Below are 72,089 nucleotides of genomic sequence, written 5' to 3'. Positions count from 1 at the left end.
TGTAGAAGGAGAATTTGCCCATGTTTGTTTTATGGGTGGGTGGTACCAAATTGTTGTTTGCACTCCCTCTGGTATTGTGACTGTGGGTGTCACTAACCTTTTGGAGGTATTTACTCAGATATGCGGGAATAGGGGGCATATCATTTATTATCCAATATAATGAAACATTTATTATCCAAAGAACCTTTTTTTTTTCTGAAGAACCATTATAAAACGGTTCTTTATTGAACCAATTGGATCCTCAAAGAACCACTTTAGAAAAGGTTCTTCAGAGAACCATTTTTTTACATGGTTCTTTGAGGAACCAGAAACGGTTCCTCAAAGAACCATTTTTTGATGGTTCTTTAATGCACCTTTAATGGTTCCTTATTGAACCATTCGAATAAATGGCTCTTTAAAGAACCTTAGTGTAAAAGGTTCTTTCTGGAACCAAAAATGGTTCTTCTATGGAATCACTCTGAAGAACCATTTTTGGTTCCAGATCGAACCGTTATTTTTCTGTGTGTAGAGGGCAGGCCTGGAATTTCGTCATTTTAGGGACAAGGCCACTTGGCCTTTGGTGTTGTAATTTTTTGGAGGGCACAAAGGCCAAATGCCAGGGCAGGAAGGCCATCCCCAAAAAAAAGTGTTTAAGTCCCCGGAAATAATGCATTTAACTTGAAGGTTAAGGATGATTGTATTTTAATATATTATAAGAATTGTATAACTATCTGTGAAATATAACCCATTTATTTCACAAAATAATGTGTTGGCAAATGACCAATATTTAGTTATATAGGTCTCAATATGTCACATTCAGCCCTGGACTTCACTGACTGAAGTAGGGGTCACATTAATCACATTAGATTCACAGAATAATTAGGGGTCTTCAACCTTTTCAGGCCAGGGACCCCCAAACTGATGGGGTGATGGAGCAGGGACCCCCTACCTCGTAGGGTATGGGGTAGGCTACTATATATATCATATATTTATGTATAAAATTGTGTTTTATATAAATAAACATGAAAAAAATGCCTGCTCCTACGCACAGGTTGACCCAGTAGGTGTGCAAAAGGACCTTTCTCAGGGGCGTCAATTGGGTATGGCAAGGCATGGCAGGTGCCATACCTTGGCTCCAGAAAAAAAAATCATGAATAGTAGCCTAATGCAGGTGTAAGGCCAGACCATTGTGTTTGCATTGTGTTATAGGTATAATGCATAGTTTCTATGCATTTCAGGGGTTTTGGGGGGGTTGAACCCCTAAAAAAATGATAGATGTCCCTTATTTTAATCTCTGGGAGTTGGCAACCCTAACCTTGCCATACCTTAGCTTTTGCTGAACTGACACCACTGATCTTTCTCTACAAAATATGTATAAACATACCATGTTATTGTGCATTCATTACTAAGCTATTAAAATATGTCATGTTATGTTTAAAGACAAATTTACATTTTTGAAAAAAAAAAAGAAAAAAAGTTTTTAAAGTTTTTAAAAACATTTTTTTTTAATCAAACAACAATTTCGCGGACCCCCTGCAGTACCTTCGCGGACCCCCTGCAGTACCTTCGCGGACCCCCTAGGGGTCGCGGACCCCCTGTTGAAGACCTCTGAGAGATTTTATGTATTTTCCCCACAAGTTATTTTCATTCAAATGAAATGTGATTGAACTTGCACTAATAATGACTTTAGTTGATTTTCTCTCTCTTTAAAATATAGTATTTCTTAATTATTAATAATTACAGCTTGTAGATTGGCTATTTTCATGATTTTAAATTGTTTTTAAATAATAATAAAAAAGGGACATACAAGATTTCCACCTGAAAGCCATAATATATAGCCAATATATGGTTCTGCATCAGTATATTAGTCAGTTTTTGCAGATTTCATTCTAATTGGCTACTATGCCTGCATATGAATTTCATGGCCCTGGGTAGGTCACCCTGGCTGGTCACCAGACGTCTCGACCCAAGACAACTCGCCCAGCCGCGAATTTGAGACAGCTCGACCCAAATCGACCGGGTCTAATTGTCTGAAGTAGTATCTCTGTGTAACCCCTAGAGGGTAGTAGAGTACAAGGTACAAGGTGACGGTGAGGGAGGTCCTGAGTATATTTATAGTATATTTAAGAGTAAATATTGTAAGCATGCTCCCCCAGTTGCATACTTTTTTTTAAGAAGTGTTTTTGTAAACCTCTTTTTTGATTATTCACAAAACCCCTAGGAGAGGTCATACTCTGCTATGGGGATGGATGATGGTGCTGATGATGATGGCTGCTAGCCTTAGGAATGTGATTGATGTTGTTGATGGCCAGTGTCTCTGTGTTTCTCTGCATATATCTGCATTCTATATACAGTTTTAACTTTAAAGGGACATTAAGCATGTATTTAGAGCTGAGGTAAGGAGGTGTCTAATGGCTGTGCTTGAAAGCCTTATCACATCAAGAAGACAATAGGGCTTGAGGTAAGGAGGTGTCTATCTCAATGGCTGTGCTTGCTTGAAAGCCTTTGGGCTTGTTTCACCCTGACAGACAAATAATAATGGTTTGGTAAATCAATGTACATATTATTATTATTATGTCTCTCTCTCTCTCTCTCTCTCTCTCTCTCTCTCTCTCTCTCTCTCTCTCTCTCTCTCTCTCTCTCTCTCTCTCTCTCTCTCTCTCTCTCTCGCGGTCCGGGTCGAATTTGGGTCGAATTGTCGGGTCCAAGCGGGTCGAAAGCGGGTCGACCTGTCCGGGTCAAATTGTCCCGGGTCGAGACGTCTGGTGACCCCCTGGCTTGGCGGAGATATGCCCTGTTGCGCACAAGCTCCGCACACTGCAGCAGCAGGTGAAAGCAATCACTTAAACGAGGGCTGTGTTGCGCACCAAAAAACAGACTAAAACTGTCACATTCTGCTGAAATAAACTTCCCAATTAGAACATTGTTGACAAACGAACAGATATCATGGATGTGGTTTGCAAAAGGATTTATTTCTTGTCCATCAGAGCGGTGAGGTCACTCTTTTGTATGATATTGATAGCCTACACTTTTAATTTGTTTGCAGTTATTCTGTTGCTTGCTTTATATTAAGACTCATAATTTGGGGATTTTGCTGTATTTTATTAGATGTATTCATCTATATTTTGCTGTTGAAAAAAACATCGGGGCACATCGGTCTGTAGGACTACAGAATCCTCTCTCTCTCTCTCTCTCTCTCTCTCTCTCTCAGGCTAGAAATCAAACCTACCATTGATTAGTTCAGGCTGCGTTAGATTTATCTCCTGTTTGGCCCGGTAATGCTTTTGTGTCTATTACACTGTGTTGCGGGATTCCGAAGGTTCATAGGAGGCTTAAAATCAAACCTACCTACCACTGTGCATGTTGTAGCTGCGCAGCTCAACCAAAGGGACTGGTGACTAAAACAAAACGTATTGACAAGATAATCGCGCAGAGGAAAAACTGTGAAATCAGTTGCTGGGCGCAGCTGGGGCACCACGGCCACTGTGGCCGTGAAGGCATGTCATTATTCGAGGGGCATACGGCCAATGAGAGGGGCAACGACGGCCATGGCCGCCGTGGCCGCCGTGAAATTCCTGCCCTGGTAGAGGGTGGGCCAAAAAGTATATTGACCGTATATCACTGATCTCATGACCCCACAAATGTATTCTCCAGTGCTATGCTACAGAGAAGGGGGGAACTTTATTATTATTTGCAGCTCAACAGCTCTAAGGTATAGTAATAACATATTGTTATGTTGAAAATGAGTGGCATTCCCCTTTAATATGTGATGTTCCAATCCAATCCAATCCACTTTATTTATAGAGCACATTTAAAACAACAGCGTTGAACCAAAGTGCTGTACGCTCAAAAATATACAAAAATTCTATAGAGCAAAACAATACACAACTAGAAAAAGTGATCCTCGAAGCACAGGTCTCCGCCAGGTCAGGTAGGTTATTGTGGCCTCCTGGTGGCGCTATAATAGGCCAATGTGAAAAGGATGCCATTTCTTCTTAGGCCTTGCACGGCAATCGGACACTGCATTCATGATTTGAGGCATTCTGTTCAAATTTTTGTTTTGCTAAATTAGACCTGCTATAACAGGCCAATGTTAAAAGGGTGGCATTTGTTCCTCAACATAATGTGAATGTGCGTGCAAAGTTTGACCGCAATCGGACGCAGCGTTCATGATTTGCGGCATTTTGTTCAATACAAGCCACTACTGCAAACTTAAGATGTCAATCTTAGCCAATCAGGATGGAATAAGAAAAACCAAACACATCCGTCTTGATCACATGACTATGGAGATCATGTGTACCGATGTGCGTGAAATTTGGATAAAATGGGAAGGAGCAATGTAAAAAAAAATGTTTTACATAAGTCGGCCTCCTGGTGGCGCTATAAAAGGCAAAGTGAAAAATGCAGGGCAAAGGTTTTTCCTTGACCTCTAGGGAGTGTGGATACAAAGTTTTACACAGATCGGTGCAGTTATGGGTAAAAACACAAATCGGCCTGTTATAGCGCCACCATGAGGCTGATTTGAAAATATTCAAGTGGCATTTCTTCCTCGGCATAGTGGAAATATGCATGCACAATTTCACGGAGATTGCATGCTGTGTTCATGATTTGAGGCATTTTGTTCAAAACGGAGCACTCCTGCAAACTTTGGAAGCATTTTTAGCCAATCAGGATGGAATATGAAAGATCTGAAAGACCCGTTTCGTTTAATGACTATAGAGATACTGTGTACCGATTTGCGGGATTTTTGGACAAAATCTGTAGGCGTACTGTCAAAAAATATGTTTTGTACAAATCGGCCTCCTGGTGGCGCTATAAAAGGCCCATGTGAAACATTTGGGGCAGAGGTTCTGCTGTGGCATCCAGGGAGTGTGTGTGCGCAGTTTCACTGCTATCAAGCCAACGGTGCCGGAGATTAGCTGTACACAGACAGAATGACGGACGGACGGACGGACGGACAGGGGGCAAAACATACTCTCTCGCCATGCCTTTCGGCCTGGCGGAGACAATAAATAGGGAGAAACAAAACACATAGAGAGTGCAACACATAGACACATTCCCTAATGAAAACAGCAACTCTCTGAATCATCGAAAGCCAAGGAGTACAAGTGAGTTTTCAAACGTGATCAATCCCCCCGGGTCTTCCACCTTGTGGAAGGTGAACTAAAGGTGAACTCATCAGGAACCTGATGAGTTCACCTTTATACTGTCTTGATGCACCTCACTCTCTCTCTCTCTCTCTCTCTCTCTCTCTCTCTCTCTCTCTCTCTCTCTCTCTCTCTCTCTCTCTCTCTCTCTCTCTCTCTCTCTCTCTAAACCTCACTGCCTAGTGTGATAAACCAAAACCTGCTGTACTGCTAGAGAGGATCCATGTACTCAGTGGCAGTCACACTCCAACACCAGGAAATACACAGAGGAACCAACAACTAAACATTATCAATTTTAGCCTAAAAGGTTTTCTTCTGATCAAAGTAGTATTACTTTTTAACCATTTATTCTGTTGTCTCTGTACAGATGTCAGGTTGGTGGGAGAAACAGGTAACTGTTCTGGTACACTGGAGGAGAAACACCACGGAGAGTGGAGAACAGTGTATGATGATGACAACAACTGATGAAGGCAGCACATGAAGTGGGTCGACAGCTGGACTGTGGCACTGCTGTTTCAGCAGAAACCAGTCAAATCCCTGGGAAATGGATGCTCGACGTTGATGCCAACCCAAGTGGAGGTGATCTGTTCAGGTAACAAACAATGGGCCTCATTCATGAACCGTACTTACGAACAAATTTGTTCTTAGAGCCACTTAAGAAGTTTTTTAAGAGATTTTGGCATTCACAAATGTTTTCTTAGCTGTGATTTGTTCTTAAGTTAAGAAGAAATCTACGCATACTAGAGAGCACTCTTAGGGTGGCCTTTGAGTTCTTAAGTGTGATATGTTTGTGCAAAAATAATTAATTCTCGAAGTTTCTTCAATTCTACAGTTGTATAATATAGGATTTAAATTACAATAATATTTTTATCATATCTTTAGAGCAAAAAAGGTTCTCAAAGGTGTGGTCTGGGGACCCCCAGGGGTCCTTGAAGCTGTTCCAGGGGGTCCACAGCAAACGAGGAACAGTTTAATCACTTTAACCCTATTTTATACTTTGTTTGAAAATAGCTGATCTACAAGCTCACAACGCGTCCCATTACTGGCAATTTTGAACTTGTAGATCGGCTATTTTCGAAACATTTTGATAAATCTTGAAAACATTCCCCTAGCAGAAAATATTTTCAGGTGGGGGTCTGCAGCCAAATGCATCTAACCCAAACAGACCCGGTTGAGTTGAAGCCCAAGCCCCATACCCACCCCATAACACCCCACCCAACCCACCGTCATCGCCCCCCCCATACCCCCACCCCCATATCCCGACATTCGCCACACCCCCATTTTCAAGTCCCCTTCCTACCTGAAAGCCCCCCCATACCCACCCGTCACACCCATCCCCATACCCCACACAGCCCCCTACACCCCTCCTTGCACCACCATATCACCCACCACACCCCTATTTCCACCCCATTACATACCAAGCAGCTGCTACCTTAAAGACCCTCTATATCCACCCACCAGCTTTCAGTACTAAAATGTTTTATATCCACTACTAACGCTACTCCTGAACATGAAATATGGATAACATTTTTAACAGCTAATTAATGTGAGAGAAATAATAAAATACATTCATTAATTAAATAAAATAATTTGCTGTTCACTTCAGAAGTACCTCCACAGAAATATTTATTTATTTTTATGTTTGGAGTATGGTGTTCCACCATCTTTAGGCTTTAGTTTAGGTATTCTTTACTTCATTCTCTCAACTTTATTTCTCTGTGTGATTTCCTGTGATTTCTGTGTGCAGCAATCACACACAGGTGTGACTGCAGGCATGCAGAGCCTAAGAACATTTCATGAATCTGACTCGACTTCTCTTAGGAATTCACTTAGGAAGAAATTTAAGAAGACAACTTACGAATTTATTGCTGAATGAGGCCCATTGACTTCAACAATGACAGAAATATATTAGTCTTGGTTTTGCTGAGTCAACCTGAGCAGGGGGCCTAGTTGTTGGCAGTGTTGATTTCGTTGACTAAAACTATGACGAAAAATGTTTTTCACTGACGAAAACTAAACAAAAACTAAGCTGCGATGACTAAAACTCAGACTAAATATATTGAAAATTTCGTCAACAACTAAAAACTAGGCTAAAATGTTAGGGAGGGACGAGTGGAGAAGAGATCCAGTAGAACTAAAAGACAAGTCATTTTAGGTTTGGTTGAGCTCGGGTGTTGCGCTCTGAAAATAGCCAAGTGTAAAATCAGCCATTACGACGCCATCAAGGCACCGCCAACATACATTTTAGTCGACTAAATCAACTGTAGATTTAGTCGACTATAATCTTATGATATTTAGTTGGCTAAAACTAGACAAAAACTAAAACATTCCAGATGACTAAAATATGACTAAAACTAAAAGGAATTTTATTCAAAAGACTATGACTAAAATTAAATCAAAATTTGCTGTCAAAATCAACACTGCTAGTTGGTGTCACATGGGCACCCATGTGACACCCATGTGACTCTAAAGTGGTTAATATACCGGTATATATCTGCAAAGTAACTAGTGTCGTGTCATATCGGGTCCTGTGCTTGTGGAATATGAAATTGTTATGATATTAGTACATTATAAGCACAAAACCGGTAGAGTGTCTCATAAACAGGTGAAAACCATAAAAGTCACTAGTCGCTATTTGGGGAGGTTCTAGCAGTGGCTACTAGATGCAGTGAATTGGTCAAGGTGACACCTTCAGCTGTTCTGTCCTGTGTCTTGGATGTGAGTCTAAACGTGGAATCAGGCTGAGCTAAGCGCAGTCTAAACTAGGCAATAGTGCCCGTTAACACTGACAACTGCTCTCTACTTGGGTGGAACAAACTTAAATGCTTACTAATCTTCTCTAAATTCACAGATAAATATAGGACTAAGTTTTAGTAAAATAGGGCCGAGGGAAAAACCCTTTATAGTAGGATAACATGATCATTCTGTCTCTTAAATCCGAGATTAATGATGCGTTTCTTTTAAGTAACTTTAATTGTCTTATCATTTATACCACGTCAGACATGTTACTGTTTAGACTTATTTCAAAGCTAATCGGATGTTGTATAATAATGTCATAAGGTGAGTGTATGGAAAAGTACAGTTCTATAGATAAGGTTTAAGGGAATAATGTGTTCGAATCAAGGCAGATGCTATATTCAATTGTGCTGACTAAGAAGGGGCGGGCCCAAGCATTTGATTGACAGTCACAGACTGAAGATAGTCTATGTTAACTGTTTTGCTATATAATGACTTGTAATGTTTTTGGGTACACACAGATGTCACGTTCAGTGAAGCATATTCTATGAACAAGATGCGCCATATGACGATTGGACTTGGATGTATGGTTTGCTAAAGGACTCTAACAAATAAAGTGATTTGTTTGAGAATGTAAACTCGGACTCTGAGCGTTGACTTATTCTCTCCCGGATATGGATTCTTATTTCTACCGGTCCGCTATGGTCAGATACCACACTAGTAAGTAAAGTTTTCAAATAATTCTAGTGGAGTTGATATGGCTGAAATTCTTAAGCACTTTTGGAGGCATGATGTGAGAATGTTCAGGAACCAGACAAGCTCGAAAGTGGTCTATCAGAAGTTTATTGATTACGGTCAATAATAGCCGGATGCAGTCTCATGTCAGCACTAGGCTGACATGCGAGAATGACAACATCCAGAGTCATGGCAAGTTACAGTATTTATACCCGCTTGGTTACTCCCCTAAATGGGAGTTGACAGATAATTCACACCTACATGACAGATTGTATCATATAACAAATACATGTGGTTGACAATTGCACTGTCACAAATAGCAGAGGGAATAATCCCAACAAAGGTATTGCAGAATGTATTATCAATCATATAATACATTAAGAAGCATAGTCTCTATTAAACTAATCAGGACAAGGATGAAAGAGATCATAGATGTATCTTTCTCTGTGTGTGTGTGTGTGTGTGTGTGTGTGTGTGTGTGTGTGTGTGTGTGTGTGTGTGTGTGTGTGTGTGTGTGTGTGTGTGTGTGTGTGTGTGTTTGGGAGCAAATGGCCTGGGGTTGATGACCCTTTATCTATAGATACTACAAAAGGAACAAAGACAGTTGTCAGGAAGTCACACCTGGGAGGTCACACCTGGCCAATGACTTGGTCAATTCTACAGTTAGCTAGAGAGTTCCTTGATCAAGCAGACAGATCATATTAATGCATATAATATGGAAAATTCCTTATCATTCCATCCTCTTGTTAATTAAACAATCTTAATTAAACAAACAACAAGTGTAGAATTTCCGTTTGTCTAAATTGTTTACACATTTGTGTTCTCAAATGGATCATAGTTGGGCTCGGTAGTCTGAATTAGTTTGTATTGGAGTAGCTGGCCATGAATCAGATTGTTCACTCACTTGTGAGTCAATGGGATAATGCAACAAACAAAAAAATATTAAAATAACTAGAAGCATTCCCACTGGAACAAGAAGCCTTATCAACCATGCAGACCAAGAGCTGTGAGTTAACCAAGACCACACGTTCCAGCTTTGGGGAGTGGGTATGTCATTTTCCTTGATGTTAGTCAAGAGAGAATTCATGTGATCTATTACAGTGGACAAATTTCCAGACACCTCAGGAATGAACGAGCAACAGCTTTCTCCTATCACATGGCACAAACCAGATTCAGATGCAAATATTAAGTCAAGGTCCATCATCATTCGGGCTGCTTTCATGGCAGCGGGCCCCCTAAAAACTTGTCGCCAGCACCTAGCAGAGAAATACAGGAGTGCATATTCCACTCCAATTGGGAGGCAAAACCTGATAGTACTTTGCTCCACATAACCATGCAAACATGGGGAGTTCTTGCTATGGAGAGGATGGCCCCCCCTGTAAGAACTCTAAAGAGCAAGTAGCATTGAAAATCATTTTACAATTAGTTAGTGATCCCACATCGTGAGAGTGTATATCTCCAGATCGCTGAAAGCAATAAGGAATGTGAGTTGGAATAAGGCGTTCATCTACTACATCTACGGGGCTGTAAACACGCCAACTTTTAGACTTTTTGTAGAGATAGGTCGAGTCATAACATCAGTGATCCAAAACACAATACTTAATAGGGGAGATATGGTTCAAATATTCCACACACAAATATTCCACACATCCCCCCATGGCAGAATTATAACTTCTGCCACAAAGGAATATTTTAAACACATTAACAAACATGACCTGGAATCCTGTCTGGAGGGAAACAGATTGGATTTTCAGTGTTGGCCAATGAATCAATAACAATACTGTCCGGGTGGACATTTGTCGGATAAATGCTCCTCAACGTATGCCACAGAAGATCTCGGTTTGCAGCAAAAAGTTGTCCATCATATAAGTTCGAGTTGATGTATCTCTGAAGTCCCGCTCTACTCAAAATGTCCTCCAAGGCATACATACACCAGCATGGCTAATTGTGTGCCCGCTGAAAGTTCTAGTAATCCATCCATGGGCAGTTTGGCTACCATATCAGACAAGTCTGTATGAGACCATGGCACATAGTCAAGATGTCTTCCCCTGATAATCACTGGCATTTGCTCAATATAGTCTATATCCTGGCTATTATCAGCCTGTTGTTTCACATCCTTCCGTGGCTCCGGAAATGAAGGATCTGCCACTCAAGTCAATGACCAGGTGTGCTTTGTCCACAAATATGGCACTCAAATGCTCCTTTACGATGCGTATAAACTCCCTGTAAGAAGGATCGGCTCTCTTCAATTCACTGACCAAATTGGCCTTTGTGCTGCGGACCCGTTCCAACCTGTCCTTAACTGAGTGCAGGGTGTCAGCAAGACGGCTGGGATGTCCATGTCGTTTAGATGTAGAGTCACGCCCACGTCCTCGACGTCTCTTGGATGATGTCCTCATGCCATTGTCGTCATCAGAACCTGCTGCAGACCTTGTCGAGTCCCCGCTGCAGTCATCTGGGTCCGACTCAGAGTAGATGGTACTGCTTGTCTGCTCCTCCACCCCTCGGCGCCGTTTGTCAGCAACACGGTCCCGGTCAGGCCGTCCCCTCTGGTGGTCCAGTATCCTCATGATGTGCGGCTTGCAGGTGCCCGGAGTGAAAGTTGTGGCACCGGGTGGGGGTGTGGTCATCCCAGAAGTTCCCTGCGGGTCGAGTAGCGCTCCAGCCCTTTTTCGCTGCTCCGTCTCACTCCTGCCGTCCGGTTCCCCAAGCATAGCTGTGGATAATGTCGCTGCGATAATCTTCTCAACAAATCTAAGACTGCTAGTTCTATTTCTCTCTTTTCTTTCCTAACATGTCCTTTTTGTCCTGTTTTGTATGTAGCAACCAGAACCTTCATTGTCCTAATAATTTCTTCATAAAAAGTACCATTCAGAGGCCATGGCTGATCAATATGAGGCCAACGTTTGGACAATTTCTTCGAAATTTCAGAAATATCTTTAAAATTTGGATTGTTTTGCTTCACAAATTCCACTGGTGTCTTATCTAAGGAAGCAGTTTTCTTCGGGCCCATCATGAATACTGAGAGAGTCCAAAAATGAAAAACAATGCAGTGACAATGTCACGTTAAAAAAACTACTAAAATGTACTCCTGTAGTCTGGTTTTCAGGAAATTGTATGCCGTTTTTAAAAGATGTAAAGCTTCACAGCTAAATTCGGAGGCAGAAGGCCTTGTGAAAGCCAGTGACTGAGAAAAGTTAGGGAGAGAGAGAGAGAGAGAGAGAGAGATATATGCAGAAGCCAAAAGCTACCCCCCCCTGACTCCCCTCACTCACACACTAATTAACACAATCACCCACAGTCTCACACACACTCACAATCACCAGTGACTGTTTGTTTTGTCATAGGATATGGCTCAAACAAACTATATTTCTAGTCTAAAAGAAAGAAACCTTGAATTTAAACTTCAAGCACACAAATTAAAGTGCTTATAATACAAACAACAAGATAATAACTAAGGTAAAAAAGCAGATGCTCAGTGACGGCTGGCCATTGAAAGAATCCAGCTCTTACAAACGTGAGCCTAACATCAATTAAATAACGATCTTGTTGTTTGGAAGAGTTTTCCAAAATATCGTCGAACAACCTAATTATTAAAAGGATAAATTTAATTTCCCTAATTCCTTAATTTTTTAAACCACTCTTAGTAATTTCCAAAGAGCGAGAACACATTTATTCTCATACCAAATTTAGTTTTGTAGCCCGAAAAGAAGGAAAAATAGAGATTAAACCTAAATTAAATCACGAATTTATCTCTGACAACAACACAACCAGAACTGAAAAAGTCCAAACAGAGTATCTTTGCTGATTTTTAGACTAGACGGCTGACTCTCTGTCAAAGTGTAAATGAGCGAAATAACTGTTTAAACCCACTTGATATATTGTTGCTTTAACATATATCCATAGTTTACATTACCATCCCCCCTTCAAAACATGACACAAACATGTTTTGAAAAAATATAGGAGAGAAGGCACTGTAATCAATGGCCAGAACAAAAAATCCCTCTCCCCTTGCAAGTACAACATTACACCACTCCTGGCTGTTACTCAGGGAGAGTCTTTTGTCCCTCTGGGCCCTGTGAGAGTGTGTGTTTTTAGATTTTCCCTCCATATACAAAACATTATAAAGTCGCTCACTTCATCTCTAAATTATGTCTAAATACTCAAAAATAAAAATAAAACAAATTCCACTTAAAATTGTATGCACATGATAAAAACTCTTCACATCACAGATAAACAACTGCAGTTTGTCGACCCGTGATGGTTCAGAGCCCCCATTCATGTGAAACAACAAATGGGGCCTAACTAATGTAGATTTAAAAAGTATTCTATATTTCATTATTCTCCCACCCACACACAACACCGGTATATGCATGCGCCTGGGAGAACACCAAAATACAGGTAGCTAAAAATTCAGACCTAAAAGCTGTGATAAGGATCACCAACTTATTATTTTAGCCCAACTAAAAATCAAAAATTTAATTTGCAAAAGGCCACTCTAATCAATAGTTAACTCTAATCAATAGTTAGGGACATAACCATTGTCCCAAAAAATATACACTCATCTTAACCCTCAGGGGGGGGGGTGTCTATAGGTCAGCCTTGAAATGTTAATGTCTGTGTCTGGAGAGGTGATTGCATCACTCTTTGATCAACTTGCTAATCTACAATTCGGGTGTGCCAGGAAGGAAGACATAGAGACAGTGTCTTGTGGCTTTGTCGTTGGGGGTGTCAGTGGGCAGTGTGAGGGGGTGTGTCTGGATGTTTATACAACCTGTTCGGAGACGCTGTCATGCAGGCTTCAAACCTCTGCTGCCTCCCCCGGCCTGTTAGCCGTCGTTGCATACTCCATGGTGAGACTTGCTGGCGCCCTGTGCATTTGTAGACTTCGATGGATGGGTAGTATATTTGTTCACGTTGATCATAGTAACCTTGTTGGTCCCTTCTGTCTCTCCATCCCGGTAGTGGGTGACCACGTGCTTTCTTTTGCAAGATGGGACAGCGACCCCTCCAGTGTTGAGCAGAGTGGCAGTAGAAGCATCCGTCATTTTGTTTCACACGTCTGTTCTCCTCAAACTTTTGGCCATCCTTAGCTTTCGATTGGGACAGCTGCAGGACTTCCGCCATTTTGTTGAATGCATCTGTCATGGAGATCTGGAGTGCTAAAGTGTCACTTTCATGCTGTTTCTTATCTTTCTGGTTCATCTCTCTCTGTCTTTTCTCCGCATACCTGGCATGTCTCAGGACTTCTGCCGGCTCCCGAAACTCGGCCTCAATCAGAGAACTCTTTACAGCTGTAGAAAGTTCTTCTCGCATATTGGACAGCAAAAACGTGGTAAGATATGACTCTGTTATGGAAGAAGTGGAGTCTCCAAAACCTCCATGTGTGTGTATCACTGTTTGCAAGCGATGGAAAAACTCAGAGATTGTCTCTTCTTCCTTCTGCTGACAGTCGCGAACTGCAACTAGGTCGACGCTATTTGGAAATAATCTCATAATCTCTCGGCAAAGTACTTGTAGGCCAGCAAGAAACTCATAGTTTAGGTTGTATTGCGTGGCTACTGGTCTTGCATCTACATAGAGTTCCACAGCTGTCATGATGTCACACATCTTGGATGGATCGATGCTTTTTGCACAAATGGACAAAACTTCTCTCATAGTTGGACGGTATGTGGAGCAAAAGGCTTGGAGTTGCTTTTGCCATTGCTCTCCTCCCAGTTCTTTAGGTGTCTTGAGTGTCTCTGCAAACTGGGATATTTCCTCAGGTGTCCAAAGGCGTTGCACCATGATAGTGCCACTGCGAGTGTCTGCTACTTCAATCATCGGCATTTGCAAACTAGCAGGTACTCCTCCTCCCTGATTTGATGGGACAGGATACAGTTCTTTCTGTGGCTGCAGGGTGACTTGTGCTCCTTGTCCTGTTGGGTGAAGTCCCTCTCTGGAGGCAGCTACAAGGTGTCGAGTTGCCAAAGGTGGGGGCTGACAGGATTCCCCAATCGTCCCAGCAGGGTGCTGTTGGAGAGTAGACGAAGGCGTGTTTTTGCACAGGGCGATTCCCCTTGGCAGAGGATGGGGGAGGCATTTGAGGTCCTTGGCACCGCATGACTGCATCTGTAGGGGGGAACACAATGCAGAGACCTGGGTGTTTCCATATGGGATTGGGGGCATCTTATTTTCATTCAGTACATCGCAGTCCATTTGGTTACAGTTGTCAACTTCAAGGTTTTTTACGGCTCTCCCCTCGCTGCGAAATACCCGCAACTGCTTGATGTTATTAAGAGTCTCTTTATAAGTCATAGTCAGATCAGATTCTGCTGCAGACAATTCACTCAATTCTTTACTGAGGCGTTCACAAGTTCTGCGGTGTCTGTCTAATTTCTCACCAATAGAGATTAAAGTTTCAAAAAGAATTTGTTCAGCATCAACTCCGTCGCTCTCTTTATGTTCAGCATCACCACTCTCGCACATTTCAAAATCCTTTTTATGAAGAGTGCTTTTAGCTAAACATATTGTTTTAAGTTCCCTTTTTGACATCTTTTCATCTGATTCTTTCAACTTTTTTCCTTTTTCTGGGAAACCCATTTTGAACACTTTTTTCATACTTAAGGAACCTTTTTCTGGGAAACCCATTTTGAACTCAAAGATTAATTTCCATATTTAAATATCGTGTCAAAAATGAATATTCTTTGTTATGAACACCAGGAATATTTCCCAACTATTTCACAACACTTTATGTTGTGTTTACACAAAGGCTAATATCATAACAAATATGTTATGATCGACATTTCCACACAGCAAATCCACAAAGGCTAAAATCACAAATTTGTTCACAAATTTGTTCCCCTAACACAACATAACAATGATCTATTGTCACCTCTTTTTTTTTTTTTTTTTTTTTAACTTCTTAATTGTCAGGAACTATTTATAACTCCCATTGAGAGACGTAATAAACCACTTGTTGTGTGGGAGACCACTGAACTTAACTTAACTCACAACTTTGGTGTATGAAAACAACCTTGGCGTGTGGAAAACCACTGAACTTAACTTAACTCAACTTAACAAAGACAATTTTGGCAACTTTCGGGTACGATAACCAGGCTAATTATCTTCTTTTCTGTAAATACTCAGTCAATTTTTTGTACTTAATATCTTGTTAATATATTAGAATATATTCACTATTAACTGGCTTGCAATTGTACTGAAGTTTTCAAGAAAATCAAGATAAATAAGCATAACTTGTTTAAAAGTTTGGAAAACAGAATATTCTCACCGCTCTAGTGCTGTAGCCACAGGTTCTTTGAATTCCAGGCGTTGTGGACTCGGAGGACAGAAGATCCGCTGGCTGCTCGGGTCATCAAAAGACAGGATGAAGTGTTCCATGCGGTTTCGTCCTCCTGAGCGCACACTGGACGCACTTCTGACACCAAATGATATGGCTGAAATTCTTAAGCACTTTTGGAGGCATGATGTGAGAATGTTCAGGAACCAGACAAGCTCGAAAGTGGTCTATCAGAAGTTTATTGATTACGGTCAATAATAGCCGGATGCAGTCTCATGTCAGCACTAGGCTGACATGCGAGAATGACAACATCCAGAGTCATGGCAAGTTACAGTATTTATACCCGCTTGGTTACTCCCCTAAATGGGAGTTGACAGATAATTCACACCTACATGACAGATTGTATCATATAACAAATACATGTGGTTGACAATTGCACTGTCACAAATAGCAGAGGGAATAATCCCAACAAAGGTATTGCAGAATGTATTATCAATCATATAATACATTAAGAAGCATAGTCTCTATTAAACTAATCAGGACAAGGATGAAAGAGATCATAGATGTATCTTTCTCTGTGTGTGTGTGTGTGTGTGTGTGTGTGTGTGTGTGTGTGTGTGTGTGTGTGTGTGTGTGTGTGTGTGTGTGTGTGTGTGTGTGTGTGTGTGTGTGTTTGGGAGCAAATGGCCTGGGGTTGATGACCCTTTATCTATAGATACTACAAAAGGAACAAAGACAGTTGTCAGGAAGTCACACCTGGGAGGTCACACCTGGCCAATGACTTGGTCAATTCTACAGTTAGCTAGAGAGTTCCTTGATCAAGCAGACAGATCATATTAATGCATATAATATGGAAAATTCCTTATCAGAGTAAAAGTACAATATTTGCCTCTGAGATGTAGTGGAGTCGAAGTGAAAGTATAGACAATTGTAAATACTCCAGTAGTTTTTTTGATACATTCACAGAGGTGAGGTCTTAAACCTTCATATTGAAGGGCACAAAGCACATTCCAGAGTGGTGTCCAGTTCAAAAGAAGCTTCCCAGATGGCATCTGACCTTAGCTGACCTCTAGGGTCTGGGTTTGTTGTTCTTCCACATGCACAATGGACACACACACCAAACTAAGTAAGCACATACACATTTACACACACACTTTCAGACAGAGAGAACGCACATACCACATGCACACTGGAGTACATCCATGCACGCATGCACGCACGCACGCACGCACGCACGCACGCACGCACGCACACACACACACACACACACACACACACAGGTCACACACATGTAGACATCTGGATCAGAGCACACACACCTCATGCACAAACTTAGAAGACAGCGTGCACGTGCATACACACTGGGTTTAAATAGCAGCCCAAATCTCCGGACATTGCTTTTTGCCAGGGCTTTTTGCGACTCATGTACATGGAGCTGTACCATGAAAAGTCTTATTGGTGTAATCCCCTTCTTTCCTTAATAAATTAAGGTAAGTGATTTACATTGGTTAAAATAAGTGTTAAATAGCTCTATATTCTGATAGTACTCATTGTTATAGAGTGTTTGTTCAGTAAAAGGAGTCTCCCATGTCTCTCCAGCTCTTTATTAAAACAGAAAATACACTTTCTCAATGCTCTCTCCTGATTGGCTTAAATGTTGTCACCTACCTGAAAATGTACTATATTCTGTTTACTAAAGAGCTGGAGAGACCTCTGTGACCGAACAAACACTCTGTAGCAATGATTACTATCAGAATATAACCTTTTTAACAAAAAAATACCGTACCTTTAAGCAGAACATGGATCAGATAAATACTTATCCAATCCAACTTATCCAATATTATTACTTTTATTTTATTTTAAATGTTCTTATCTTGTTGTGTTGTGTGGTTGTGTCTTGGGAACATGTCCCACCATCATGTCACTGCCTGTATGTGTGTGTGAGTAAGCTGGGAACCCATAGTAAAAAAAAAGGGGGGGGAAAACAGCGCCCTCTGCTGCGGAGCTCTGAATCCGTCTTGAGAGAACCTATTCAGAGGAACGCATCTGTGTCATTTTAAGATTTCTTTGGCATAGTGCACAGAGTGCCGCGCTATGAGCTTGTAGATCTGCTATTTTTTAGAAAATGTGTGCAAATCTTTGAATACATGCATATGCATGCTTTCTGGGGGTCCTTGACATGAAAAAGTTTGGAAACCACATATGTTTTTTTTTTTAACGGTTAGGATTTAGAGGACATACATATTCATAGATTTTCACAAATGTTCAAGATCTTTCTAAAAATAGCAGATCTACAAGCTTGGTGCCGTGCTATGAGCTTGTAGATCTGCTATTTTTTAATATAGCCAAAGAAAATCTAAAATGACTTGAGATGCGTTCCCGGATTGAATGGGTTAATGAGTATAGTGACACATAAACTCTTCTTGATTCTTGACAGATTCTTGATTCTAGAAGATTCCATAAAGTCCACTGCAATCACAACATGAGCGAGAATGAAGAGGGAGCAGCGACTCAACTTGAAGAGGGACGAGGCGCCAATGGCAAGATATCTGTATCTGAAAAAGATAAGGTGGGCATGGAAATAACACTGTGGTTATTTATGCAGACCTTTAACAAAGCATTTTTTTTAAAGAACCAATGCTGTCGGTAAAACAAAAGTTGTACATGTGTGGCAGGGTTGGCGCTTTGCATGAAAGTGAATTCACAAAGAGAATAATTGACATCCTCTCTTCACGCACTTGACTGTGTAAAAACTACCCTGCAGTTACATGTATATGAATATGCTCTATACACATGAGACATTTCATTTTACAAACAGTAAATATCCTCCACATTTTACATGTCTGGGATTTATCCCATGAATAAAATGAAAAAAATAAATAGAATAAATTAAAATAAATTCATAACTTGCAGTGTGATGTAATATCAGTGGTAAAGTAACTAATCACAATTACTCAAGTATCAAAACTTTGCTTACTAGTTACTTTGCGCACTGGCCTTTTACTTGTAGTATTTTTACTACTTTTAAGTAAAATATCTGAGTACTTTTTCCACCACTGTGTACTAATATACCATAACCTGTGTCAAATATTTTCAGTATTGGATACCAAACCTCATCAAGAAAAGAGAGTGCACCACCTTTGTAGAAGATTCTTCCAGGTAAACAATATCTCCCTTTATTGCAAAAGATTAAACAGACGAGACAAGTCACTGGGTCACCAAATTATTATGGGGGTCCCCAGATGATTAGCTTAATGTGCAATATTGTTTTCTAACTCGACAGTGAACAAACCAACATACAGTATAAGTGTATACAGGGTATCTGCATTTCTAAAGTGACAATAACATTTTAATACCTTAAAAAATATCATTACTGCATCAAAAGTAATCATCAAACTATACAAAAAAATCAAACATTGGACAAATTGTCAAATATTACTTTAAAAATATATTGAAAATAGCCAAGCATGTAGATAGGCTATTTTCACTATAATATAGTGAAAACAGCCAACAGATATATTATATCTGTGGAACCGAGTCAAACTTGCCTCAACTCCTACAATTCCAAGTGCTTGTCAGGTTTGTGGGGGGTCCCCAGTTCAAATATAATTATTTGGGGGGTCCCCAGTTCAAATTTGATTATTTTGGGGGGTCGTGGCCTGAAAAGTTTGAGAACCACTAGTCTAGTTCAGTGGTTGTCAACTTTGTCAGGCCGTGACCCCTCAAAATAATCATTTTCGGTTCCACAGATAATCATTGGGAAAATAGCAGATTGTGAGCTTGTAGATCTGCTATTTTCTAAATGTTTGCCTCTTTCTAATATCCTACCACTCAAACAGAGAGCGTCTCCTTTCAAACCCCAATGGTTCTATTGAGCCCCCCGCCCACAGGAGTAGCCCAATTCTCTCACAACTTGCTACAAAAATCGCTCATGAAAAACTATATAATCTCCTACATTTAATGTTCCACCTTCACATGTGTCTCCTTCTCTAATAATCAAACAGTGCTATATATTTCATCTCGCAATGTACTTCCGGATGGTTCGTTTTGCACCTTTTTTTGCCACATCGGTCACGGGAAAGAAATAAGCACTGCCGTGGTCTATGGAAACGAGCCCAAAAGTGCACCCAAATAAGCCCAAAATCGCTTATACAAACAGTCAGACCTGGCAACGCAGCCTACGCCAATCATGCGTGAGAGATCTACAAGCTATGGGGCAGAGACGCCACCGTATCTTAGCAACAACTACAGCGCTCACTCTCATTGGTCGTGTCACGCTAAGAGCAGTTTCCAGACAATGGCATCGCAGAGAGCTTGCTGTAGCCATCACAGTCAGTCGCAGCGACGACGGACAGGGCGCTGTGATAGCTGCCATGTCGCTAACGCTAACGTGGTTGTCATGCCTGCAGCGGCTGTGCAATCACTTTGTCAACAATGTACGTTCGTGTGGTGAATGTCAATATTGCTGCTCAGTTAGTCCATTGTAGATGGTGTATGTTTGTGTGTGTCTTCTGGAGAACTATGTAGCTCCACAGCAACTACAGTAACTAACGTAATGGCAGGACCGCCCCGTGCAACGCATGTAGGCTGCATTATGGCCATGTAGTAATTTCAGATCATTTCGCTCCGATTAGAGCAGTGCTTATCAACCCTTTCAGGCCGCCCCCCACCCCCCCCCCCCCAAATAAACGTAATTGATCTGGGGACCCCCCCATTTTGTTTGACTCCGTTCCACAAGTAAATATTGTGAAAATAGCAGATCTACAAGCTCGAAACGCCTCACGTTGAGAGGCTTTGTAAGCTTGTAGATCGGCTACTTTCTACATGATTGCCTCTTTCTTAGATTATTTGACAATGTGGCCAATGTTTTTATAGTATAGTTTGTTGACTACTTTTGTTGCAGAAATGGTCATTTCCTTTACTTTCGTTTTATTATTGTCTCCGCCAGGCCGAAAGGCATGGCACAAGACTATGTTTCTCCCCCTGTCCGTCCTTCTGTGATAGCTAATCTCTCACATCGTTGACTTGATCGCAGCGAAACTGTGCACACACACTCCCTGGATGCCAATTCAGAACCTCTGCCCTATTTCTTTCACATGGCCCTGTTACAGTGCCACCAGGAGGCCGCTTAAGGCTAAACACATTTTCTCACAGTACTCCTACATATTTTGCCCAAACATCACGCAAATCGGTACACAGTATCTCCACAGTCATTAAAAAAAACGGCTCTTTCAGATTTTTCATATTCCATCCTGATTGGCTACAATGGCTTCCAAAGTCTGCAGGACTGCTCCGTTTGGACCAAAATGCCTCACATTATGAACACAGCATGCACTTTCCGTGCAACTTTGCACCCACATTCCCACTATGCCGAGGAAGAAATTCCACTTGAGATTTCTCTAATCAGCCTCATGGTGGCGCTATAACAGCCCGATGTGGAGAGTCAGTGAGAGCTGGATAAACGAGGTAAAATGTGTCAAAAGGAGTCTGTACGGCTGTCGATAAATGAACACATGACGTCGGTGGGAGAGGAGATATTGTGTCTTTTGGACAAACAGCAGCGTGGTGCTGATGTTTGTTGTGTGAAGCAGCTTAATGTCAGAGTGTTTGTGTTGGAGCGCCTCAGTGCGGCTGCAGAGTTCATGTGCAACCTCTTCCACAGAGAGACAGAGACACTAGAAACTCTGCTGGAGAAAAAAAAAACACTGCTGGGCATTGACTTTCATATGGACATTGATCTACACACTGCAGGTATATCTGCTACACACACAACATCAAACTACACACTACAGGTATGATGCAGCGTTTGCATTCCAGCCAGCATGCCAGCGTAGTTCCCATATGGTTTCAAGGTGGGCTAAACCATATGGACCCCATGTCAGCAATGTCAGCGGCATCCACTTCAGTTCCAACTGCGATGCCCATGCAGGCTATAAGTAGCTTCTACCTGGCCCTTAGGTGGGCCCCAACTAGCCATGTTTATGTGGGACCAAGGCGGGTCCTAACTGGCTTTGCCCATGCAGGCTTTAACTGGGTTCTACCTGGGCCCTAGGTGTACCCTAACCAACCAGAGTGCAGTGCCCATCGCTCCAATTGTTGTGACGTCAGGGCTCTCAAAACTGCACATTGGTGGAGGAGGAGGGGCCGCAGGGCGACAGCACACATCGCTGAACCAATGGTAGCCCACGGATGTTTCCTCTGGGGATTTACAATCTGCCCCTCTATGCCACATATCATCCGCACTACAGGGTCTTCACTGACCGAGCCACGGCCCCACTGGCCCTCATGACGCTACGCCACTTATATGAGCTGCCAAGTGGCCGCGGGCGCTACGTGGGCGTGGCCGCGGGCTAGACGCGAGCCCCCGCGTAGCGGGGGCGAGCTTCTAGTAATTTGACAATTTGGCCAATGTTTGACCAGTTTTTATAGTATGGTTTGATGCAGGCCCGGTGCCAGGATGAAATGTCATCTTTCACTTTCTCCACGCCGTTTGGTGCCCCCCCAAGGTTGGTCAAGCATAAACTGAGGGGGCCAGGCCCCCTCTGGCACCCCCGTGGTGCCGGGCCCGGTTTGATGATTACGTTTGATGCAGTAATGCTCTTTTTCTTTTTTTTTCTTGAGGTATTAAAAAGGTCTTAAAAGTCCTTAAATTGTCACTTCACTGTCACCTATGGACCCCCCCCCCCCAAAAAAAAAATTAACATTTGAGGACCCACAGGTTGAGAGGAGGGGGGGGGGGTCCCAGGGGGTCCCCAGCTAAATTAGTTAACATAGCGTCACAATAATTTTTAACCACTTAGCTTTGGCTATTCAAAAACAGCAGATATACAAGCTCATAGCGCGGCACCGAGTGCCGCGCTATGAGCTTGTAGATATGCTATTTTAGAACAATCTTGAAAATGTTTGCATATCTTTGAATATATATTTTCGAAAGCGAGCGTTTTTAACTCAAATCGTTGCTTCTGGGGGGGGGGGGTCCCTGGCACAAAACATTTTCGGATGGGGGTCCGTGGCCAAAATGTATATCAATTTAGGGGTCCTTGGCATGAAGAAGGTTGAAAGAAAGCCACTGCCCTATGTTGTCTCCCTCAGCGATGGCACGCGATGCCAGTGTGGACGTCAGAGCCATCTCCCAGAGTCTCTGGAGCAGTCCATGGTCACACACTGGGACAGAGCCCTGCACTCCTCTGAGTATCCTACTGATGCCTTTGGATGGCTGTGGTTTGAGGGCGTCAGCAGGTGGAGGCGCAGCTATGTACCCGTAAGTGTCTGAGAAATGTTCTCTGTCGCAGTGTTAACCCATTCAGTCCGGGGACGCATCTGTGTCATTTTAGATGTCTTTGGTTATTGTCTCCGCCAGGCCGAAAGGCATGGCGAGAGAGTATGTTTTACCCCATGTCCGTCCGTCCGTGTGTGTGTGTGTGTGTGTGTCCGTGTGTGTGTGTGTCCGTCCGTGTGTGTGTCCGTCCGTGTGTGTGTGTGTCCGTCTGTGAACAGCTAATCTCCCGCACCGTTGGGTGGATCGCAGCGAAACTGTGCACACACACTCCCTGGCTGCCAATTCAGAACCTCTGCCCCACAATTTTCACATGGGCCTGTTATAGCGCCACCAGGTGGCCGATTTGTGCAAAACATATTTTTTTACAGTACTCCTACAGATTTTATCCAAACATCACGCAAATCGGTACACAGTATCTCTATAGTCATGTCATCAACACGGATCCGTTTGATTTTTAATATTCCATCCTGATTGGCTAACATTGACATCTAAAGTTTGCAGGAGTGGCCCGTTTTGAACAAAATGCCGCAAATCAGGAACACAGCGTCCGATTGCGGTGGAACTTTGCATGCACATTCGCACTACGTTGAAGAGCAAACGCCACCCTTTTAACATTGACCTATTATAGCGCCCCCAGGAGGCCGATGTTTCTTTTATATATTACTCCTACAAATTTTGTCCAAACATCATGCAAATCAGTACACATTATCTCTATAGTCAAGTGATCAAGATGGATCTGTCTGATTTTTTATATTCCATCCTGACTGGCGAATTCCAAACGTTGCTGGCCCACAATAACCTACCTGACCTGGCGGAGACCTGTGCTCCGAGGAGCACTTTCTCTAGTTTTTTTTTATTATTCAAAGATAGCAGATATACAAGCTTGTAGCACAGCACCGAGTGCCGCGCTATGAGCTTGTAGATCTGCTATTTTTAGAAAAATCGTGAGAAGTTTTGCAAATCTTTGAATATATATTCTTTAAAGCGAACATTTGTACCTCAAATCTTTACTTCTGGGGGTCCCTGGAACAAAATATTTTACAACTGTTCGCTTTACAAAATATATATTTAAAGATTTGCACTACTTTTTGAATAGCCAAAGGAATCTAAAATGACATGCGTTCCCCGGATTGAATGGGTTAAGTTTGATGGCAAGTGTTTGATTTTGTTTTAGTCATGCTTGTAGATCTGCTATTTTCAGAGCGCAACACTCGAGCGCAACCAAACATAAAATGACTTGTCTGAGTTCTACTGGATCTCTTCTCCACTAGTCCCTCCTTAACATTTTAGTTTCGTTTTTTTTGGTGACGAAATTGTCTTAGTTTTAGTAATCATTGGTTAGTTTTTGTTAGTTTTTATTTAGTTTTCGTCAGTGAAAAAAGGTAGTCGTAAAATGTTTTGTCATTGTTTAAGTCGACGGAGTCAAGTCAAGAGATTCAAAATGTAAGATTCAAGATTATTTTTTTTCATTATGTCGTGCTTTTAGGCCCCATGATGGTGAGGTAATTGAATGATCCAAGTACATCATAAACTCAAATAAAAGATGTTTTCCATTAGACCAGGATATTAGTCAACTTTAGAATAGACATTATAATCTACTCTGTAAACCCTGACCCTGTTGATAGGAAAGTCCTTAGTCTGTATTTAGTTTGATCATGTCCATCGCTGACGTCATCTCATTTTGCCTCTTTGATCACCTATAGCTCCTGCGTCTGTCCTGGGACACAGACCCCTCCACGGTCTACGACCTGATGACAAAATCCAACAGATCCAAGAATGGGTGGGGTTTGCCCACCCCCAACTTGGTGGTGTCTGTGGTGGGAGGAGAAGGCAGTGCAGAGGTCAACGGCTGGGTTCAGGAGGTCCTCAGGCAGGGACTGGTCAAAGCCTTGAGACGAACAGGTACAGTAGCTGATGTGTGTATAGTAACGTTTCGCGACCTCTAGTTTCTATTATTTCTGACTTTGATACAGGGTCCAAGTACTGTATTCTCGACTTCTTTGTTTAAAATGAGTTGGGGGATGGGGGTGTGTGTGGGAGAGGGTGAGCAAGCTAGTTGTATCTGTACATGTGTGTATTGTGTATTTGTATTGTATGTAATGTTTTACGCGTGTGCATAGGACCCCCTCTAAAATGAGATGCTGCATCTTAAGGGGCTCTCCTCTCAATAAATTCTGACCAACATTCTTAGGCACCAACACAACAACAACAACGTCACTTCACTTCCCACACAAGTCCCGGTAGTCCCACCCCACAGTCACTGTAATGACAGTGACAACCTCAGGCTGACAACCTCGAAAGTGCAATACACAAGCAATTCGCACCAGGCCACTACACTATATGTAAAGTACAGTCCTACCCCCAGTGATGGAAGAAGTACTCACATGTTTTACTTAAGTAAACGTACCAATACAGCAATGTAAAAATACTTACTTATTACTTATTACAAGTAAAAGTTTGATATTAAAAATGTACTTGAATAAGGTATTGGCATCAAAATATACTTAACATACCAAAAGTAAAAGTACTCATTATGCTGAATGTCCCATTTCAAGTTTTCAAAATGAATGCTTAGGGTTTAGGTGGTTGAACTGTGATTAACAAGCCATGTCAATCAGCTGTGCGTGTCTCGCTGCCATTTCTACCATCAAAACACAAACTCTCCCTCTTTATCTGTCCTCATCCTTGCTCACATACATAATTCACAAAAACACACACACACACACACACACACACACACACACACACACACACACACACACACACACACACACACACACACACACACACACACACACACACACACAGGAGCCTGGATAGTGACAGAAGGCTTGTGTGAGGGCGTGGGGAGATGTGTAGGAGAGGCGGTGAGGGACTACAACATCGCAGCCTCTTCTGACTTCCACAACAAGGTGGTGGCTCTGGGCATCGCTCCTTGGGGCCTTGTGCACAACCGACAGCAGTTGGTCAACCCTCAGGTATAAGCACGCACATTACAAGTTGAGTTGTCCTCTATCTATATATACAATTGGCAAAGTGGATGTTTGCGTGTTTGTCTGTTTGTCTGTTAGGTTTCGTGTTTGTCAGTTGCATGTTAGGTTTCGCTTTAGTACAATACAAATACACATACACAATACACACATGTACAGATACAACTAGCTTGCTCACCCTTTAGAAATGCAGATGCCCTGTTACTGTATGTTGGTCATTTGGTGGGGACCGCCCCCCCCCCCATAACAAATAAATAAATAAAAGCTCACAGTATACAGGCAAAATATTAATTCACTGTATGTTTGAGTGGGACAGTATTAATGAATTAATCAATGACGGTAAAATGTATTCAACTAGAGGGTCGGGCCACTACGCGGCCCTCCCGTCTAGTAGCCTGGCCCGCACATCGGAGACAGAGACAGAAGAACGTATAGACGTTCCTTGCAACACCGGTGCTTGTTTCTCGCACATGATTTGGCAACGTGCAAAACGAAAGCGAAACCTAACTGCAGCATGCAAACCGAAAGCGAAACCTAACTGCAACACGCAAAGCAAAAGCGAAACCTAACATGCAACTGACAAACACGAAACCTAACAGACAAACAGACAAACACGCAAACATCCACTTTGCCAATTGTATACAGTATATAGATGTAATGTTTTACGTATGTGCATAGGACCCCAAATTATTTTGGGGGGTTGCGGCCTGAAAGGTTTGAGAACCACTGCTGTAAATGACAGTCACATGCAATTCCTGTTTTCTTCCATCTCAGGGCATCTCCAGTCGCTCCACACCCACCGCTAAGTACTCTGTGGAGAAAAGCACTGGACACTCCTGTTGTCTGGACAACAACTATGAGGCCTTCCTGCTGGTGGATGATGGGAGTGTAGGGCGCAGAGGCGGAGAGGCCATCTTCAGGCCCAAGCTAGAGAACTACATCTCCCACCAACGCACAGGCATCGGAGGTAAGAGATGGTGGAACCAGGTTTCATTGTATAATACAATTCTTAATGTATGCTTGACACATCACACAAATCTAACAATCTAATAAAAATCACAACACATGGAAATATAAAATAAAAAATATATAGGCTATCAGTACGTTTCACATTTTTCTTATTTTTTCTTATTTTTAAAACTGTTTATATGATGTTCTGCATAGTAGTGTATATCTGTCTGTCATTTACTATCACATTGAGTACAAAGGACTCCAATGGAAACAAGCCAATGGCTTTCTTGGGTTTTTAAATTCCTATTAGCTGACCGTGTAGGGAACTGTACTTTCATGTGCTTTTTTCAAAAGTATTCAATCAATCAATCAATCAATCAATCAATCAATCAATCAATCAATCAATCAATCAATCAATGAGAGATGTACATAACGTATGGTGCATCAGTGTGCAATAGTTATACATGAACTATACTGTATATGGAGCAATGAGTGGAGCAATGAGAAAGGAGGCAATTCCACAGTTGAGTTATGATTTTATAAAATTCCTTTTTTTTTCTCCTACAGGCAGCAGCAGCATTGCCATTCCAGTCCTCTGCATGCTCATATCAGGACAGGCAACAATGCTGGAGGTACAGTCACTGCTTCTTGATGCAATAGGCATTCATACAACATAATAGTGGATCGTGAGCTGTGAGCTTGTAGATCTGCTATTTTTGAATAGCCAACGCTGACATCTAAAATTACACAGATCTGCTTTACCGGTTTTAATGGGTTAAAATATATACATATTCAAAGATTTGCACACATTTTCACAAGCTCTTAGCGCGGCACAAAGTGATGCGTTATGAGCCTGTATATACCTAAAACAAAAATAAAAATACATAAAACTGACGACAGATAAACCATAATAAAGACTTCAGAGCAGGGTCAGAGCATTTATGAATTGCAAGTGTGTAAAGAAATAAGAGCGCACTCTATAAACAGGGGTGCACATAACTGGTGCGCAGGTGCGCATGCGCACCCAAAATAAAAAATGCGCACCACATCAGGCGACGCGAGGCGCTTTTGCGCACCAACTGCTGGGACAGGAATTTCCAAACTTTTATTTTTTAGCAAAAATAAAAAATAAAAGCCTGGAGATCGAGGCTAGGAATTTACTTCCTGAAGCCACACTCACACAATCACTCTAAAGCACCCGTCGGCCCCATGTACAGCCATTAGGCACAAGGGTAGAGATATGACTCACATCGCCTCGCGTCGCCTCGCATTGCCTCGCTGCGTGCACGCAGCCAGCAGCGGCTGTTAGAGGCACTCGTCACCGATGATGAACGCACCGTAATGGTGCAAAATATGCCGTGAACGTCCCAATCTGGCGGATAAAATCAGCGCAGCAGCACAGGGCACCAACCTTGGGGGCTTTATCTAACAGCGTGAGAAAAAAGAACGGCGAAAATCGGCGGAATTTAGAAGCAGAGCGTCCTTTTTTTCTCGCCCCCCCCCCGTTGACAAAACTGTCCGGTGGGCACCGTGCTGAACCCCCCCCCCCCGTTGACAAAACTGTCCGGGCTGAACCCCCCCCCCCCCCGTTGACAAAACGGGACGGGCGCCATGCGCACCAAGTCACATGTCCAGGTGCTCTTCTGCGTACCAGACCTAAAAAGTTATGTGCACCCCTGTCTATAAAAGTATTAACCAGTAGAGAAGCACTTAATTTGTCTTTATACCTGCTTCTGTTTCTATGTGTCCGTCTGTCTTTCTGACTGTCGGTATGTCTCTCTCTCCCTCCCCAATATCCACACCAGCGGGTAGACGCGTCTCTGAGGAAATCCATACCCTGGCTGGTGCTGGCAGGTTCAGGAGGCGTGGCTGACCTCTTGAGTGACATGTTGGAGAGCCTATCACCTGCCCCTGCTATCCAGACGTCCTCCAAGGAGGGAGATGGTGTTGCGGGTCCTAGTGTTGATCTGAAGGACAGAGTGGCAGAGCGGGTCAGGAGCCACTTCTCTTCTGAAGCACAGACAGACACACTTATTGAGCAGGTATGAAAGGGCAGTGGATGGTGCACAGTAACACACCCTTAAGGCTTTTCTGAATGCACATAGTTGTTCCAGAACATGTGCGCCCTGTTGACTTATTAATCTATTTTCAGAATTGACTACAGTTTTTCTTTTTAATTTACTATTTTAACTTATCGATAGTCAGACAAGGTAAATTTACAATTTAGGCATTTAGCAGATGCTCTTAATCCAGAGTGATTTACAGTAAACTTAGCAAGGTAAACACAGGTAATACATCAAATGCATAGATATAGTAATCTAGGATCATAGGTAAACCAAGAACCTATCATCAGTCTAAACAGTATAATATCAACAACAAAAAAATCTGTACATTGAAACTGTACAAACTATAGGATGCCAGGTCAACAGATGAACCTGGCATCTGTCTACATAACATGCTATCTACATTTGAATGTATGGTGAAAGATAGTTAGTAGGCCTAACTAGCTTTTAGCTTAATTCCTGGATGTGACTCTGGTAGATTACAGTGGGGAAAATAGTAGAATTTACCCCAAACCTTACAAGGTCTCTGTGCCTGTGGCATGTTGTTAGCTCAGTGGGCGGGAATGTACAGTACATCATGTGTCACAGGTTTGAATCTGGATGACAACATGTGTCGCATCATTGCAAGTCATCCTCTCTGTCTTGCGTTCCACTGTGCCAAACAGAGCAGAACGTCTAATCGTTTGTATGTATTAATAGTAATAGTAATAGTAAATGTATTCGCAGTCTTACAAGTTCCTGTTTACAGTTCATTGCAAAAATAGCAATTGTACCAATCCTGTGACCCTTGACGTTGACCCTCAGGCTCTGAGCATCTACCAGAACAGGGAGCTGATAACAGTCTACCATGGAGAGCAGGAGAGGCCAGATGACTTTGATACAGTCCTGCTCAAGGCCCTGGCAAGAGGTACAGTATATAACAATAATCAGTATTATTATGTTATGATATGTTATGTTCAGGCGCACCTGACTTTGTCTTTGCGTGGGAGAGCACAATGAGAGACTCATGCACAGAGCTTGTAGATAGCTATTTTCAAAATGTATTTTTTAAATAGTTTGAAAACTTGAAATGTTTTGTTATTTGACCATTGCTGCCATCAACTTGGCCCCTCCAAGCCCTTGCAATATAGTCTTGTGAGCCAGACTGTTGCCTCCTACAATGTTCAAATGCTTCCGGTCATACAGTCTGGAGCACGGAAGCTCTTAAAATTATCAAGCGATAAAGCGGATGTGAAAACTCCTCCCCACTTCCGTTTTGTCTTTACAGTTATCTGAATATAAATCAAAATCATCTAAGCATAATATAGCTTGCTGCTTAGCAGAAATTTAAATTAAAAACTTTAAAGTAAAGATATTTTAAGATTACATTTCCGTGAACGGAAATGACTAACAGATGACAGCTTCCTGTCTCAAATTTCGGGAGATGTAGTTCCAGACTCTATATAGTAATGGGAGATTGTTGCAATAAGGCGAGATACTCCGTTCCATCCCGGAGGACTTGTCTACAAGCTCATGACTGGCGGCTTCCTGGAAGGATGGCCGGGCCCTCTCGTATCCAGCTGCTTGGTCAGCTGCTTCAAGTCAAGTCAACTATGAAGAAGTGGGGCTTATCAGACAGCGCAGCAGACTGCTGAACACATAATCGCCACCTGTCCCCTGTACGGACCACCTTCAGAGGTCCCTAGTGGGACCAGAGACAAGGGCGTGTCTGTACGGCACTGAGTTGGACATTTGAGGATGATGCATGAAAGAAGATGTTATAATAGTCCTTAAAGACGGGGTGGCGTGATTTTCAGTGATCCCCCCCCCCCCCCCCCTAAAACATAAAAAAGTGTACAGAAAGTGTTCAAATTATGTTTTTATGTGGACACGCCTCCAGTTCATTAAGTATACCTGGTTCTCACCTTAGCACCTCCTCCACCACCTTAGCACCACCCACCTGTCCTAGTCCCTCCTCCTCATGCCCACACCTGCTGTGTTATGATAATGAGGGGGAGGACATGTTTTTACTATGTCACTAAAGTGCTGTTTTTCTATTAGCACGTTTGACCCTCAAGGTTTCAGCCCCCAGGAAGAAACTGAAAGTAGTCAGAGAAGACATAAAACACCATAAAAACACCACCAGGGGGCTTAATAATTTCAATTTCATATGTGTCAACTTCATAGACACATGAAAAACAGAAAAAGTGCAAAACCATGGCACCAGCACCACCTCTTTAACATGAGTTCCTGCGTGCGTTCCTGCGTGCATGTGTGCGTGTGTGCGTGTGTGTGGCAGCCAATGAGAACGCCAGACTTCATACGGAGGATCTGAAGCTGGCAGTCACCCTGAACAGACTGGACATCGCCAAGAGTGAGTTCTTCAATGGCGACATCAATTGGATGGTGAGAAACATCACAAGATACCTGAATGTTGAAGTCACACAAAATATTGCCACTGTAGATTTGGAGTTACTTTAATAGTTTCACTATGGCTACTGTCACGGTCACGCACTGGTGGATTTAGAAATTCTGGGGCTCCAAGCAAAGCTCAAGTTTGGGGGGCCCCCCTCCCCACCGACTGCACAACATTGTATCGCAAAAATAAGTAACATACTGACAAAGTGTCATAATTGAGTATGAACTTGACAATGGACAGTGCAGTGTAACACTGGCACAGTGTAAAAGTGCACTTAAAGTGTAATCATGCAAACAAAACATAATATCAGCAATCAATATATGAACACATTCAATTCTATATTTTTAAGCAGTACAGCAGGATTGGAGACTGAAATCATAAACCGACGTGATTCAATCAGATTCAAACTACACCTGCGATTGTAAACTATCCTCATTGAACTTGATGTATGTGATGACATAGAGGGAAAATACATAGTCTATTTGTTGTCATAACCAACTATGTTAGCTAGAATGAATTGCCTAATCAATCATTTTAGATTTTTAGGAGAGTACAGTAGCTATATGCCTACAGCAACTAAACTACTTTCAACAACTTTTAAGGAGAATTGTACTCAGGTCAAGACAGAACTAAATTCCAATGAAGTTGCAAGGTGTGCGACCCTGTGATATCTGTGATTTTCCCCCAAAAATGCTTATCTACAAGCTCAGCATTTAATAGCTCGTATTGTAATGTCACCATGACAAAATATATAGCCTTCATTTGCAAACATTTCAGTTCTGATTAATGCAACAACAGCCTGAATATTTTTTTACTATTTTAATTATCCGTTAAGACAACAACATTTAAGACGGCGGGCGGTTTAATTGACGACAACACATGATACTGACCATGATACTGACCATGATACTGGCCATGACACTGGCCATGATACTGACCATGATACTGGCCATGATACTGACCATGATACTGACCATGATGTTGAAATGATACTGACTATGGTACTGACCATGATACTGACATGATACTAATATGGTATTGACATGATACTGATCATGATACTAACATGATATCGACATGATGCTATTATGGTATTGACATGATACTTATCATGATACTGACATAACACTGACCATGATACTGACTATGATGCTGACCATGATACTGACATGATACTGACTATGATATTGACCATGATGCTGACCATGCTACTGACCATGATAGTGATCATGATACTGACCATGATACTGACCATGCCTTTATTTCTGAAAGTACAAAATATAATTTTAATGTATTTTTCCATCTGATTTTTCCATCTGATAGAGCTCATAGAGATCTTTAAAATTATACATGAAAATCGTTTTTTGTCAAAAGAAAATACATTTTCTGGTCTACACCAAAAAACTAAAAACAACAACAAAACAAACAGGTAGATAACCTGTCCCTGTTGACCTCCATTCTGTTCGACAGAATCCAGACCTAGACGACTGCATGACGGAGGCACTGGTCAACGACAAGCCCCATTTTGTGCGCCTCTTCACCGAGAACGGCTTCAACATCCAGGAGTACCTGACCTATGGCAGGCTGGAGAGCCTCTACCGCTCGGTGGCCGAAGGCACGCTGGCCTACAAGCTGCTAGTTGAGCGCCTGGAGGAGCGGAAGAAGCGAAAGCGGCTTAAAACCAGGAGAAAGATCAGCCTGTATGAGGTGGGGTTTAGAGAAATAATGTCGTATCTCCATATTCTAACTTGTTGTGTTTTTTCGTAAATTAATGCTCTACTTGATCATACTACAGCGTCACACACAAGCATCAAAGGTGGTAGATCTACAAGCTTGAAACGTGGCGCAAAGCATCGTGTTTTGAGCTTGTAGATCTGCTACTTTTGCCATTTTTGTATTTGAATCCTGAAAAGTAACAGTTTTGGGCATATGAGGTTTCCACCCAACAGAGACGATATATTATTATGATCCTGATGACCTTCACTACTGCTACTGTTATTGTCTTCGCCAGGCCGTAAGGCATGGCGAGAGAGTATGTTTTGCACCCTGTCTGTCCGTCTGTCCGTCCGTCCGTCCGTCCGCGTGTGTGGGAGTCCGTCCGTCTGTGAACAGCTGATCGTCGGCACTGTTAGCTTGATCGCAGCGAAACTGTGCACACACACTCCCTGGATGCCAATTCAGAACCTCTGCCCCAAATTTTTCACATGGGCCTGTTATAGCGCCACCAGGAGGCCGCTTTTTGCAAAACACATTTTTTTGACAGTACTCCTACAGATTTTAGCCAAAAATCCTGCAAATCGGTACATAGTCATATTCATATTTCATATTCCATCCTGATTGGCTAAAGTTTTCAGGAGTGGCCCGTTTTCAACAAAATGTTGCAAATCATGAATGCAGCGTCCAATTGCGGTGAAACTTTGCACACACATTTTCACTCCATTGCGGAACAAATGCCACCTATTATAGCGCCACCAGGAGGCCGATTTTTGCAAAACTATTTATTTTAATATTACTCCTACTAATGTTGCCCAAAAATCAGTATACATTATCTCTTTAATCAAGTGATCAAGACGGATCCGTCCGATCCATCTGATTTTTCACGTTCCAGCCTGATTGGCGAATTCCGAACATTGCTGGCCCACACTAACCTACCTGACCTGGCGGTCGTGGCGGAGACCAGTGCTCCGAGGAACACTTTTTCTAGTTGTTGCTATTATACCCTGGCTGCGATTAATACTCTATAGATGTTTTTTTTTTCTCCCTATCATTTTATTGTTGTATATCACTGTTACCACGCTGCTACAATGTCCGAGGAGTTGAACACAAACCATTTATACTGTTATGTACTTGCACACGCAACATAACAAATACAGAACCTTGGTTGAAACTCACTAAGAGCTTAGAGGACGACTTCACCCATTTTCAACCAGTCTTCATATAATTGGTCATCACTAATGCTCATTATTTTATAAATCTAATATATTTGGCCTGTGTCAGGAGCGCTGCAGACACTTCAGAAACCCGCCTACCAATGACATCATCGTTAGGCAGGTTTAGGCCACTTTGTTGATTTAAAGGAGAATTTTGGACTAAGTTTTTCTTCCCTTTTCTATGATGTTATGATATCTTAGGATGGTACAGTACAAAAATTTCATAACTCCATCCCGGGTCCGCCACAGCTTAAAACGTGCGCGGATAGGCCTTAAGTTAGATCACATATTTGAATAGTCTTTTTTTCCTTTTTTTTGTGAGATCTGACGTTCATAGTGACAGAACACTATGTAAAAAAAAATAAAAAAAAATAAAACCCTAAGTCTCGCTAGATGAGATTGAAATCTCGAGATTTCAATCTTGTCTAGCGAGACGTCTAGCGAGACTTTTTTTTTGTTTTTTTGACATTGTTATGTCACTATTGACGTCAGATCTCACCGAAAAAAGAAAAAAAAAAGCTATTCAAATATGTGACCTAATGCAAGGCCTATCCACGCACGTTTTAAGCTGTGGTGAACCCAGGATGGAGTTATGAAATTTTTCTACTGTACCATTCATCCTAAGATATCATAACATCATAGAAAAGGTAAGAAAAACTTAGTCCAAAATTCTCCTTTAAGAGGAAATTTGGCCTTTGTGATAAATTTGTCTTATTTCCTTATTTTTTATTATTATTATTGTTTTTCCTCTTCCCTGTGTCTCCAGTTGTCAGGTGTCTTGAGGACGTTATTGGGCAAAGAGGAGCCATTCTACTGCCGTGCTCTGGGTCTGGAGGACTTCACCTCTGAGAGGTCGGCTTTGAGGGTACTAACTCCTCATAATACTGCTACCATTATTTTCTCTTTAAACATGAACCCTAGCATCCTTATTCAGTGAACATTAGTCATAAAATAGCAGATCTACAAGCTCGCAATATGTTGTGTTGCAACACGTTGTGAGCTTGTAGATCTCCTATCTTCAGTGAAGATTTTTAACGTTGAGGGAAACAAATGCGGCCTAGTCTAGACCCCTCAACTTACGTATATAGGGTTTAGTGATTAAATAGCCAGCCTGTACCATGCTGCAATTTTTTAATTTTTTTTATTGTATCAAATTAAACAACTGGTTTATTAGTTTAATACTCATGTAAAAATTACAAACCTATCACTGTTTCTTTCTTAACCCATTAAGACCTAAGGCCGATTCTACAAATGCCTTCTAATCATTAGTTCTCAAACTTTGTTGTACCAAGAACCCCCAAAATGATATATATTTGGCCGCAAACCCGCATCTACCAGGGACCTCCACAACAGAAGATTTGTGTCTAAGAAATTCATTCAAATTCATTCAAATGTTTGAAACACTTACAATATTTTTCAAAAACATGTTGAAAAATAGCAGATGTACAAGCACAAACATCTGCTCAAGTGACACACTGTGAGCTTGTGCATCTGCTATTTTTGAGAACCACTGTTCTAAACCAATGTTCTAAGTCATAAATCATAAATCATAAATCCTATATATATATATATATATATATATATATATATATATATATATATATATATATATATATATATATATATATATATATATATATATATACTGTATATATATATATATATATATATATATATATATATATATATATATATATATATATATATATATATACAACTAAAAGGAAAAAACCTCCAAAAGAAGGGACCGCACAACTCCAGGACTGATTTTGCTTTCTTTATTTGCACAACGCGTTTCGCTTGTTTGCTTCTTCAGCACCTGAAGAAGCAAACAAGCGAAACGCGTTGTGCAAATAAAGAAAGCAAAATCAGTCCTGGAGTTGTGCGGTCCCTTCTTTTGGAGGTTTTTTCCTTTTAGTTGTATACTTTTCTTGCATTGACCTGCACCTCCAGTCGAGGTCTTAAAGATGTGCACGAGTCTTATTTAGTTTATATATATATATATATATATATATGTATGGCTGGCTGTATATGTATAGCTAAAATCTAAAATGACACAGATGCTTTCCGGTTTTAAGGGCTGATCCCTATGAATGTAAACAAATATCCAGGGAGACATTTTTATATCAACTTTTTATTGACATGATAGAAGGACTAACACTGACAACATATCAATTATTTTAAAGATATGTTTACTGTATTCTGGAGCTGAACGGTCTGTTTACATTGGTAATATGTGTGTAAACATTGGAGTAAATATTTAGATTTATGATGGGGTAAGATATTTGCAAATACACAGTTTCCGTTTACAAATTAAAGTACAGTGTACAATGTACAATGTACAGTATGTGAATATAACCCCAATTTATGTTTGAAAATAATTGGATTGGGCCTTTAAACTTTAAATTGGGTGAACTATCCCTTTAAAGTTTAAAGGGATAGTTCACCCAAAAAAATACGTATTCTCTATCTATTGCACACCCCATGAAGCCTTGAATTCATGGTGATTTTTTAGTTTTTTGTCGCATTCCTAAGCCGATAATTTGATGACCAGCAGTGTATCCGGTAGGAGACTCAAAGGAGACTCTTTGAGTCTCCTACCAGATACACTGCTTCATACACTGCGTCATCAAATCATTGGCTCAATGTGACAAAAACAAAACATCTACATGAATTCAAAGCTTCATGGTATGGGTAATCTATAGGAAAAAAATCAAGTTGGGGTGAACTATCCCTTTAATGCCTATATCTCTCATTTCCTCTTCATAGTTCTGTTCTTCTCTCCTTCTCAGCATGCTAACAAGCTGCTGCGTGGAGACTGTTCTTACAGGGAGCAGCCCTGTGAATTCCCCTGGACGTCTCTCTTCATCTGGGCTGTCCTACAGAACCGCAGTGACATGGCTGTCTTCTTCTGGGAGATGGTAAAACACGCGATGCCAAGAGAAGGCTGAAGTATTTTTATATTTGGTACCGTGTACATGAACAGTGGTGGAAAAAGTACTGCATTTCTTTACTTAAAGTAAAGAGAGTAGTTCACCCCCAAAAATACTTATTTTCTTTCAAGTACACACCCCATGAAGCATTGAATTCATGGAGATTTGTTTGATTTGTTGCATTCTTAAGCCAATAATTTAATGACCGGCGGAAAGATGCTAATGTATCCGGTAGGAGACTCAAAGGAGACTCTTTGACTCTCCTCCGCCGGTCATCAAATTATTGGCTTAAGAATGCGACACAAACAAAAAAATCACCATGAATTCAATGCTTTGTGGGGTGTGTAATTGATAGAAGATAAGTAATTTTTTAGGTGTAACTATTCCTTTAAGTAAAAGTATCAATACTGCAATGTAGAAACTCTCTGTTTGCAAGTCCAGTAATCAACATTTATACTTGAGTAAAAGTACAAAGGTATTGGCATCAAAATATACTTAAAGTACCAAAAGTAAAAGTACTCATTATATATTAAAATATTTTTCAAAGGTTTGAGTTACAAATGTCCGTTACATATGTTCGCAAATGTTGCACAAAAAAATCTTTGTAGATTTTGATTATTATTACAAAACATACATTAACCACTTCAGCCCGATATACATTTCGGCCATTTGAAAATAGCAGATCTACAAGCTCACAATGCGTCGCGATGTGACGCATTGTGAGCTTGTAGATCGGCTATTTTCAAAATATTTTTATACATTTGAAAACTTGTGAAATGGGCCATTCTGCAAAATGAGTACTACTTTAAGTACATTTTGATACCATTACCAAATTTGTTATTCCGGACTTTTACTTGCAACATAGTATTTCTACCTTGCAGTATTGATACTTTTACTTAACACATTGGGTGCCAGAGGTTTTTTAAAATGATGTACACTGAGTGCCAGCATTTTCAAGCTTTCTGGCTCATCTTTCAAGGACCACAGAATACTCTGTGCTATTGCTATATAAACACCAAATATCTCAAAATAAAGATTGGACTCTCTACTTTTTACCAGAAAAAAAAGTGAGTCGATAGCATGTTCCGTTCTTGAGATATTGGCTGTTGAATACAGCTTGATTTCACCAAAATCAGCACCTTTTCTTTAGAAACAGAGTTATGGCCGTTTTAGTAAAACTTTTTTTTTCTCTTTTCATTTTTTTTTGGAAAAATAATTTGACATTTATTTTTGCCTTCAGTGACAGTAGTCATCTCAATAGTAGTTGCTTTAGAGAAAAGAAAAAAAAACGCCTTTGAAAATACTTTTGTGGTTCGTTTTCACTCCTATGGGTAATAACAATAGAATAATGATAGGAAACATAAAGGCTCGTTGTCACTCCAATCTCTTTGAAGTGCATCTTAGTTCAGCTTATTTCAAAGTTCTCAAATAATACATCAACTTTGGTTTCATACAAGACAGCAGCAGCATAGTAATAATAATAGAATAATTACAGAAAACATAAGAGGTTCGTTTTCACTCCAATGTATTTCAAGTGCACCTAGTTCAGCTAATTTCAATTTCAAAGTTATCAAATAACAATAAATACTACAATAACAATAAATCAAATTTCAAAGGTTCAAGATTGTACTTTATTGTTCTTTCTTGTGTACAGGTCGGATTCCAACCAGACAGCAGCAGCAGCATATGTAATAACAATATAATGACTGAAAAAAAGTTTCACTACAAGCAGCACACTTCACACTATATACAGCAGATAGTTTAGTGCAAATTCAGGCATTAGGCCACACTATATACACAGCAGATAGTTTAGTGGAAAGTAATAGTGCAAATGTAGGCATTAGGCCACACTATATACACACACACACCAGATAGTTTAGTGGAAAGTAATTGTGCAAATTTAGGCATTAGGCCACACTATATACACACACACCAGATAGTTTAGTGGAAAGTAATTGTGCAAATTTAGGCATTAGGCCACACTATATACACACACACCAGATAGTTTAGTGGAAAGTAATTGTGCAAATTTAGGCATTAGGCCACACTATATACACACAGCAGATAGTTTAGTGGAAAGTAATTGTGCAAATTTAGGCATTAGGCCACACTATATACACAGCAGATGAAAAGTAAAACAATTAGGCATTAGGCTCAAAATAATAACCTTCATATGATTAGTAGAAAAAAATATGCATTATGCTAAAAGTAGGCATTAGGCCAATCAATACAAAATAATAAGCAAAAATATGCATTAGGCAACAAAAAAAAAGACATTCTGTGATTCTACCACTTAGTGAGGTCCTTTTTCGAGTGGTACGATGTTGTACATTCAACATGCAAGGGGACCTTACAGCCTTTACACATCCACCTTGTGTCTCTCTTTGGGTCTCTTTTCTTGTTCTGTGATTCAGATTTTCGCATGCAAACCCTGCATGCCCTCTGAGGGTTTTTTTTCCCTTTGGTTGGAGGGTATTTGACCAGTTCATGGTCGGTCACGATCCTGTTCAGCCTGCTCTCGGGGTCTTCTTTTGGTGCCCTCCACCGTGGGTCGTGTACAGGTGGTTCAGGTGCAGGTGCCCCCCCCTCCTCCTCCTCCTCTTGGGGAGGAGGGGGGGGGGGCTCCTCCCCAAGGCATCCGAGGTAGCCCCAGGATTTGATGACGAGGTAGATGAAGGACTTCAGGTTTTTACAGCTGGCAGTGCCCTGAGGATGTTTTGCCTTGAACAGGACAAAGGCATTGAACATGCTGATCTGAAACAGATAATTGACAAACTTTTTTGGCCACTTGCATGTCTTCCTGACAAATAGATAGTAGGCGAGATTTTGGTCCAACTTGTCGACGCCATTCATGTACTTGTTGTACTGGGCGACGCATGTTGGCTTCTGTATTTCAATCAACCGGCTGGGGGCCCTTTGTTGACCCTTCTTCTTCTTCTCCCTCCTCCACTGGGAAGCAGGGACCGTCTCATGCTGGTGGAGTGTGGTGACCATCTTCACGATCCGTTTGTCGTGCCATGCCACCACCATGACGTCGTCCGTGTGACGCATCAGGGTTGACCCAACGGGAAGCTTGGAGGTGGTCAGCTCCCTGATGGCTGGTGGCTCCCCTCTGTTCGTGCGTAGGGTCCCGCACACATGGGTCTGAAGACCAAGGAGGAGTTTACACAGCTTCACTGAATTGTAATAGTTGTCCATGAAGAGATGAAAACCATAACCTTTTAGGTCACCAAGGAGGGAAGTGATGGTGGTTGGCAGGGGCACCTTCTCCCCACAGAACGGTTTCATGTTGTACATGTACCCAGTGACAGAATCACACAAGATATAAGATTTAATGCCGTATTTGATGGGCTTAGCTGGGTTGTAAACCCTCCAAGAAAGCCGCCCTCGCCAACACAGCATTCCCTCGTCTATGCTAATGTTCTTGCCTGGCAGGAACATCTCTTGAAAGTTAGACAGCAAGGTGTTCAAGACTGTGCGGACTTTGCACAGCGGGTCCTCAGTGTGCATGGTCTCATTGTTGTCGAAATGGAGGTTACTGAGGATGAGTTGGAACCGGTTCCTGGACATGGTTTTGTGGAAGAAGGGAGTGGTTCGGATCTCATCAGTGAGCCAATAGTCTGCAATCTTTGGCTTCCCTATCAGTGCGGTGAGGAACAACAGCGCCAGGAACTGCTTCAGCTCCCCAAGAGTCAGCTCCTTCTTTCCCCATGCGTGCTGTCTGGAATGTGGCAGGGCGCTTGTAACACGTTGTTTTGCATAAATATTTGTCTGCTCCACGATGTGCTCAAGCAGCTCATCTGTGATGAGCAGCTCCAGGAAGTCCACAGGTTCTTCAGACTGCAGGTCAGCGGCCCTGCTCCGAGGACCTGGAGTCCCAGCACTGAAAGGGATGTCCTTCGGCTGCCAAGAGTCTGCTGACTCATACCACACAAGCTCATCAATTGCACCGCTACGAGGCCTGCCACCACCTGGAAATAAGAAATGCATAAGTTACCATAACATCAGGTGTCATCGCCATGCTGGCTTGTGGTGGACATTTTTGACAAAATTCTATTTTTGCCATGGACATACAATATAGACAAACACAAAGAGCTAGCCCTAAATGACCATTACAGGTCTGTAACTCTGAGTGTGTACAAATGGAACCAAATGGACCCGTAACTCGAGTTATGGGGGTCCTTGAAAATAAAATGTTCAATACATGGTGTCATAGTAAATCAGTGTCATACATATTCTGTAGAAAACCTGGAGACTGACATTCAAGTAATTGGGTGTTATGATCAAAATAAGAACACTATAAAATGGTGTGTAAAAATGAAAAACATTTGGCACAGACAAGGCAAAGTCTTGTACGGACATATTGATGACCCCTGCATAAAATACATATTTTGTCATTTGTGTGGTAAAAGAGAGCTCAGTGTGACAACAGAAAATGTTCTTACCTCGATTACGGCTGACAGGTGGCATTACAGGTGTGTGCTCCTCCTCCTCCTCCTCCTCCTCCTCCTCCGACTGTGTGTCTGTAATCACAGTAAAATATGAAATAGTTTGGTAAATATGATTTACAGAAAATGAAATCAACTAATTTCACCCCTGTGGACGATGGAGGATTGTACAACCCTTCTGCCAAGAGCACAAGTAATCAGAACATGGCTATACTGTCATGTTACAAGGACAAGCTGTACTATAAACAATAGCCATCAGGCCTAGCAGAGACATCTTGGCTCTACATCATGTAAACTAAAATGTATCATAGAGTAGAAAAATGAATAGAATAAGATAAACAACATAATGTACTGACAACAAGGTAACATAAGCAATCATGATAACATAATCTGATTTCGTCCACACCTTAGAATGAATACTTTTTATTCCTGTTGTAATGTCTTTACTTACCACGCTGATGATACACAGACGCCCCAACAGACGCCCCAACAGACGCCCCAACAGCTTCCAGCTCCTCCTCCGTGTCGGAGCCTAAGATAAAATATACTTGGTCAATATAAGTACATCAAATACATTTAGGCATAATAAACGATGTTACTATGAGATGCCTGACAGAACACATGCATTTCATTAGCTAACTAATTGTGCTTATTGGAAGTCCCTCTGGATAAGAGTGTTTATGGCTAAATAGATTTGATGTACTACACTACACATTCTATGATCCTATAGCATACTGAGACACTACACTGTCTCTGTATTCTATGATCCTATAGTTTACTGAGACACTACACTGTCTCTGTATTCTATAGAATACAGAGACAGTGTAGTGTCTCAGTATGCTATAGGATCATAGAATGTGTAGTGTAGTACATCAAATCTATTTAGCCATAAACACTCTTATCCAGAGGGATGACAGATGCATATGTTCTTAGTGTCTCAGTAAACTATAGGATCATAGAATACAGAGACAGTGTAGTTTCTCAGTAAACTATAGGATCATAGAATACAGAGACAGTGTAGTGTCTCAGTATGCTATAGGATCATAGAATGTGTAGTGTAGTACATCAAATCTATTTAGCCATAAACACTCTTATCCAGAGGGATGACAGATGCATATGTTCTTAGTGTCTCAGTAAACTATAGGATCATAGAATACAGAGACAGTGTAGTTTCTCAGTAAACTATAGGATCATAGAATACAGAGACAGTGTAGTGTCTCAGTATGCTATAGGATCATAGAATGTGTAGTGTAGTACATCAAATCTATTTAGCCATAAACACTCTTATCCAGAGGGATGACAGATGCATATGTTCTTAGGTCAAGGCACCCCATAGTAAGATTACATCAAAGGAAGAAGAGCATCAAAGCTGTATTGTTTTTTTTTGTTTAGACAATTTGACCTTCTAGCTCTTTGAAGCTAGTTAGAAGGGGGGCTCGCTCACCCCCCCAAAAAAAGCAGAATATGCCATTTTGTTTACATGAACTTGTGACCGGGGAACAGGTTCAAAGGTGTTGTTGTGTTTTGTTTATCTGACATGACATTATCTCTTTGAAGCTGTCTTAGAGGGGGGGTCACCCCCCCAAAAAAAAGCAGAATAGGCCATTTTGTTTACATGAACTTGTGACCGGGGAACAGGATCAAAGGTGTTGTTGTGTTTTGTTTACATGACCTGACATTATCTCTTTGAGGGAGCTTTGCACCTGCTAAAACAAAAAAAAGCAGATCTACAAGCTCACAACTAGATTCTGGTAGTCACTAGTAGATCTGCTATTTTTTATGATTGCCACAAACAATACATAGTTTAGCCTACTGCATCTGTCATTCTGTCATTGTACATAGGCTAAATTGTCAAAATTGTCATAATCACAGATCAGAAGCATATGTATACTACAGTATACAGAATACATCATTTTCATCTCATCAGTAGCAGGCTATAGTAAAGTAAATGAACGTATAACTTAGAGTTAGAATGGGAGGGTCTAGTACACAGTGAGTGTAACGGTAAGAATAGACACACTTTTCTTGCCAGGCAGACACCTCCTTTCGTATAACAGTGGCCTCTTATTCGGGCCATGGCTGCTGATTCGGGTTGCCAGGTCTTGGGATAGGAATAAGCAACCAGGTCTATGAAAACAAGCTCAAAAGCAGCCACTACATGCCAAAAGCAGAGACTATATAATATTGTCACGGCTATTTTCAACTAGGTTTCAAGTGCCATCTGGCCTATAGTTATTTGGCCACATGAAGGCTTCAAAACTGGACAATAGCCGTGAAAATCACATTCACAATAATACAATTCAAGCTGCAGATCGTCGGATTTCCCGACGTTCTCTTTCTAAACTCCAACCATGGATTGCCTTTCAATAAAACTATATTTGATAGACATACGATTCACCTACATTGTAGCCTAACAACAAGCTCACAATCGCAAGTTCGCAACCATTTTACAAGCAGCTTTACAGAAAAAAACAAGCCTATAGTGGCTTACAATAAGCAGACCTGGCAACTATTACCGTAGTCCACGATTCCATGGAAACTTTATGATAAGTTTTCTCCGTAATATCAACTAGATAACCCATCAAATACGACACAAACACGATAAAATGTATGTATTCTTACCATTGGTAGCTGGTTCCCACTCATCAGAGCCGTCATCTGAAAGGGAAGACGATGATGAGTCTTCATCGCTCCCTGAAGCAACAGGTAGATGCACATACACCGGCTTCGTTGCAAGCTCAGACACCCGGTCAGACACCCGACGAGGAGCGGGCACCATGCCCGGGTCGCGGTGATCGTGGTCCTGGACCACAGACCTGGCTCCACCAGGACCCACTGGAGGTGGAATACATGGAGGCTCTGGTGGTGGTACTGTTCCACTCGTAAGGGGAGCGAAGAAGTCCCGCATTGTCCTCTGCTGTTGCGACGGACCCCCGGACGGTTGGCGCCCGCCGCGCCGCTTAGAGCCAACTAATCCTGACATATTCTACACTATAAACTACACTATAAAATAAATCTATATCTCTCACCTATAGATCTACAGTATCGCCCCTCTAAACCTACTATATAAATACTCCTTTTCTCCTCTCTATATCTTTTCGCCACTCTCCCTCACTATATCTCTCTCCACTTCTCTCCGCTAAATCTATAATAACCTCCTCGCCCTTTCTAACCAAAAAAAAAATAGCTCACTAGGCTTACAATACAATAAAAATACAATATAAACTCAACACTCAACCTCAATCTCACAATAAACTCAACACTCAACCTCACAATACAATCTCACTCTACAACTATAACTATAACCTATCTATCTATATATCTATCACTCACTCTCTCAATCAAATGTATCTATCTAATATCTATCACTCTCTCAATCAATCAATCTATCTATATATCTAAACTATAACACTATCACTATCACTAACTCAAACTCACGCTCACACTCACTCACTTGCTCTCACTCTGTCTCTCTCTCTGTCGGTCTCGGTCTCTCTCAGTCACAATGGCTCTTTACAAACAAAAGTTTGGAATGCACAGGAGGACAGCAGCCTGCAGTTCCTCCTTTTAAAGCCCAAGATTTGGTCATATGACTTCGATCACGTGTTTTTTTGCGGTTCTCCTTCATGTAGCCGCACCAAATTCAGTGAGAGGCTGCATCAAGTATCAATTTACAGTAATCCAATGAAAAGACCAAAAACCGTATATATACGGTTTTGGCACTCCACGTGAGTTTTTGAAAAACCGTATATATACGGTTTTGGCACCCAATGTGTTAAGTACAAAATGTGAGTACTTTTTCCACCACTGCCTGTCTCTCTGTCCATCTTCCAGTCAGACGAGTCGGTGCTGAGTGCTCTGAGCGCGTGCAAGATGCTCAGGGAGATGTCCAAGATGGACTGTGAGACGGAGGCCAAGCATTCTATGGCCGAGCTGGCACAGAGGTTCGAGGAACTGGCACACGGTGAGAAGCCTCTCACCGATAAATGACTCAAACTGCATTTTTTTTAGGCAGTGGCTCCTGAACTGAGCTCAGAATCCATGGGAATCTGATGTCACACAACTCATTATTGGTTATAACCGCTCTCTCAGATCCCTACTCTGACCGTATAACGACGCAAAACCCATTTCTAGCCTAATGCTTAACCCATTAAAACGTGTATTTTTTTTATTTCAGCTATATATATATAGCAAAATATTTTTTTTTCTGAAAACTAAGATTGAGAACAGGGGTTTAGACCAGTATCTGCTAAAATAGTACATACAAGCTCACAGCGCGTCACTTTGTGCCGCGCTGCGAGCTTGTACATCGTATATATGTACGAGCTTGTACAGCTTGTACATTTGTACATACAGTTTTCTGAAAAACGTATGTTGCTACATCAGTGGTTCTCAAACTCTTTTATGTCAAGGACCCACAAAATGTATTTGGCCACAGACCCCCATCTCAAAATATTTTGTTCCAGGGACCCCTAGAAGCTAAAATTTGAGTCACAAATGTTCCCTTTTCAAAATATTTATATATTTAAAGATTTTTCAAAAATAGCAGATCTACACGCTCATAGTGCACTCAGTGCCACACTATGAGCTTGTTGTCTCCGCCAGGCCGAAAGGCATGGCGAGAGAGTATGTTTTACCCTCCATCTGTCCGTGTGTGTGTCCTGTCCGTCCGTTAGCACCAAATCTCTGGCACCGTCGGCCCGGTCGCTGCGAAACTGTGCACACACACTCCCTGGATGCCAATTCAGAACCTCTGCCCCAATTTTGTCACATGGCCCTGTTATATCGCCACCTGGAGGCCGATTTGTGCAAAACCCATTTTTTTTACATTACTCCTACAGATTTTATCCAAACGTCATGCAAATCGGTACACAGTATCTCTATAGTCATGTGATCAACACGGATCTGTCCGATTCCCCATATTCCATCCTCATTGCCTAAGGTTGGCTTCCAAAGTTTGCAGGATTGGTCCGTTTAGAACAAAATGCCTCAAATCATGAACGCAGCTTGCGATTTCCATTAAATTTCACATTCCCACTAGGCCAAGGAAGAAATGCCACCCTTTTTCACATTGGCCTGTTATAGCGCCACCAGCAGGTCTAATTTAGCAAAACACATTTTTGGAACAAAATGCCTCAAATCATGAATGCAGAGTTCGATTGCCGTGAACGACCTAAGAACAAATGGCACCCTTTTCACATTGGCCTATTATAGCGCCACCAGGAGGCCACAATAACCTACCTGACCTGGCGGAGACCTGTGCTCCGAGGAGCACTTTTTCTAGTATATCTGCATTTTTTAATAGCCAAAGTATGAAATATGGAATAATAAAGTGGTTACACAGATGCGTTCCGAGTTTGAATGGGTTAACAGAATCAGACATAGCACAGAGACAGCACTTATTAAAGTCATGAATGACATCAGACTGAGCACAGACCAGAAGAAAGCTTCTGTCCTTGTCCTCCTCGACTTGAGTGCCGCTTTCGACACCATCGACGATGGAATACTCCTGAACAGACTTGAAACCCGGATTGGCCTCTCAGGACCCACACTGAACTGGTTCCGCACCTACCTCACAGGCCGGAACTATTCTGTGAGTCTTGGAGACTATGTCTCAGAGAAGCGAAGTTCCCTATTCGGTGTCCCCCAGGGCTCGATCCTCGGTCCACTGTTATTCTCCCTTTACATGCTCCCACTTGCAGAAATTATACGTAATCATGGCGTCCACTTCCACAGCTATGCCGATGATACCCAGCTGTATCTATCCATAGATCCAAACAACAGTGACTCACTTCATCCCCTGCTCAACTGCCTCTCCAGCATTGAGCAGTGGATGAATAGCAATTCCCTGAAATTAAACCAAGATAAAACGGAAATTCTCATCATTGGCACAGACGCTCAAAAGCTTGTAGTCATGAACACACTCGGAAATCTGTCCGCACAGGTAAAACCAACTGTGAAAAACCTGGGTGTTATCCTCGACGCCGACCTCAATTTTGAAAAACACATAAGCAATGTCACTAAAATAGCTTTTTACCACCTGAGAAACATTGCACGAGCCTTCCTCTCCTTAGAGGATGCTAAGAAACTGACCCATGCCTTTGTTCTATCAAGATTAGATTACTGTAATGGACTCTATACAGGCTTACCCAAGAAAACTATTGAGCGGCTGCAACTTATACAAAATGCAGCAGCCAGAATCCTAACGAACACCAGGAAAAGGGACCACATTACGCCTGTACTTGCGTCATTGCACTGGATCCCTGTGAAGTTTAGAATAGATTTCAAAGTTCTTTTACTTGTTTTTAAAGCCTTGAATGGCCTAGCACCCAGCTATCTGAAAGATTGCCTAGAGAAGTATGTCCCAGGGCGCCCCCTCAGGTCACTCGGTGCTAGACTGTTGACGGAGCTGCCAACAAATGGCAAGAAACATGGGGAGGCTGCCTTTGGTAGCTATGCACCAAAGATTTGGAACCTACTCCCCCTGCATATCAAACAGGCAGCCTCAGTTGATGGTTTTAAGAGGCAGCTAAAAACCCACTTCTATGATCTTGCTTTTAACTGATCTCCTTTTAATCTTTAATCTGTAGATTTTAACTTATTGTTTTATTTAACTTGTTTTTTTGTTTTTTTTGTTTTTTTTTACCTGAATGTAAAGCACTTTGAACTGCATTTATGTCTGAAAGGTGCTCTATAAATAAAGATTATTATTATTATTATTAACAGAATCAGAATCAGAATCAGAATCAGAATCAGGTTTATTGTCACATCACAGGTTTACAAGGTAAAAAAGTGGGTGAAATTCGTTTTTGTACATCATTCCCATCGCAACGTTAATTTCCATAGAAAGAAGAGTGGGGAGAGAGAAGAAGAAGAGGGGTGGGGGGCAAGTGGGAAGGAGATCGAAACAAGAGAACAATAGAAGGCCAAACAAGTTATCTACATATTTACCTGAGAAAAAGAAACAAACTAAGGTGCCTGAGCATAGCAGCAATGTATGTATACTGTGCATGATACACTTATAGACGTTAAGGTGCTTAGAGAGAGAAAGCGCAATAAAAAAAAAAAACATTTTGACCTGAGGCCAATTCTAAAAACGCCTTCTAAATCCTCACTAACCGTCGTGAGACAGGTTAGTTTTACCCTATGTGTCATGCTTTTCCTGTGTGCCATGTGGTGGTGTAAAGTAACTAAGTACATTTACTTAAGTACTGTACTTAAGTACAATTTTGAGGTATTTGTACTTTACTTGAGTATTTCCAATTTCCAATACTTTTACTTCTACTCCACTACATCTCAGAGCCAAATATTGTACTTTTACTCCACTACAATTATTTGAAAACTTTCGTTACTAGTCACTTTTCAGATATAAATTATGATATTTATGAAACATACATTACCCACTTTAGCCCTATTTTATTCATAGGCTATTTGAAAAATAGCCGATCTACAGATCTGCTATTTTCAAACATTTTAGTACTTAATTTTGGTACTTTAAGTACATTTTGATACCAATACTTTCATACTTTTACTCAAGCACATTTTGAATTCCGGACTTTTACTTGTAACAGAGTACTTCTACATTGCAGTATTGATACTTTTACTTAAGTAAAACATTTGAGTACTTTTTCCACCCCTGGTGCCATGCATCTTCCCCTCCTCAGATGTGTTCAGTTCCTTTTACGAGAGAAGTCACTCCTTCAAGCTGCTCACCAGCGACTCTCCGGTGTGGGGCACAAACTGCCTCCAGATGGGCATGGCTGCAGACGCACGTCTCTTCTTCAGCCATGATGGAGTACAGGTTGGTCCGTCTCTCTCTGTCTGGCTGGCTCAGCTATTAGTCTCTAGAGCATCGGTTCTCAACCAGTGGTCCGGGGACCTTGAGGGGGTTCCAGGTGGTCCCCAGCTAAATGATGCATAGTTCGTAACTAAATGGACTCTAATAGATCTTTAACTCTAGAGAGCAAAAAATGAAACGTAAAATGAAACCAAAATGGACCGTACTATCTTGTGTTACGTTTTTATTGCACAATACTTACCTTTTCAATCAAATAACAAGTGAAAAATCCAAAACTATTACAACCTTGTTGCAGGGACAACAGCAGAAATGGGGAATTGGCAAAGGGAAATGTAAAAAAGACAATCAAGTACTGTACTTACGTACAGTTTTGAGGTATTTTTACTTTACTGGAGTATTTCCAATTTTCTGTACTTTTTTCTACTTCACTACGTCTCAGAGGCAAATATTGTACTTTTACTCCACTACAATCATTTGAAAACTTTAGTTACTAGTCACTTTGCAGATTTTGATTATTATAACAAAACATACATTACCCACTTAATTCAGCCCTATATACTGTGCATGTCGGCCATTGGAAAATAGCAGATCTACAAGCTCACAATGTGAGCTTGTAGACCTCACAATGTGAGCTTGTAGACCTCACAATGTGAGCTTGTAGACCTCACAATGTGAGCTTGTAGACCGCCCCCCCCCGGTACCATTGCTACAGAAACTGTTACATTAACCCTTTGAGACCGGGAACGCATCTGTGTCATTTTAAGATTTATTTGGCTATTAAAAAATAGCAGATATACAAGCTCATAGCGTGGCACCGTGCTGCACTATGAGCTTGTAAAATCGTGAATCTTTTAACGCGAACATTTGTAAAATATTTTGTTCCAGGGACCTCCAGAAGCAAAGATTTTAGTAAAAATGTTCGCTTTAAAAAATATATAATTATTCAGAGTTGCACACATTTTCACGATTTTTAAAACAATAGAGGATCTACAAGCTCATAGCGCGGCACTCGGTGCCACACTATGAGCTTGTATATGTGATATTTTTGAATAGCCATAGAAATGACACACGTGCTGCGTTTCTGGGCTAACACTCAGAAATGGCAAAAAAAACAGACCGTTCTGCTTCTCAGGCCAAGCTGTCTAAGATCTGGTTGGGCAGCATGGAGAGGGACACGACAATGTGGAAAGTGCTCCTCACCCTTCTCTGCCCTGTGCTCTGCTACACCAACCTCATCACCTTCAGGTTCAGGTTGGTGCTCGACGGCCATACATGTTTAACGCAATAATACGCTTGTTGTCACAACCTGTATATTACACTAAGGCCTATTACCAAAATGATTCATGGAATTCAAAATGTGTTTAAAGACTAGAAGTTGAGCGGGTTTGTCATGATGCTCCGCCTTGCAGAATTCTGTACTCCAGATGGCATCAGTTCTGGAGTGCTCCCGTCACTTCCTTCGTGGGCAATGTGCTGATGTACTTCCTCTTCCTCCTCCTGTTTGCCTACGTGCTGCTGGTGGACTTTAAGCTGCCGCCCCCTGGTGGCCGCCCGGCCATCAGTGAATACGTGCTGTACTTCTGGGTGTTCACCTTCATATGTGAGGAGATCCGACAGGTGGGTGGAGGGGGAGCTTATCTCTATCTTTTACATTGTTTGGCACACACTCCCCGCTCAGCCAATAAATACACAAATGGGGTTTAAATCGTTTGTCATTTTCACAGACGGACGGACTCCCACACACACACCAGTGGTGTAAAGTAACTACGTACATTTACTCAAGTACTGTACTTAAGTACAGTTTTGAGGTATTTCTACTTTGCCGGAGTATTTCCAATTTTCAGTACTTTTACGTCTACTCCACTACATCTCAGAGGCAAATATTGTCCTACTTTCACTCCACTACCTGTGGGAGACCTTTAGAGGGATAAATCACTTTCAAACATGTTTTGGGTCATTTTAACGTCTACTCAGGCTTTTGTGAGCACCCAGACAGTTTTTAAGTTGCTTGATTCAGTATTAAGATATTTGATAGCCCCCTTCCTATACAAACCAAATACAAACCAATTGTAACTTAAAACTCTGTTTTAACCATGATAGATTCATTGAAAACACCCTTGGTTCTGGTGACTGATATTGACCTTCTAATGCGTAAGGGGGCCATGTTTTTTCAATTACTTTTTCCATTTAAAAAAATAATAATGTATTTGGAAAATGAATCAAATTTAAAAAATAATTGAAAAAAGTTATTGTAAAAACACGGGGCCCTCACGTATTAGAAGGACATTATCAGTCACCAGAACCAAGGATGGGGGTTTTCGATGAATCTGTCATGGATAAAACATATATAAAATAATATCTAAATACTGAATTAAGCAACTTAAAAACTGTCTGGGGTGTCTGAGTAGATGTTAAAATGACCCCAAACATGTTTGAAGTCCTCCAAAGTCAGGGAGAGAAGGATGAGTCTTGGACAAGCGCGTATCTGACCACCTCAACACCGGGCAAGGCAGTCCCTCGGGTCCTCAACGATGCGCACGCCAATTTTGAAGTCGATCGGTCAGGTGTTTCTCGAGATAATATGTGAACTACTGACAGCATAAATGGACCGACAGGTTTTGCATGTTTATTGTAGGAATATGACTATTTTGAATATTCATATTATTTATTATTTTTGTCCACACTGTTGAAGAGGCTCTACGTACAATCATTTCACTGCCTGCAATGTTTCCACAGCTGTAATATAAGGGCATGTGTGAGGCATTCAAAGCATGTTAAACATTGTCCTCTCGCAGCCGACGTTCACTATTCACAAATCTGTCAGCTTGATTCAGTTTGGTCGATGTGTTTAATGACTTTCAGGCATTCTTTGAGGACCACATGACTTGGCGCCAGAGTTTGAGGCTGTACAAGCAGGATGTCTGGAACAAGTGTGACTTTGCTGCCATTATTCTGTTCATTATTGGTCTCGTGTGCAGGTTGGTACACAGACGTGATTGGTTCCTGTAGTAGTAGTTTCCCAAACAGTGGGTCGGGACCCATACGTAGGTCGCAAACACATTTTTATGGGTTGTGGGTAAATACCCGTTTATTTTTGTTTCCTACATTTTGTTTTTAATTATCATTATTAAAAAAACTGATTGTTTTTAATCACAAAAAAAAAAATCACAAGTTAAAAACAAATTCAAACGTTTTTGAAAATGATTCCATTAAAACAAATCCATTAATTAGAGGGGGAAAACTTCTAAGAAGAAGTAGTGAAAATAGCGGATCTGCAAGCTCACAAGACATCACATCGCGACGTGTTGTGAGCTTGTAGATCAGCTATTTTCACTATAGTTTGGGTGCCGGGGAGACATCACATTTCTGTTTTGGGTCTTGAGCTAAAAAGGTTGAGAACCACTATAGTAGACTACTTGAACTAGATCGAGAGCTTTGAGAAATACCGGAACCATGATAATCTTCAAATCATAAAAAATAAGTTTGATTAAAATGAATTAAATGAGGTGAAATGTGTTTTGTTCTGCTCGTGTGCTTCAGGATGTTTGAGTGGTCCTATGAGTCTGGACGATGTGTCCTGTGCATCGACTACATGGTCTTCACACTCCGTCTCATTCACATCTCCGTTGCTCACAAACAGATGGGACCAAAAATCATCATTGTTGGCAAGATGGTAAGACATAACACAGATAGTAATGCTCTTTTATCATGCTATGAGGGTAGCATGGGTCACTGATATTATGTAATGAACACAAAATGTCTTGTTTCTCACTGTTCAGATGAAAGATGTCTCTTACTTCCTCTTCTTCCTGGGGATGTGGCTAATGGCATATGGCGTAGCCAATCAGGCGCTGCTCTATTCCTACGATCCCAACCCAAATCGTATCTTCCGTCGAGTGTTCTACAGACCTTACCTGCACATCTTTGGACATTTTCCTGTTGAGGAAGTAGATGGTGTGTGTGTGTGTGTGTGTGTGTGTGTGTGTGTGTGTGTGTGTGTGTGTGTGTGTGTGTGTGTGTGTGTGTGTGTGTGTGTGTGTGAGAGACTGTATGTGAGACTATGTGCTCGTGCATGCATGCCTGCGTGCGTGTGCGTGTGCGTGTGCGTATGTGTGTGTGTGTGTGTGTGTGTGTGTGTGTGCACGCTTAATATTGCTCGGCCACCGGCAATGCTGCTTGCAGCTTTATTTATATTTGTTTTAGTTTACCATTAGTATAACAGTTTTGTATTTTACTACAGCTGGCCAGTCATTCATTCATTTATGTATGTATTGTTTTCATGTTTTTTTTGTCATCAAAGTGGGAAAACAGTGGGACCTGGCCTGCACTGACAATGTGACACGGATAGAGGGCGGTGCTGAGCCATGCAGGAGCAAGTACAGCAACTGGCTGGTGATAGTTCTGCTGGTCATTTACCTGCTGGTCACCAACATACTGCTCATCAACCTGCTCATTGCCATACTCAGGTAGAGAACCAAGCATTTCACCTTCCTTCTGTCTGTGGCTCCATAAGTGCCCTCTCTGTCCCTCTTCTTGGTTTCCCTCACTCAGCTGCAGTGGTGTAAAGTAACCAAGTACATGTACTCAAGTAGCCTACTGTACTTAGGTACAATTTTGAGGTATTTGTACTTTAATTGAGTATTTCCAATATCCAATAATTTTACTTCTACTCAACTACATTTCAGAGGCAAATATTATACTTTTACTTCACTACAATTATTTGAAAACTTTAGTTACTGGTTACTTTGTAGATTATTATTACAAAACATACATTAACCACTTCAGCCCAATATACATTTTGGCCATATACAGTATATAGCAGATAATAGCAGATCTACTAGCTCACAATGCGTCGCAATGCGACACATTGTGAGCTTGTAGATCTGCTATTTTCAAAATATTTTTATACATGTGAAAACTTGCCAAATGAGTACTTTTACTTTTGGTATTTTAAGTACATTATGATGCCAATACTTTTGTACTTTTACTCAAGTACATTTTGAATTCCGGACTTTTACTTGTGACAGGGTATTTCTATATTGCAGTATTGCTCCTTTTACTTAAGTGAGAAATGTGAGTACCTTTTCCACCACTGCTCAGCTGGTAGGCCTATCTCTCATTACCTCTGATGCTGCCCTTCCACCATTCATCCCCTTATTTTGTTGTTTTGCCACTTCAATCCTCCACGCAGCAACACCTTTGAGAAGGTGCAGAAGAAGAGCGACATCTACTGGAGGTTCCAGCGCTACAAGCTCATCCTCGAGTACAAGTCCCGTCCTGCTTTTGCTCCTCCGTTCATCATCATCTCCCACTTCCTTCTCTTCTTCTCTTTCCTGTGGAAGAAAATCCGCCTGTGCATTCGACATCTGCTCCCCTACAGGGTGTCTCGAGGCCCGATGTTCCACAGTCAGTAATTGATTTGGATCTAATCAAAAACAGATTAAAGACTCAGTTAATCTTTCATCTTGAGAATCATTTATAACTATGTATAGTTTATTTATAAATCATTTATGTCCAATGTTTTGTAATGGCCATGTATTTACAAATGGTCAAAATGTATATGGGGCTGAAGTAGGTAATGCGTGTTTTGAAATAATAATCAAAATCTACAAAGTAACTAGTAACTAAAGTTTTCAAATAATTTAGTGGAGAAAAAGCACAATATTTGCCTCTGAGATGTAGTGGAGTAGAAGTAAAAGTACTGAAAATTGGAAATACTCCAGTAACGTAAAAATACCTCAACATTGTACTTCAGTACAGTACTTGAGTAAATGTACTTTACACCACCTACCTACAGATGTATTACATTGATTATGATGGTTGGTAACAATGTAAAGTTTTGATTTGTTGACATTGTCTAGGGCTCGGCCAAGCTTTTCAGCTCAACCTCAGCTCCCACCTGTTGAGCTACTGCCTAGATTCTAGTAATTGTGCATGCAAAAACATTCATTTTTTTCCCCCCCAATGGTTAGAGTTGGAGATCAGACGTAATGAGCGTGACCGTATCATGAGATGGGAGAGCGACCAGAAGAAGAACCTCCTGGCAGCCCAGAGAGCCATTCAGAGAGACAGTGACTCTGAGAGGATCAAACAGATGTCTGACAAGTGAGATGCCGACGATTCTGTGATGGGAGAAGTACTCACATGTTTTACTTATATACAGTTATCAAGTAGAAGTCCCGTATTCAAAATGCAGAAAAAGTACAAAAGTATCAAAATATACTTAAATGCCAAAAGTAAAAGTACTCATTGTGCAGAATGTCCCATTTCAAGTGTATAAACATTATTTTGAAAATAGCCGATCTACAAGCTCACAATGCGTTGCGATGCGATGCATTGTGAGCTTGTAGATCAGCTATTTTCAAATGGGCGAAATAGGTTAGTGTGCCCCCTCAAGGTGTAGCATAAGTGGTTAGTGTATGTTTTGTAATAATAATCAAAATCTACAAAGTAACTAGTAACTAAAGTTCTCATACAATTATAGTGGAGTAAAAGTAAAATATTTTCCTCTGAGATTATAACTTCAAACTCCATTTTAACCATGTTAGATTTATCAAAAACACCCGTCCTTGGTTCTGGTGACTCACCCCGCCCTCCTAATACGTGAGGGGGCGGTGTTTTTTCGATAACCTTTTTATATAAATGAAAAAACGTATCGAAAAACACGGCCCCCTCTCATATTAGGAGGACGGGTGTTTTTGATGAATCTAACATGTTAAAAATGGAGTTTGAAGTTATAATGGGTTTGTGTAGGAAGGGGGCGTGTCTGATAAAATGAATATCAAATATTTAAATACTGAATCAAGCAACTTAAAAACGGTCTGGGGTGTTCACAAAAGCCTGAGTAGATGATAAGATGACCCAAAGTTTTTTTTAAAGTGAAATATCCCTTTAAGTACAGTTCTTGAGTACATGTACCTAGTTACTTTACACCATTGGAACGATTTCATGTCAATTACTAAATTCACCTAAATGGATCTGTATTGAATTGTATTGAACTGTGTGTGTTTTGACAGAGTGGACAGTGTGCTGCAACAGGTGACTGAAACCAGAGACTTTGACCAGAGGCTGAAGCAGATGTCTGACAAGTGAGATAACTAACCTCATTGGATTTCAATCACCAAAGGCCCTGACAGATAGAAAGAGTCAATTACTAGTTAGGCAACTTGTTCACATAAAAGGTCAGAGAATTTGAAGCGTCAGTATATATTTGGCTGCACCGCAAGTACTAATAATTTGAACCGCACCTGAATGGAACAAAATATGTAAAACATTTTATTACACGTGCTGGGAATGTTATATGTTAGGTAACCTCCGTCATTCCATTCACTCGCTCTCTTTCTCGCTCCGTTCTGCCTGCACTCTGACTAGCAAAGTCAGTGAGCTCTTGAACTTGAACCTTGAACTTGTAACAGTACTTTTGTATGTCCTTCTCCTCATCCGTATTTTTTGCCCGTTTAAAGCTAAACACGGGCAAAGGGAGATGGGGATCTCTATGTCAGGGATCTTCAACGTTTTTTTTCAGGCCAAGGACCCCTAGCTGAGAGAGATGAAGTAGGGACCCACACTATACTGTATAAAATTGTGTTGCAGATGAAAAGATGAAGACAAGAAAATAAAACTTTTTCATAGATAGCTTGACAGCACTATAGTGTTGTGTAAATTAATGTTGATTTTTTTTTGTTGTTTTTTGTTCAAACAAACCCTCAATACTTAGTAAACTTGACCATTGGCTCTGTACTTGGTCTGCTCTTTTTTGTAACTCTGTTGAAGACCCCTGCTGTATGTCATAAATGTTTGTCTTGTGTTTCTCAAAAGAGAATTTAGAACACTAAATCGTTACACACTGCAATACGTATTTAAACTCATCAGTGGCGTTTTTAGATCCATTAAACACTGTAGTGCACTGATGCAATACATACATAGTGTGTCCACGCTCCAAAATAGAAACGTTTTCTGAAAGAAGCGTCAACATGTTTTGATGTGTCGACACCTCCAGGGTGTCTACTGCCTTTGTAAACCATTTTGATGACGCAATCAATGTCATTTACTAAGTTCACCTAAATGGATCTGTATCGAATTGTACTGAACTGTGTGTGTTTTGACAGAGTGGACAGTGTGCTGCAACAGGTGACTGAAACCCGAGACGTTGACCAGAGGCTGAAGCAGATGTCTGACAAGTGAGATAACTAACCTCATTGGATTTCAATCACCAAAGGCCCTGACAGATAGAAAGAGTCAATTACTCATGTCAAGTTAGGCCACTTGTTCACATCAAAGGTGGGAGAATTTGAAGCGTAAGTCTATATATTTGGCCGCACCTCAAGCACTAATAATTTGAGCCGCACGCACCGGCCTGAATGGAACAAAATATGTAAAATACGTATACACAATTACACGTGCTGGGATTGTTGTATGTTACATACCTCCGTCGTTCCATTTGCTCGCTTTCTTTCTCGCTCCGTTTTGCCTTCACTCTGACCAGCAAAGCTGAGCTCTTGAACTTGAACCTTAAACTTGTAACAGTACTTATGTACATCGTTCTCCTCATCCTTATTGTGGGCCGTTTAAAAGCACTGACGTCACCAGCTAAACACGTGCAAAGGAAGATGGGAATCTCTATGTCAGGGGTCTTCAATGTTTTTGTTCTGGCAGGGCTGAGGACAGGATTCTTGGGTGGGGGGACAGGTTTTTTTAAAGTGGGCCCCCCCATGCCTCATGCATGTGCGCAATTTTTTTTTCGGTTTTAATTCGGTTATTTATTGATTTCTTATTATTTTATTCGTTTTTTCTCGGTTTTTGAATTCATTTATTATTATTTTTTACCTCAAAACATTAAGTCGGGTGTCTTTGCGCGATTTCGCGTTGGCCACTTTAGCCACCTCAAGCCAATATATAGTCAGTTCTGTTCATAACCAGAGGTGGAAAAAGTATTCTCATGTTTTACTTAAGTAAAAGTATAAATACTGCAATGTAGAAATACGCCCTTACAAGTAAAAGTCAATTCAAAATATATTTCAGTAAAGGTACAAAAGTATTGGTATAAAAATGTACTTTGAGTAACAAAAGTAAAAGTACTCCAGTCCTTGTGAGTACTTTTACTCGAAATGTAGCCTTTATAGGGTGAGATCTACAGCTCACAGAGATCTACAAGCTCACAGAGCTTGTAGATCTGCTATTTTCAAAAGGTTTTTATACATTTGAAAACTTTAAATGGGACATTCTGCATAATGAGTACTTTTACTTTTGATACGAGTGCATTTTATACTTTTGCACTTTTACTTAGGCACGGCGGCCATTTATGCACATTAAACATTCTGTACTCACTCACAATAGATGTCCCTCCAACGTCCAAACATCTCCTAAATTCATAATTTCTAGTTGAAAACATGCTATTTTCTGTCTCATCATAAATCCTGTTTACTTTTCTCACCCGACCCCTTCTAGTGTTGCCATGTATTCTGTGAGAGCAATAAGCAACCGGTCAATGAATATTATATGTTTATGAATTGAATACCAAGGACCTCAATGGAAACAAGACCGCAAGGACTTTTTTGTACGGACCTTTTAGACAAAGTGTTTTAACTGTACTTTCTGCCAATAAAATATTCAATCAATCAATCAATACTGTAAGGGCAGGTTTTCGCAAATGGTTGCTTTTTACATAGACTTTACCTGGCAACCCCACCCCCCCCGCCATCTCCCCCTCTCTCTCTCTCTCTCTCTCTCTCTCTCTCTCTCTCTCTCTCTCTGATGCGCACACACACACACACAGTCTGTCTCACAGACAAGTCGCGACGCACGGCACGCAGCACGCAGCACGCATACACAGTGATTATGGGTAGCTAGCTCAGCTGTGTGATCCCCCCCCCCTCCACCAGCCAGCGCGGCGCAGCGCAGCGCAGCGCAGCGCGCAGTTAAACCCGTCCAGTGACCTCGTCGTCGCCACTCGCCACACAAATATAAATAAATACATTTGCGACGTCTCTGTTACGGCGGGGCCCCCCCGCTCCGGGTCGGGGGACATCTGTCCCCTTTAGCCCCGCCTGTCAGCGGCCCTGGTTCAGGCCAAGGACCCCCTAGCTGAGAGAGAGATGACCCACACTATACTGTATAAAATTGTGTTGCAGATGAAAAGATGAAGACAAGAAAAGAAAACTTTTTCATAGATTTAGCTTTAACATAGCTTCATAGACCTGTTTAACAGCACTATGATCAGTGTTGTGTTAATTAATGTTGTTTTTGTGGTTGTTTTTTGTTCAAACAAACCCTCATTACTTAGTAAACTTGACCATTGGCTCTGTACTTGGTCTGCTCTTTTTTGAAACTCTGAGGCCCCCTGTTTGCTCTGTGTCAAAAGAGAATTTAGAACACTCAATCTTTACACTGCGATACGTATTCAAACTCATCAATGCCGTTTTTAGATCCATTAAGCACTGGTGCACTGATGCAATACACACATACGCAGTGTTGTGCCTGAACGCGTTCAATGAATGATCGTTCATTAACTCGTTCATATTTTGGGCGAACGTGAACTGAACGTACTGTATATCCGATAGATGAACGTTATCGTGAACGCGTTCATTCTGGCGTTTGTGAACGGCGTTCTCTCTTCGTTCAACTTCGTTCAAGAGTGTCCCAAATTTCCATGGTTACATCGGTTTGTCATGTTGTATTTCATCCTATTCTGTGTTTCCGAGGCGTCTAGAACGCACCATCAGCCAAAAATGAGAAAAGCAAGGCTGTGTCTAACATTCATATGCGCAGCGCGGACGCGGAGTCCGAGCAGCACATACAGTTACGGCCACTCGGCCAGGGCGAAGAGCTGACACCTTATCCGCGCTGCGAAGCTCATTTCCCGGCCACAAGCATTTGGAAGATGACTTGTGTCTCTTCCAAAGTATCGGTGTTGTTTCCTTGGCTTCACTGCCGACAAAATTAACTTGAAGCTGGGCTGAATTAATAAGTAAACACCGCGGAACGGCGAAATGAGTTTGGGATCATGTCACAACAGCAACGTGGCTGATGCGTCGTAGCACCGTAGCCTAACAGCCGACTTTAGGACGGTAGCCCCGGCCCCCGAACCTCTGAATGAACGTCATATTGTAGTCTGGACGTCCGACCCGACTTTATTTTGGCATTAAAAGTGGACTTCTGCACCTGGCTTTTGATGTTAACAGTGTCATACACTCACTTTGACAAGCCCCCAGCCCGCCCCCAAGATGAATGAAAATCTTTAGAAAATAGCAGATCTACAAGCTCACTGTGTCGCACTGTGACCTGTTTGTAGATCGGATATTTTAGCCAATATTATATATTATATTATAGCCAAAACTTAAATAGGGCTGAAGTGATTAATGTATTTGTAAAATCTACAAAGTAACTAGTAACTCAAGTTTTGAAATAATTAAAAATAAAGTACAGTACTTGAATAAATGTGCTTAGTTACTTTACACCACTGGAAATAATAAATATAGGGTGCTTTGTGTATCTACACCAGAGAGGATATAATGTATAAGAAAATGAAATAAATAACATTGGTTTTATAATGAATTGGATAAATAATAAAAGTATAGTAATAATAATAAATAATATATTTGGATGCATCCTGCTCCATATACAATACAATGCACTGCTTTTCAGTTCATTCAAGTTTGAGCCAATAAAAAATATGCGATTAATATGCGATTAATCGCAGGATTAACTACACAAATCATGCGATTAATCCCGATTCAACATTTTTATCGCCTGACAGCACTAATATATATTGGAAAAAAAAGAACGAAAAAGAACTGAACTAGTTCATTTTTTGAACCATGAACTTTAGTTCAAAATTTTGAATTATGAACTGAACTTTGAACTAGTTCATTTTAAAATTTGTGAACTGAACTTTGAACTAGTTCATATTTTAAGTGAACTTTCCCAACACTGCACATACGGTAGTGTGTCGACGCTCCAAAATAGAAACGTTTTCTGAAAGAAGCGTCAACACGTTTTGATGTGTCGACACCTCCAGTGTGTCTACTGCCGTTGTAAACCGTTTTGACGCTTTCATTGCGACAGGGCCTTAACTTCACATCTGGTCACAAAACTGCACCAGTGTAATGGCTCTGTAATGTAATTTACTGCATAACAGAAAGAGAACGTGACATCACACCATTGAAAGTAATAGCTGAAAACCCTAACAAGATGGTGCCACCTGTCCATTGAACCATTGAACGGTTCCTACTGTATATCGCAGTTGAACCGAATGTTTATCATAACCTAGTGAGCTGCAGCTTTTTGAATTGTGTGTGTAATTTTATTTTATTTGCATTTAACCCCTTTTCATTAAACAGAGTGGACAGAGTGGACTGTGTGCTGAAACAGCTGACTGAACAACTGAATGAAACCAGACATTCTCTGAAGACTGAGGTAACTTCAGGCTTAGTCAAAGCTCTTCCACTCCTCAGGGTTGTCTTGATCTTTTGTCTGTGATGACACCTCGGGATTTACTCAAAATGTAGCTCACCGTTCTCTCTTTTCATCATTTAAATTCTGATATGCATGCCTTTATGATGTTTTTACTGTTTTGATCCACTAGATGGAGAATGCCCTCAGCCAGATCTTGGATACTCTGGCACAAAGCACCGTGGCAAACCCGGGGCAACCACCACCCCCGCGTTTAGAAGTATCTCTACAGACATGAGTGCAAGTTCTGGAATGGTGAAATGACTACTTTATACAGTTAGAGACAGCAAAGATACAATAAACCACATTTAAGTATGTCTGCAGGCCATACTTTAGTATGCTTTTAAAACTATTCATGACTGTCATGGTCAAATTAGCCCAGTACATATGATATTAATCATCTCAATTGTCTAGGAAAGTGGTCATAAGGTTGCCGGTTCGTACCCCCCAGTCCATGTGTCCCCTATCTGGAAACCCATTCAGTAAAAAAACAATGAACACCTTGCAATTTAAACCCATCTGACCTAGCAGCTTCTATGGGGTTATAGTGGGGTTAGATTTAAAATATATATATTTTACCTGAGAGAGTGTTGCACCTGGTCTTAATGTCAATGTTGACACAGCAGCCTCTAACTGTTCCTCTTTAATCTGTGGAGGTTGTGGTTCTTCCTGGACCAGACTGGAGCTCCTCTCCTCATGTTCAGGGAAAAACTCAAAAGAGGTCGCATCAGCACTAGCCCTAGAATGGCAGTGATGTACATTTACATACAGTTTGTGCTAAAATCATCCCACTTCCAAAAGACAAAAATAAAACATTTAATGGTCCAAACAGCTGTCCCATCAGTATTTTACCGTTGCTAAGCAAAATAATAGAAAAAATATTATTCAAACAGTCTGACTTTCAGCATGCATACAGGGAAGGCCATTCCACAAGCACTGTACTTCAGCAAATGAGTGATGACTGGTTATCATGCATGGATGATAAAAAATGAGTAGGCGCTATTATGTTGGACTTAAGTGCAGCATTTGATGTAATTGATCATACCTTGCTGTTATGTTTTTACCTCCAATGTATTGGCATGGTTCGTTCATTATCTCTCAGGGAGACAACAGAGTCTTCTTTAATGGCAGCTATTCAAACTGGAACACTATTAACTGTGGGGTTCCGTAAGGTAGCTGCCCTGGGCCTTTGTTATACTCATTATTTTCACTAATGATTTACTGTTGTGTGTAAAGAATGTTAAACAATTATGTATGCTGATGACACAACATTACACAGTACCGCAACATCTGAGCAAGCTGTAACTGACTCTTTAAGCAGTGCCTTAACAGACATTTATGAAAGGATTGAATGCAATAGGTTGGTGTTAAATATTTCTAAGACAAAGGCCATTGTGCTTGGATCTAGACACATGTTGGGCAATCCTCAGTTAAAACTGTCAATTGGCACCACACAAATTGAATAAAACTTCTGGGAGTAACTATTGATAGCTCTTTATCTTGGTCTCTAAACATATAACATATATAAACAATATTGCCATCAAAATGGGAAGAGGAATCGGGACGACTAGGAAGTGTTCTGCTTTCATCATTCCCTCTATAATGAAATCAGTCATTCGAAAAATTTGAAAAAAAATACAGTTTGCTCAGAATAAAGCAGCTCGTCTGGCACTAGGATGTTCATACACGACAAGTATCAGCTATATGCATGAACATAAATGATCTGTGAGACTTATAATGCTACTGCGGAACATTATTTGCACCAATAAGCCGTCTAGCTTGGCTAAACAGTTACACATGACTTCTAGCCTGATTATCAGCCTGAAGCTGCGTGGAGCTTCAGTCTGACATTGGCTGCAGTGTCCGCGATTACCAGGAGGAGGGGATTCAAATTTCCCTAAACCAATCACAAGACATCCACGGATCCGCCTACATCTGACGTCATCGTTTTAGCAGATATTCGCTGATTGGCTTGTCGTTAGACCACTCCCACCTCCGACTCTGATTTGACAGGTTTTCCTTCGACCGTGAAAAGCCATAGGCTCACATTATGACACCAGACCAAGAGGAGCAGTCCACTCAGAGAGTGGACGGGGTCTATGGTCTGGAACTAGGCTACATGACTTCTGAACAGGGGTACAACACTAGAGGAGCAGCTTCGGGTAACTTAAGAACAAAAACAGCACCAAAAACTATTTTTCTAAAACACACTGGTATATATATAGGTCAATAGAACTCTGGAATGCTCTGCCCAAAAAACATCTTATGTACAATCCATAACAAGATTACTTCACATCAAGAGATACCTTGCAAGTAACTTGTCAAGTACGTAACTGTTATTTGTGTATTTGTTTAATTTGACTGGATTGTCGGATTTGATTTAAAATGTTAATTTCTCTTTTTGTATTCATTTTTATTTGTATTGTTTATTTCAGAGATTGTTGTTTGTGTAAATATCATGGAAAAGTGGAGATAATTGACTAAATAGCCTACACGTTTTCTGCCACAATGTTTCAGTGACGAGCTGAGCAAAATGTATTATTGGGTGAGTAGCCTACACACGAAACAGTGAATCCCTTCACGAAAATGCATTTTGTTTTCTGTGGCTGTGTATGGAAATAAATGCTATACATTAAATATCTGCCATTCTAAGGCTAGGCTATAAAATATAGCCTAAGTAAAGTAATAAAAGCAATAAAACAAATATAAATAATAATAATTATAATTCATTAATAACCTGCATGGTGCACTGCTTTGAAACAGTCGTGGTTGCTGTCGAATGGTTTGTGTCCCTCGTGGATTCTGTTTGATCTGGCGCTGGCTTTGGTGTTTGCCACAAACACAATGTGCTGCAATTTATTTATTGTTATTTATTTTGCATTATGTCGCCCCTTTGTATTTTTTGTTAATGCCCCCTCACCGATACTCTGCTGGCGCTGGGCCCCATTATTAATGTATGTATGGCTATGATATTACATACATTTAATGTATTCCAGATAGTACACAGCCATAGAACACCCCCATGCCTGCCCGGGTAGCAGAATCATTTAAAGTTAAGGCACTGTGTTTACTCTCTCAATAATTAATTGCTTCACACGGACAACATTCTCTGCCCACGACGGGGCAAAAAAAATCTGCTGGACTGAACATATAAAAACTTCCTTTGGGAAAGTGCTTTGCGATTGGTGTGGGGTAATTAATCATCACCTGTCAAATGTGTATGTTTGTGATCCCAAAAGGAAGTTTTCATATGTTCAGTACAGCAGTCATTTTCGGGAGAATGTTGTCTGTGTGAAGCTCGTGGAAAAGAGGAGATATTTTACAAAACACACGTTTTCTGCCAGAACTTTCAAACGGATATGAAACTAGAGGACAATATCTGACTCCAAGTCGCAGGGATTAATCATTGGGTTAGTACACACACAGCGCCACAACTTTAAACACTGCCACGATCAGTCTGCTACCCGATCGGGCATAGGAGTTGTCGAATACAAGAACGCTTGGACAGAACGCCTAACCCTAAACTTATTCCTAACCTTAACCAGTAAACAAATACAAGACTACAGGAATACAAGAACCGATGGGGGTGAGCGGTCTGCAAGAAAAAAATGGGGGCAAGTGTGTTTAAGGGTGAGCATTCTTGTTACCGAGTGATGGCTGTGTATCTTGCCACAATAATTGACAAGCACGACTCATGGAGTCCACATGATTGCATGTGGAGGGTCTCCAAGCAGACACATGACTAACTCCAAACTTTTCACTAAAATTCCTTAATATTTTGCCTGTAACCATACCTGCTTCCCATACCGTTACTGTTGCAGGATGTACAATTAATATTAAACGCATTATGCCCCAATACTTATGCAAATCACTTCCGCAGGCACGGCCGCATTAAGACCCCTCAGGGCCGTGGAACACCACAAAATCAAAGGCCCCCCCAGTCGCGTAATTTCACGCACATGCACATTTTTCGGGTCTAATTCGGGTCTAATTCGGTCTAATTCGGGTCTAATTCGGTCTAATTCGGTTCTATTTGACCAATATAAATCAACATTTTTTCTTTAAATACACAAAAATTAAATACACAATTCTCACAGGGCCCTGCAGGCTGCGGGCCGTGGAACACCAGTTCCACTAAGTTCCGCGGTTAATGCGGCCCTGCTCCTAAACCATAGATCTATCCTCATTTATCTAAGATATGTGTATACATATCGGCTGCAACCATTCCATTCCACCAATAGACTTTGTGGTGGAAATTTAACAGTTTTGTACAGTTTGAATCTATGTGTACACTACAGCTGTCTATCATAATAGATTATCAGTAACCTGTAAGCTGGTTGTATGACATTCTGTATAGTAGTGTGTATATCTGTCTGTCTCTTATGTCATCATGATTTGTATGCATGGGGATCTCATCTTAAACAAGCTCACTGCTCAATGAGTCTTCCAGTTTAGTAGACCTTGTATTGTGAATTTGTACTTCCATGTACTGTTGTTCTCATGTCTTACTAAATAAAGTACATCAATCAATCAATCAATCAGTAGGGCCGGCCCAATATTTCATAATCATGAGATTGACGGCCACCTATCGACATATCTATCTTTGCAAAAAAATCACCATTTATTAATGTTTCCATGTTTTATCGGCACAGTCTGAACTTGTACTTTGGCTATTTTCTGTGAAAGTTCCCTGACCGTAGCTGAATGGTTAGAGGTCCTAAGTTTGATTCCAGCCCTCAGCCATGTGTCGAAGTGTTCCTGAGCAAGACACTTAACCCCTAACTGCCCCCCCCCCTCTACCCTCCTCTGTGGGAAGCACTCAGCTGGGTAAAGCTGAAACTGAATTACCCCATGGGATGAAAAAGGTCTAAAAAGATTTTATAGAATAAGGATGCTGGGGTTCAAGAGGTTAAACATGTGTTGTGTTTACACTAAGGCCGGGCCGTTAACGCCGTTACCGGGCTAAGTTAACGGCGGACTCTTATCGCGCGATAAAAAAAATTACCGCCGTTAATCTATTCTCAAAGTTGGGTCTGGGAGCCAATTACATTAGCTTTGTGTGTGTGTGTGTGTGTGTGTGTGTGTGTGTGTGTGTGTGTCCGCGCGCGAGCGGGGGGGGGGCTCTGCATGTAGCGTTGATTTCAACTTGTTGAAAGTGGGTGTGTTCGCGCGCGAGCGATGTGTTTGTGTGACGAGCATACATGCGTGTGTCAGACTGCTCCTCCTACCTGCTGCTTAGAGTTAGAGAGGAGCTGCACTCGCTCGCCTCTCATTGAAAATGAATGTCCTTAATGTAACAAGCTGCCTAAAGCCTTCTGTATGAAAAGCTTGACTGTTTATGTCCATTCGTCGGATTGACGTTCGTTTTATTGAACTCAGTGATTTTCCGCGACTTGTCTTTCACTTAGAATCAAATGTCCGTCAAGTCAAACGACAGTAACACTTGATTCCGGACGGTTGGCCTTCAAAATAAGAGCGTGTGTCCCGTTTTACTTTAGGTCAGAGAAATTCAAAATAAGAGTACACTGACTTGCTTCTTTTTTTTTAAGAAGAATGCTCAGTTTTCATTGTTGCTACACTTAGAATATCAAATAAAAAGTGTGAACCAAAAAAATAGGATACTTAAAGTTAAGAGTGATACTGACTTGATGACTTGACTAGATGAAGAATTAGGGATGCGCGATATATCGGCCAACCGATATATATCGGCCGATATAGTCGTTTTTTAATTAATCGGTATCGGTCCGATATCAAAATTGCGCCGATGTGAACAGCCGATGATTGCCTCTGTGTCTCGCTGTTGCAGCTGCAGGACTGACTCAAGAGTGTGTGACTGTGTGTGTGGGGGGGATAGGTAGGGTAGGGGATAGGGATCTGTCTGTCTGTCTGTCTGTCTGTCTGTCTGTCTGTCTGTCTGTGTGCGTGTGTGTGCGTGTGCGCAGAGACAGACAGACAGACATCTTTCCTCTAGAAATGAGACTAACAAGTCAGTCGAATCCCATGCTATGAGCTTGTAGATCTGTTGTTTTTGAAAGCATCTCTCTCTCGCGCGCGTAATTACGCACGTAACTCTGTCTGTCTGTCTGTCTGTCTGTCTATCTATCTATCTATCAATCATCTGTCACAAGGCTTTTCAGCCCAAGGACCCCCTAGCTGCCGCTCACTCATCAGTGGGCTGATTGGCAACAGTATTAAAGCAACGCACCTCCAAACACAGTTAGCTGTCTGTCTGTCTCCACACTGGTCTATTATCAGTCCAGGCTGGCCTGTTGGGCCCGCCTGTGTTCTCATCGCGCATTAGCGCAGGTATGTCTCTCCATCTTGCTGTTTATGCAATTGCCTTATGCTGCGTAGTGCATGGTCTTGAACTTGACCATGACCGTTTGTGTCCTTTGTAGCCCTGGTGTGTCTACCCATCTTGTTGGCGTTTTGCGCCGGGCGTGCAGTGCTGCTTCATGCTGCACAACGGGTACGTTGGTGGTCCTCCTTCTCCGCAGTAGAGCAAGTTAATTTCAGGCACTATAATAACCATGGCCCTTTATTATTAGGCTACTACAGTTTGTCTCCTCCCGGTGTTCGCCGCTGCAGGCAGGCCATTGTGGCTTCCGCCTTTGCTGCACCGCGGTACGTGTCTGTTTGTCTCTCTCTGCTCCTGTCTTAATGAATAGTATACTTTAAATGTTAGAATGACACGGCCGTTTGTCCTTTCAGGCACCGTGATACTCCACTGCTGCTTTTGCGGGTTTCGAATAACCCACGCATTAAGAACCCTCTCACACTGATGCTCCATTCTGAGGTTCCCCTCCAGCTGAGCTTATGCCTTTATATGGGTGAACGTATTATTTTCTGACGCATCGGTCCACACTCTCCGGCTCACAGCCAGCCTCCCTGTTTATTTTGTTTTTGTTTATTTAGTGTTGTTTTTTTGTTTGGTTTATTTTCATGAGATTATAGGCCTACATACCGCATTATAACTTGCAGCACTGGCCCTATAGGCAAATAGGTTTTATTAAGTGCATTGCCCGTTTTTTTTTGCCTTATTAAATGTTTTGTTACATATATTATTGATGAGGTTACCCTGTTAACATTATTACAATAAAGCTTTTTGTACTTTGTCCTAAACACCTTTTCTGCCTTTTTTATAATTGTACAACAAACTTGCGTGAGGAGTAATGTTCAGGTGGTTACTTTACATTATAAACATTTCCTGGGATGCAACTCCCCAGGTGTTGGCTATATTATATAATTATCCATACCGCCGTAAACATGCATGCACGTAGGACGTGGGTTAATAATTATTTGAATAAAAGTGTATTTTCAGCTCATTCTGGTCAGTCCATAAATGTTGTATTCAGAATAATAAAAAATAGTGTCATTATTATTATTATTATTATTATTATTATTATTATTATTATTATTATTATTATTATTATTATTATAGTAGTAGTAGTAGTAGTATTAGTAGTATTAAGTTATTATTAGTACTACTAGTATTATGCTATTATTACTGTTATTATTATATTTGTCAGTGTGTTTGTCTGAGTCAGTAAAAAAGGCCATTGTGCATGAAAAATAAGAGAGTGAGAGAGCAAGAGAGAGCGAGCAGATAGAGGGGTTTTAATATAATTTATTATTTCTTAAATGATTTATTCACCTTGTAGGGGGGGACGCATGCGGCAATAACGTCAGGGTTAACTGCGTGTGTTTGTGTGTGCATTATGGCCGCTGAATTTTGAGACAGACAGACAGACAGACAGACACCCAGGCTGTGGTAGATTGGTGGTAAATGTCTGTCCTATAAAATGTCTGGAGTGGTTAATATGGCTAATAGTTGACATCTGCAAAGTAGCCTAACTACTAACTAAAGTTTAGTTAGCTACTTTCATCACTGGCTGAAGTGGACAGTGGTGGAAAAAGTACTCAAAGGTTTTACTTAAGTAAAAGTATCAATATTGCAATGTAGAAGTAGGCTACTCCGTTACAAGTAAAAGTCCGGAATTAAAAATTTACTTGAGTAAAAGTACTAAAGTATTCGCATCAAAATATACTTAAGTACCAAAAGTAAAATTACAAAAATATTTGAAAATAGCACATCTACAAGCGTACAATGCGTCGCATTGCGAGGCGTTGTGAGCTTGTAGATCTGCTATTTTCTGCTATTTTATTTTCTGCTATTATCAAATATTTGAATACTTTTTCTTTTGATACTTTTTAAGTACATTTTGATACCAATACTTTCGTACTTTTAGTCAAGTGAATTTTGAATTCAGGACTTTTACTTGTAACAGAGTACTTTTAAATTGCAGTATTGGTACTTTTACTTAAGTAAAACATTTGAGTACTTTTTCCACCACTGATGCGTATATTATTTCATGTGAGATGTGACGAGATGTGGGTTAATTAACGAGAAAACATCTGAGGAACCTGAGCATGTGAGCGTCTCTGAGAGGCCTACGTGATTACTGACCCGTCAATCAATGTGCGCGCAGCAGTGAGCTGTGACAGAACATCAACATTAATGTAATAATAATAGCGTAATAGTAGTAGTAATAATAATAATAATAATAATAACAATAGTTGTTGTAGTAATATTAATAATATTATTAATAATAATATTTATTTTTATTTTTATTCTGAATACAATATTATAATGCAGTGGTTTTCAACCAGTGGTCCAGGGACCACCAGTGGTCCTTGAGGGAGCACCAGGGGGTCCCCAGCAAAATTAGTCAACATAGCGTCAAAATTGTTTTAACCACTTAGCATTGGCTATTCAAAAATAGCAGATATACAAGCTCATAGCGCGGCACCGAGTGCCGCGCTATGAGCTTGTAGATCTGCTGCTTTTTGAAAAACCTTGAAAAAGTGTGCATATCTTTGAATATTTATATTTTTTAAAGCGAAAATTAACTGATATCTTTGCTTCTTGGGGGTCCCTGGCACAAAACATTTTCAAATGGGGGTCCGCGGCCAACTGTATATCAATTTAGGGGTCCTTGGCATGAAAAAGGTTGAAAATCACTGTTATAATGGACTGAACCTGAATGGTAATAACAAGACGTTGTGGTCTTGGTCTGATTGACTATAGGAGCGAGATGCTTTCAAAAACAGCAGATCTACAAGCTCATAGCATGGGATTCTACTGACTTGTTAGTCTCATTTGTAGAGGAAAGATGTCTGTCTGTCTGTCTGTCTGTCTGTGCGCACACGCACAGACAGACAGACAGACAGACAGACAGACAGACAATGTTACGTGCGTAATTACGCGCAAGAGAGCGAGATGCTTTCAAAAACAGCAGATCTACAAGCTCATAGCATGGGATTCGACTGACTTGTTAGTCTCATTTGTAGAGGAAAGATGTCTGTCTGTCTGTGCGCACACGCACACGCACACAGACAGACAGACAGACAGACAGACAGACAGATTATGTTACGTGCGTAATGCGTAGAAATAAATGACAGAAAATAAGAAGATAAATTGTAATAAATTACAATAAATACATGACTGCTAACAAATGAAAATATAAACTTTACAAATCATATAAACATTAAAATGATAAGAATTCAAGTAAAATTGACAAAGATCTGGCTTAATGAAATCTCAACCGCTGTGTCAAAGCGCAATATATAGAATTATTATGAGTGACACCTTGGGCCTGGTGGGGGGCACGCAGGTGGGGGGGGGGGGGGGGGGGGGTTGACAAAAAGTGTATATCTATTTTTTTATATCTATTTTTTGGAATGGCAGGGTTAACTTCAAATTTTCAAAACCCCCCCACTCCTACACCCCCCCACTCCGAAAAAAAAATTCGGAGTGGGGGGGTGTAGGAGTGGTGGGGGGGGGGGTTTCGGAATGGGGGTGTGTATAAGTGGGGGGGTTTAGGAATGCGGGGGTGCACCCTCTGTTGAGCAATGACATACATGAAAGTTTAAACAGTAGTGTTATACAGAAACAAACTACCGCACATATATA

At 41.1% G+C, this 72,089-nt stretch overlaps 1 protein-coding gene and 1 pseudogene across 2 annotated transcripts; one reads left to right on the top strand and one right to left on the bottom strand.

Moving 5' to 3' along the window:
- The first annotated feature begins 22,921 nt into the window (after nt 1-22,921).
- Nucleotides 22,922-62,354, top strand: LOC311053309 (transient receptor potential cation channel subfamily M member 5-like; annotated as a pseudogene). The gene is made up of 24 exons: nt 22,922-23,137; nt 24,859-25,057; nt 25,964-26,133; nt 26,920-27,112; nt 27,664-27,728; nt 28,902-29,138; nt 29,964-30,066; nt 31,438-31,544; nt 33,028-33,264; nt 35,254-35,352; nt 37,280-37,408; nt 45,703-45,832; nt 49,533-49,669; nt 50,799-51,283; nt 52,529-52,644; nt 53,207-53,339; nt 53,446-53,620; nt 53,967-54,132; nt 54,858-55,072; nt 55,639-55,771; nt 56,683-56,754; nt 57,775-57,846; nt 62,005-62,080; nt 62,250-62,354. The product of its transcript is annotated as a transient receptor potential cation channel subfamily M member 5-like (transcript).
- On the bottom strand, nt 39,521-44,776 carry LOC311053214 (piggyBac transposable element-derived protein 4-like; the record flags this gene model as incomplete). The annotated part of the gene is made up of 5 exons (XM_084068672.1): nt 39,521-39,530; nt 40,257-41,391; nt 41,866-41,943; nt 42,320-42,400; nt 44,491-44,776. The coding sequence occupies 5 exons, from the start codon at nt 44,774-44,776 to the stop codon at nt 39,521-39,523; spliced, it is 1,590 nt and encodes a 529-aa protein (XP_083924798.1).
- Nucleotides 62,355-72,089: the final 9,735 nt, after the last annotated feature.

This window comes from Gymnoscopelus microlampas (assembly GCF_963454915.1).
Source record: "Gymnoscopelus microlampas genome assembly, chromosome: 10".
Lineage (NCBI taxonomy): Eukaryota > Metazoa > Chordata > Actinopteri > Myctophiformes > Myctophidae > Gymnoscopelus > Gymnoscopelus microlampas.
Note: the sequence above shows the minus strand (reverse complement) of the source record. Positions and strands in the feature narration are given on the sequence as shown.